General features: G+C 51.3%; 24 protein-coding genes across 24 annotated transcripts in view, besides 1 other annotated feature; 15 read left to right on the top strand and 9 right to left on the bottom strand.

Moving 5' to 3' along the window:
- ANIA_04173 (MFS transporter) overlaps positions 1–1,431 on the bottom strand; it is a gene marked incomplete at both ends in the record, with an annotated part of 1,651 nt that extends 220 nt beyond the window's left edge. Inside the window, 3 exons of the mRNA XM_656685.1 lie at positions 1–864; positions 913–1,154; positions 1,207–1,431. The exon at positions 1–864 is cut by the window's left edge and continues 220 nt beyond it. Coding sequence (XP_661777.1) covers positions 1–864; positions 913–1,154; positions 1,207–1,431 — 1,331 coding nt within the window. The remainder of the gene's footprint in view (positions 865–912; positions 1,155–1,206) is intronic.
- Positions 1–64,674: part of a sequence feature (contig 1.68 76..250663(-1)) that runs on past both edges of the window.
- On the top strand, positions 2,778–4,176 carry ANIA_04174 (lactoylglutathione lyase GLO1). The gene is made up of 5 exons (XM_656686.2): positions 2,778–2,845; positions 2,912–2,965; positions 3,032–3,067; positions 3,128–3,838; positions 3,888–4,176. The coding sequence occupies exons 2-5, from the start codon at positions 2,932–2,934 to the stop codon at positions 4,061–4,063; spliced, it is 957 nt and encodes a 318-aa protein (XP_661778.2). The 5' UTR covers positions 2,778–2,845; positions 2,912–2,931; the 3' UTR covers positions 4,064–4,176.
- ANIA_04175 (transcription factor domain-containing protein) lies at positions 5,673–8,994 on the top strand (the record flags this gene model as incomplete). Its single annotated transcript, XM_656687.1, has 7 exons — positions 5,673–5,756; positions 5,817–5,899; positions 6,041–7,027; positions 7,087–7,428; positions 7,484–7,708; positions 7,765–7,920; positions 7,950–8,994. 7 exons carry the CDS (start codon positions 5,673–5,675, stop codon positions 8,992–8,994), a joined length of 2,922 nt encoding a protein of 973 aa, XP_661779.1.
- ANIA_04176 (uncharacterized protein) lies at positions 9,318–11,088 on the bottom strand (the record flags this gene model as incomplete). The annotated part of the gene is made up of 2 exons (XM_656688.1): positions 9,318–9,348; positions 9,413–11,088. The coding sequence occupies 2 exons, from the start codon at positions 11,086–11,088 to the stop codon at positions 9,318–9,320; spliced, it is 1,707 nt and encodes a 568-aa protein (XP_661780.1).
- ANIA_04177 (SDR family oxidoreductase) lies at positions 11,595–12,913 on the top strand (the record flags this gene model as incomplete). Its single annotated transcript, XM_656689.1, has 2 exons — positions 11,595–11,625; positions 11,670–12,913. The coding sequence occupies 2 exons, from the start codon at positions 11,595–11,597 to the stop codon at positions 12,911–12,913; spliced, it is 1,275 nt and encodes a 424-aa protein (XP_661781.1).
- ANIA_04178 (protein myg1) lies at positions 13,497–14,638 on the top strand (the record flags this gene model as incomplete). The annotated part of the gene is made up of 2 exons (XM_656690.1): positions 13,497–13,558; positions 13,621–14,638. 2 exons carry the CDS (start codon positions 13,497–13,499, stop codon positions 14,636–14,638), a joined length of 1,080 nt encoding a protein of 359 aa, XP_661782.1.
- ANIA_10520 (putative alpha/beta hydrolase) lies at positions 14,741–16,378 on the bottom strand (the record flags this gene model as incomplete). Its single annotated transcript, XM_050611308.1, has 1 exon — positions 14,741–16,378. One exon carries the CDS (start codon positions 16,376–16,378, stop codon positions 14,741–14,743), a length of 1,638 nt encoding a protein of 545 aa, XP_050467347.1.
- ANIA_10512 (thiolase family protein) lies at positions 16,614–18,140 on the bottom strand. The gene is made up of 3 exons (XM_050611307.1): positions 17,939–18,140; positions 16,931–17,875; positions 16,614–16,881 (listed from the first exon to the last, which is right to left on the bottom strand). Exons 1-3 carry the CDS (start codon positions 18,098–18,100, stop codon positions 16,681–16,683), a joined length of 1,308 nt encoding a protein of 435 aa, XP_050467346.1. The 5' UTR covers positions 18,101–18,140; the 3' UTR covers positions 16,614–16,680.
- ANIA_04180 (putative MFS transporter) lies at positions 19,058–20,855 on the top strand (the record flags this gene model as incomplete). The annotated part of the gene is made up of 3 exons (XM_656692.1): positions 19,058–19,892; positions 19,948–20,203; positions 20,261–20,855. The coding sequence occupies 3 exons, from the start codon at positions 19,058–19,060 to the stop codon at positions 20,853–20,855; spliced, it is 1,686 nt and encodes a 561-aa protein (XP_661784.1).
- Positions 21,201–22,900, bottom strand: ANIA_04181 (uncharacterized protein; the record flags this gene model as incomplete). The annotated part of the gene is made up of 3 exons (XM_656693.1): positions 21,201–21,899; positions 22,021–22,155; positions 22,208–22,900. 3 exons carry the CDS (start codon positions 22,898–22,900, stop codon positions 21,201–21,203), a joined length of 1,527 nt encoding a protein of 508 aa, XP_661785.1.
- nimX (cyclin-dependent serine/threonine-protein kinase nimX) lies at positions 25,779–27,612 on the top strand. The gene is made up of 4 exons (XM_656694.2): positions 25,779–26,183; positions 26,292–26,800; positions 26,857–27,020; positions 27,078–27,612. The coding sequence occupies exons 1-4, from the start codon at positions 26,147–26,149 to the stop codon at positions 27,337–27,339; spliced, it is 972 nt and encodes a 323-aa protein (XP_661786.1). The 5' UTR covers positions 25,779–26,146; the 3' UTR covers positions 27,340–27,612.
- Positions 28,964–31,767, top strand: ANIA_10513 (calpain-like protein; the record flags this gene model as incomplete). Its single annotated transcript, XM_656695.2, has 7 exons — positions 28,964–29,413; positions 29,475–29,661; positions 29,707–29,971; positions 30,024–30,284; positions 30,331–30,436; positions 30,485–30,676; positions 30,724–31,767. 7 exons carry the CDS (start codon positions 28,964–28,966, stop codon positions 31,765–31,767), a joined length of 2,505 nt encoding a protein of 834 aa, XP_661787.2.
- On the top strand, positions 32,552–33,742 carry ANIA_10531 (uncharacterized protein; the record flags this gene model as incomplete). The annotated part of the gene is made up of 1 exon (XM_050611305.1): positions 32,552–33,742. The coding sequence occupies one exon, from the start codon at positions 32,552–32,554 to the stop codon at positions 33,740–33,742; it is 1,191 nt and encodes a 396-aa protein (XP_050467345.1).
- On the top strand, positions 34,419–35,522 carry ANIA_10514 (uncharacterized protein; the record flags this gene model as incomplete). The annotated part of the gene is made up of 2 exons (XM_050611304.1): positions 34,419–34,623; positions 34,678–35,522. 2 exons carry the CDS (start codon positions 34,419–34,421, stop codon positions 35,520–35,522), a joined length of 1,050 nt encoding a protein of 349 aa, XP_050467344.1.
- Positions 35,721–37,032, top strand: ANIA_10530 (DUF3500 domain-containing protein; the record flags this gene model as incomplete). The annotated part of the gene is made up of 2 exons (XM_656696.2): positions 35,721–35,901; positions 35,957–37,032. 2 exons carry the CDS (start codon positions 35,721–35,723, stop codon positions 37,030–37,032), a joined length of 1,257 nt encoding a protein of 418 aa, XP_661788.2.
- On the bottom strand, positions 38,096–40,194 carry ANIA_04185 (Zn(II)2Cys6 transcription factor; the record flags this gene model as incomplete). The annotated part of the gene is made up of 5 exons (XM_050611303.1): positions 38,096–38,891; positions 38,937–39,073; positions 39,118–39,327; positions 39,374–40,087; positions 40,132–40,194. The coding sequence occupies 5 exons, from the start codon at positions 40,192–40,194 to the stop codon at positions 38,096–38,098; spliced, it is 1,920 nt and encodes a 639-aa protein (XP_050467343.1).
- Positions 41,121–42,143, top strand: ANIA_04186 (SDR family NAD(P)-dependent oxidoreductase; the record flags this gene model as incomplete). Its single annotated transcript, XM_656698.1, has 4 exons — positions 41,121–41,189; positions 41,280–41,557; positions 41,625–42,042; positions 42,105–42,143. The coding sequence occupies 4 exons, from the start codon at positions 41,121–41,123 to the stop codon at positions 42,141–42,143; spliced, it is 804 nt and encodes a 267-aa protein (XP_661790.1).
- ANIA_04187 (DNA-binding ATPase) lies at positions 42,130–48,223 on the bottom strand (the record flags this gene model as incomplete). Its single annotated transcript, XM_656699.2, has 4 exons — positions 42,130–42,629; positions 42,680–48,070; positions 48,143–48,160; positions 48,213–48,223. The coding sequence occupies 4 exons, from the start codon at positions 48,221–48,223 to the stop codon at positions 42,335–42,337; spliced, it is 5,715 nt and encodes a 1,904-aa protein (XP_661791.1). The 3' UTR covers positions 42,130–42,334.
- On the bottom strand, positions 49,340–50,131 carry ANIA_10525 (uncharacterized protein). Its single transcript, XM_050611302.1, has 3 exons — positions 50,072–50,131; positions 49,811–49,947; positions 49,340–49,703 (listed from the first exon to the last, which is right to left on the bottom strand). The coding sequence occupies exons 1-3, from the start codon at positions 50,097–50,099 to the stop codon at positions 49,590–49,592; spliced, it is 279 nt and encodes a 92-aa protein (XP_050467342.1). The 5' UTR covers positions 50,100–50,131; the 3' UTR covers positions 49,340–49,589.
- On the top strand, positions 50,286–53,228 carry ANIA_04188 (secretory pathway Sec39 family protein; the record flags this gene model as incomplete). The annotated part of the gene is made up of 3 exons (XM_656700.1): positions 50,286–51,801; positions 51,854–52,007; positions 52,061–53,228. 3 exons carry the CDS (start codon positions 50,286–50,288, stop codon positions 53,226–53,228), a joined length of 2,838 nt encoding a protein of 945 aa, XP_661792.1.
- On the bottom strand, positions 54,081–55,810 carry ANIA_04189 (putative mitogen-activated protein kinase kinase mkkA; the record flags this gene model as incomplete). The annotated part of the gene is made up of 5 exons (XM_656701.1): positions 54,081–54,104; positions 54,185–54,299; positions 54,342–54,711; positions 54,759–55,050; positions 55,103–55,810. 5 exons carry the CDS (start codon positions 55,808–55,810, stop codon positions 54,081–54,083), a joined length of 1,509 nt encoding a protein of 502 aa, XP_661793.1.
- On the top strand, positions 59,628–60,655 carry ANIA_04190 (GPI anchored serine-rich protein). The gene is made up of 2 exons (XM_656702.2): positions 59,628–60,208; positions 60,260–60,655. The coding sequence occupies exons 1-2, from the start codon at positions 59,775–59,777 to the stop codon at positions 60,360–60,362; spliced, it is 537 nt and encodes a 178-aa protein (XP_661794.1). The 5' UTR covers positions 59,628–59,774; the 3' UTR covers positions 60,363–60,655.
- Positions 62,103–62,810, top strand: ANIA_04191 (uncharacterized protein; the record flags this gene model as incomplete). Its single annotated transcript, XM_656703.1, has 3 exons — positions 62,103–62,213; positions 62,315–62,465; positions 62,524–62,810. 3 exons carry the CDS (start codon positions 62,103–62,105, stop codon positions 62,808–62,810), a joined length of 549 nt encoding a protein of 182 aa, XP_661795.1.
- The window catches only part of ANIA_04192 (DnaJ and TPR domain protein), a gene marked incomplete at both ends in the record, with an annotated part of 2,011 nt that continues 1,279 nt past the window's right edge, over positions 63,943–64,674 (top strand). The window contains 2 exons of the mRNA XM_656704.1: positions 63,943–64,429; positions 64,484–64,674. The exon at positions 64,484–64,674 is cut by the window's right edge and continues 971 nt beyond it. Coding sequence (XP_661796.1) covers positions 63,943–64,429; positions 64,484–64,674 — 678 coding nt within the window. The remainder of the gene's footprint in view (positions 64,430–64,483) is intronic.

The raw sequence follows: 64,674 nt of genomic DNA, 5'->3' as shown, positions 1-64,674 counted from the left end.
TATATTGTCCCGTAGTAGATGTTAGATGCCGCCGTGATGGCCGCTGAGACCCCCACGTTCTGCGCTGGCGTCTTGATCTGGGTATAGCCAAACTGCAGCGCTGTGGTGACGGCGGCGCCGATAGCTAGGGTTCGTCGGCGCCCAATTAGCCGGAGCTCAACGAGGACGGCCGCAATCACGGGCCCAATCAAGCCTGCTACCTGGTTGATGGCGTAGTTCCGCCAAGTAGTGTAGTTGGAGTTGTCGCCGGTGTCTGCGCCGCGGGATTGGAGGTAGTATGGCAGAAAGACACTGTACAGCGGCGACACAGTTCCAATGAGCAGCCAGTTGATGATGATCATTACGGTCGAATATGTCAACTTCTTTGTACTAAACAGACCCGTGAAATGGCTTGCCAGGCGCAGAGCTGAAAAGACGGATTTCTCTGTGCCCTGCACACGGCCTTGGGATGACAGCTCCTCTAGGGTAAGACTAAATGGACGGTTATATTTCTTGGATAGGTTGGAAAGAATCTCAATCAGCTCATCGTCACGATTCTGGCTCACTAGCCACTTGGGTGTCTCTGCCATGCGGATCAGAACAAGGCGCAAGATACTCGCAACAAGTACGAGACCGCCGCAGGTAATATGGAGGTATCTCCAGCCCATGTTAGCGGCGCGGGTGCATTCGGCAACAGTAGCATCAGGATGGCAGCTATAATTGCTCATGAAGGCCCACGCCAGTAAGCCGGTAATTGTGTATCCAACGGCCCACCAAACGGCCAAAAAGGTCACGAGCCAGGAGTGAGATACCGGAAGAAACTCCAGAAAGTTGGTTGCATCCAAGACATAATTCCCGCCTGCTCCAGCTGAGTATATTGCAACCCTGACCGATTAGCCCATTAACAAGAAGAAAGGGATGTGAATAACACACATGGCGCAGAAGGAGACGTAGTTTGGCATTCCGCCAGCAATGAGCACAAATGTGGCGCAAATGAAGAGGCTTGAGTTGAACGCCAGCTTACGCCCGATGACATCGGCAGAGAAGCCCCAAACAGCAGCGCCGACTAGAAGACCGATCTGCGATGCAAGAGCCACTCCAGCGATATGCTTGCTTGGATTGCCGAACTCCTGCGTCACAGCTGGCTGAGCGATGGACTGGCAGACGACGAGCAGCTAAGGATGTCAACATTCAAGAGTATCAATCAGTCGTTAGTGAGAGGTATACCGAGTCGACCGCGTATCCGAAACCATTGAGAAAGAACAGTTTCCACTGGAAAGGAGTCATTCCTATCTCATCAATTGCACTGTTGACCGACGCCATCTTCTTGGCCAAAACCTCATCTACGGTTGCCAGCTCTTTCTGTAAGCTGGTATCCTCACCCCCTGTTGGCGGATGATTCCCCCCCACCCTTGACTCTGTAGTAAAAGGATTTTTGATAAGAAACGACATGGCAAATGAGGCGATCGGGATAGAGAAAATGAGATCTGTAACAGATAAGTCTCAGGAACCATCAGTATTACCCTGGTATGACGAATCTGATCCTAGCAATGAGTGATCGAACGTGCTTTCATGTGGCGATGAGGTGATGTTACTTCCTGATAAACAGAACTAAACAGCTAAGTATAAAATATTCGAAGCTTCTAATCCCGGTCCAGCATAAGCGTAATCTGAAAAGGAGATTGAAGCCGAGAAAGCCTCGACTATTTTTAACAGAGGGAGGAGCGATGAGTGCAACCCGCCAGTCCTTAGCGGTGAGGTATACCATAATGTCAAGTACAAGACACTGCGGAAGAACTGCCCGAAACCAGGTGACAGAACCTAAAAGCATACCCATCTTATATGCTCACATGCCTTCAAAAGGTTCCAGGAAACGCATTTAGACCTATCGTGCTCGTCGAACAGAGGAGAACTTTGGAAGGGAACTAGAAGGCTGGACGATCTTCATCCCACCTAAATCGTGATGGCCAGGCCGTCGAAACAGTATGCGGGAACACTAAATCTATATCTTTAGTAAATCGAGTTACCTCGACCTGCAGCATGACCAGTGCTCAAACTGGCTTCGCAGAGAAGGTCGTCAGCGCATCAATCTTCCGGTACAAGAAACTCAGTCCGGAGCATCGTGCTGGTAGCCGCTGGGTAGGGCCACTCCATCTTTGAGGGTCGGGCTGACACCAATTTAAGGAGGTCTTCTGTTATCGAAAAAAGTGAAAAAAAAAAGGGCTGGAAGGTCAGCTCATATTTTCGAGAGAAGGATTGTAGCACTTCGCCCTTGATTGGTCTCAAGAGCTAACATCCTCAGCATAACATTCGAACAAAGTAGATTGATTCATCGCCATGTATCATCCTAGGACGTATAGGTTAAGGCCTTCCACGCGGGACATATTTGAGATCGATGTTCGTGGTATGCGCTCTTCGCACATCCACTGATGTCTTTGCAGAGCTCCATTCCAATATTTTCATTTGAAGTGAGCCTCCTACACAATGCTCAGGTTGGTGAGAGCACTGGGAAATGTTTCATTCAGAGCGGCTCATGGTCGAGAAGCTTCCGATATGGTGGTGACACGATTTCGCCAGTCAGAGTACCCCTTTCAGCTTGGGATGCATAGTTTAGTGACTCTATACAGCAGTTGATGTAGTTTCGATCTGATTAGTATTATTAATGGTTGCTGTCGGAGTAGATTGCTGTGGGCGGAATAGCGTCATAGCTCGTGCACCCCACCTTCTCTTCTCTTCCACTCGTGGGCTTTTCTCCAACTGGCCTGCAACCTCAAAACCCCTCACTATCCCTTCATGCTGGGAAAACGCTCTCTCTTCTCTCCCGTCTTCCTCAGGGTCCTCAACCCCAGATTTTCCGTCCTGCCAAGTTCGTCATTCATGTCTAACTCATTAGGGTTCCCCGCTTGAGCAGTTGCAGCTGACCGTGTCATAGCTAGTAGATCTCTCGCGACAATGGCGACCGATACATCCACCTACAAGCTCAACCGTGAGTTTTACTTTCCATGTTGCTCTCACAGACTCCCCAACTGACAATGGCATTTTTACCTCCTAGATACCATGCTTCGGGTCAAAGACCCCAAGAGATCGGGTAAGTTCAATCCGGAATTGCATTGCTTGGCGTAGCTAACAAGCCGGACCTATCATCTAGTTGAGTTCTACAAGTTCCTTGGCCTGAACCAAGTCCAACAGCTCGACTTCCCGGACAACAAGTTCTCCCTCTACTTTCTCGCCTACAACGGGCCCCAGTCCCTCCAGGGCGACCGTCACTGGACAGACCGCAACGCCGTTCTCGAACTCACCCACAACTACGGCACCGAGAACGACCCCAACTACAGCATCACCAACGGAAACACCGAGCCGCACCGGGGCTACGGCCACATCGCCATCTCCGTTGACAACATCGAGGCAGCCTGCCAGCGGCTCGAGGATGCCGGGTACGCGTTTCAGAAGAAGCTTACCGAGGGTCGCATGAGGCACATTGCTTTTGTTAAAGATCCCGATGGCTACTGGGTTGAGATCATCAAGCGCAGAGACGAGGCTATGAGTACGTCTACGGATCCGGCGACCTACAGGCTGAACCATACCATGCTCCGCGTAAAGGACGCCGAGGCCAGTCTCAAGTATTACCAGGAAGTCTTGGGTATGACGCTTGTAAGGACGATCGAGAATAAGGAGGCTGCGTTCAACCTCTACTTCTTGGGATACCCGGCGTCGAACCCGCAGGCGACTGAGGGCGCCAATAATCCGGTTGCCGAGTGGGAGGGGCTGCTTGAGTTGACGTGGAACTATGGCACTGAGAAGCAGGAGGGCAAGGTCTACCACAACGGGAACGACGAGCCGCAGGGATTCGGCCATATATGTATGTTGACTACTCATCTTGCACTCAATATCGGCTCTAACATATATAGGTGTCTCCGTGGACGATTTGAACGCGGCCTGCGAGCGGTTCGAGTCTTTGAAAGTGAACTGGAAGAAGCGTCTGACGGATGGCCGAATGAAGAACGTCGCGTTCCTTCTCGACCCAGACGGATACTGGATCGAGGTTATTCAGAACGAGGCTCTTAAGCGCACCAGCAACTGGTAATTCAGGCTATTTGCGCATATATGATTATATAACTACATAACCTGTAAAGCTTGTGTATCATCTGGTAGCGGCTCATGGCAACCGCGCTGTAATCCCTTCCTAGGTGACTCGGCATGTACCTGTTTACTTCGGCAATGATAGAAGGAATTTTCACACCCATATAGGTACTATTTGCTTTACCTGGGCTTACGTCCTGTAAACCGGCTAGCTTCAAATCCCATATAGCTCCACCTAGGTTTTATTGACAGGATGCAAGATCAGCCTACTGCAATTGACGAAAGGCTATCTTGTGCATGCACAATGACGTACTAGTCATTCCCAGTACTTAACCAAGCTAGATCGCCGTAACTTGAGTCCAGCGAGAAAACAACTGTTCTTTGTAAACGTGAGACCAAGCCTCTTGTCTACATTCAACTCCCTTCAAGCCCGCATTTTCTACAGTCCATATCTACATACCAACACAGGCGTATTGTTCAAGCACGATGCCGACCTATATGGTACGTCTTCAGCCCTCAACTGTGTAATTGGAAACTTATGGACTGTTGAATAGATCAAACTCAAGCCTAGCGCAACAGCAGAGGATATCCAAGCGTATGGATTCCAGACTCTCGCAGAGCCTAGAATATTTAATGTTTACACCGTATAGGGTGAAGGACAGCGCTGTCTCCAACGGAGGCACCATAACTCACGAGTACAAGCTGATCAAGGGATTTGCGTGAGTGCTACCCATCGACCTGTCTTGCCTCCCTACCCAATGCTTGGAGTATACTAGCCGAGGCGCTGTTTAGGGTCGCCATGCCAGAACAAGTCACGTCCATGTCCTTTGTCGAGGAACATCCTCATGTCGAGCATGTTGAGCCGGATCAAACCATTAAGATGTGAACCTGTTTCTTTTTCTTTATCTTTTCTTTTTCTTTTCTTTTCTTTCCTTTTTTTTTTTTTTTTTTTTTTTTTTTTTTTTTGATTGGTTTCAGTATAGTCGTGGTCTCGAATTTGGTGGCGGGATTTGAAGAGTAACTGTACCCGCGTATAGATGCACTTGAAGCGATTGGTGTTCAGCAGCTGTCCGCTTACTTCCAATGCAGTCTGCTGACGAGAATGCCTTGGGCTCTAAACTATGGGCTTAAACAATGGACTCAAAGCAATGGTTGGATTACTCGAAACAAAAGACACCCCTTTGTAGTATATGTAAGAGCGTTGGCACGGGACCAGTCAGGTGACTCAGGCGCGGGGTTTTTTACCCTCTTCAGGAGGTTCGCAGGCGCAACCTGTTGCTAATTGGGGGTTATAGTGGAGTTTATCTCTTGAGGGCTTGAACTTGGCAAGATTCCCCTGGTCGGACCGATCTTTTTTTTACTCCGTACAGAGTGCTTCGGACTGGGTCTGTTTCTTTATATAATTTCTTCCCCAGACCTGCCCCCCGCCTCCAGTTCGGCCCAGGTCCGCCAAACAACATCCTTCATATCGTCAGCCCCATCTTGAACCTCATGAAAACGGACTTGGATATGCTTGCTTTTCATCAGTGCTCTGTTGACTTTGGCTGATTGAATCTCATTCTACTATTGTTTGGCATCGCGATTTCATTCCTTTGGCTTCACAACTGCCCACAATGTCCGAGTCGGGAAAGCCGAAACGGCCCCCGAGGAAACACGTCACCACGGCATGCGTGCCTTGTCGGGAGAGTAAGATCAGAGTACGCACTTTTCTTTGTGTCTTGATGGGAGAAAAACACTAATCGAGTTGTTAATTCCAGTGTGACGGCGCTTCCCCGCACTGCAACAATTGCGAGAGGAAAGGAAAGCACTGCAAATACCAGCATGGAGACGACAAGCGGAAGTACGTCCAATCTGGCCCATATCGTTTATTGCGAGGCCCACTGCGAAGCACGACGTCTGTTTTGAAAGAGACCGACCGGATGTTCCTTCTCAAGATACTGGGATGAGTTGTGGAACGTGCTACAAGGCTGACCTCCTCCAGAGTCTCGTTACGCGCGGCAACAGAGCTGTTCTCCGCGAGAATTGATCAGCTCGTTCAATTCATCTACGACCATGGCCTCGACCCTCCATCCATGAAGCCCGAGGATGAGGCGGGTATCAACAGGGTTCTGGACACATTACAGATCCCCCGTGGAGTGTCTAGGAGGAAGGACTCGCCGTCCTCTGATGGGGTGGTCGCTCCTAAACAACCATCGCCGGTGCAGCAGCCCGCTCACAGTCCCCTTCCAGTTCCTCTGTTCAACGGACAATCTCCCGAAAATGGGATTGGGAGGTCTGAATCCTCAGCTCTGCCATTGCAGAACGTTCTCAGTACCTCACATGCTGAACAACCTGGCGCAAATAACCAGGAATCTCTGAACTCATTCGCCTTCCAGCTTCCTCAGACAAGCTGGGAATTTGCCCTCCCGACCGCAGAGAGCTTAGACTCGCTCTACGCAAACATGAACGGAGGAGGCGGATACCAGGCGTCGCTCGAAAACGGCTATAGTCCAGAGAGCTTTCACTTATCCCAAGATATTGCGCAACAGCCGGGCGCCCTTCTTGAACAGGCACAAAACGACCGGGACCGTGATGAAGACAGCGACAGCGGTGAAGAAGACGAAGCCGAGAAGGACGTCATTGAGCAGATCTCTCATCGCATTGGAACGCTGAAAATCGCTGGTGACGGTCACCTGCGCTTCTTCGGCGCCACGTCGAACCTTAATCTTGTCGATGTATCTGCAACGCAACAACGCCAGCGTCCTGACGCCCGGACTGTGCGTCACGATGGCCAGGATATCCTCAATCACTTGCGCGTTGGACAGTCTGTAGACCAGGCTCTCGAAGACCATCTCTTGGAGCTGTACTTTACATGGCAAAACTGCAGTACTTATGTCGTTGATAAAGATATGTATTACACGGCTAGACAGAAGTGGAGGGAGGAATTTGATGATACTCCCTTCTACTCGGAGGTTCTCACCAACGCAATGTAAGTCGCCGCTCCTTAACCCTTTCTCACTGTCCAGAGCACACTGACCAGGACTGCAGGTGCGCAATTGGAAGCGCTTTCGAAGCGCGCTATCACCCCACATTCATTACCTTTCCCAAATCCCTCGCCGAATTCTTTGCGGATAGAGCAAAAGCCCTGCTGGAAATCGAGCTGGATTCGCCATGCGTCGCGACAGTGCAAGCGCTCGTAATCCTGAGCAGCCATGAGGGAGCGTCTAACCGCGATGCCCGTGGCTGGCTCTATAGTGGGATGTCGATGAGGCTTGCGTTTGATCTGGGTTTGCATTTGGACATGACGCCATATGTCGAGAAGGGAGATATGAGTGCCTATGAGGCCGATGTACGGCGGGTTGCGTTTTGGGGGAGTTATGCCGCGGATCAGTGAGTCGATTGTCTTGGATATTGAAAATGAACTAGTTACCTCTGACTATGCTAGCTTCTGGGGTTTTTACCTGGGTCGCCCATTCCGGATGAACGCGGGCGATATCACCGTTCCAAAGCCCGCATCGAGCTTAACAGTTGGCAAAGAGGGGACGTGGCGTCCCTATGGCCTTCCAGCAAACCAAGAGGCACTCAGCGGCGAGTTAAAGAATCCCAACGAGCTCATAAGCAGGCAATTCGCCGTGCTCTGGGAGATTATCTCTCCACTCGGTCATGTCCTGTATGACACCACCTGAATTCTAGCAGCACTGCAAGAGACTAATATGTCTATTATAGTTATGGCTGCTCTGATATCCCCCGCCACGAACTTCAGCGTTTCTGCCACAGAGTAACAGATGACCTCTTTGCTTGGAAAGCGAACCTTCCCTCCATCCTCGATATTGACCTCGCTGATGATACAACGCCTCGACTCCCTCACCTCTTAATGCTACAGTAAGTCATAAACCGGAATGAGTAATCAGGTACACGCTGACGCGAGGCAGCCTCCAATACCACCAAATAGTAATCTTCACACACCGTCCCTGGGTCTCAAAGTCCTACATCCAACCGCGCGCACCGCGACAAGGCCCAGGCTACCACCACGCGCGCAAAATGTGCATTGAATCCTCTATTGCCATTGCGCGTCTCCTCCACATCTACGAACAACACTATACCTTTCGCCGCATGAACAATCAGGTAGTGTCGATGATTTTCAGCGCGGCACTCATCCTCCTCTACGTCACGATCTCGACTACGCCACTAGCAAGCAGGACGGGTCTTGAGCAACTTGAGGGAAGTAGCAGCGAGATGACGGCTTATCTGAATCTCTGCTTCAGGGCACTGGATGAGCTGGGTCAGAGTTTTGAAAATGCCAAACGCACAAGGGACTTTCTGGTCTCTTTGCAGAGAAGATGGCAGGCAAGGATGAGAAGGTCCGGGGCGCTGAAAAGGGCAGGGAGTAGCCAGCGATTATCAAAATCCTCCGCGAAGGATATTGGCGGTGGTAAGGGCTCAAATCATAGGGATGCGTCGTCGACACGGAAGAAAAGTCGAACTAGCCCACCCACAAAGCCGCATCCGCGTCCGCACCACCACGCGCATAACACCTCGCTCTTTTCGCTGTCCTCTTCGCCACCACATGCACATCATCTCACAACGGGGTTAGAGACAAGATCAACAAGTACATTCCTCCCGTCTCTCGACCTCAAGCCGGTCAACTTACACGGCCAGACCCAGAGCCTCGCCCAGCGGAACGACATCGACTCCTGGATCCGCGATTCCAATTTAAGTCTTCTGTCAGATAATATTACAGACACGACAACGGCCGCGGCATCAGCGTTTCAAATGGGTGGTGCGAGCACGAACCCCAATCCTGGTGAGGTAGATGATGTTGACGTTGCGTTACCGAGCTTGGAAGATATAGACCCTTGGTGGGAACCAGGGATAGACGGGTCGGGTCATGCAGATGACACTGGGGATAGAAACGGGAATGTTGTTGGTGCGGGTGCCTTTGATGATAAGATGTAGATAGATTTGACTCGGCGTGGATAGATAAGTTGCGGAATGAATAACACATCATGGCCATGGCTTGCTGAAAGAGGGCCACTAACCTCAGCCTCTTAATACGACATCATTACTTTGCCCTTTCTTTGAGGGCATCTCCAGCTCATTGAATGTCCTTGTCGGAGTTCGGCGTAAGGGAAAGCTATGCCATTCATTCTTCCATTTTTTTAGGTCTCCACTCTTCGAAGGCCACAATCTTTGAAAGGTCGATTCATAATTCCCTAATCCAACGTGGGCATTGAGCTCGACCCTTCGCTTTCGGCTTTTTTCTCCCAGTTCCTCAACAATTACATTGTCGTCTTCATGGCCAGTAAGTACCTTGGAGCATCTCCAGTGCCGTCTCATGATTTCTGAGATATCCACTAAATCTTTCCACACGTACTCAGTCCCTGACATCAACTCCAAGGTTTCTATGCGAGAGTTGCTGGCGATTAGGTTGAAGATTTCAAGGGCTAGCTCCGCATCCAATGCTATATTGATGAATATGTGCTCAGCATAACATGGCTGCCTGAGTGCTGCTTTGTCCATGGCTCCTAAGTCCACTGCATTCCACACCTCCAGTTGAAGAGACAGATGTCGAAGTCCCGGCAGTTCCCCCAGAGCTCTATAAATATCTTGTTCTTTATGATCACCCAATGTCCGCTCAATCTGGAGTCTCAGATCATAGACATTTGGGCACTGCTGCCGTATCTGTCTGATTTCAGTGGACGTGATGAGGAACTGATCTATTGGTGGGATACGTGAAGTTTCGGTTGGGTACAGAGAGAGCTTCCTTAGTGAACTGCCGTGGTTACTTAGTACGGCACTGAATGATTCTTGGAAGAAGGGACCAGTCAGATGAATAGACTCCAGCGGGCGAAGGCTTGCAATGAAAGCGCCCGCGGCTTGATCCGAGAGGTGGGCTTGAGAGGGGTTTCGACGACGTGGGAACAGTCCGAGGACTAGGGTGCTTAACGATCGGAAGTCGCAGGCTGTTGCCATCTCAAGCGTATCTAAGTGCACTCTCCAAAGCTGTAAGCTGCGTAGATGCGAGAAGTCAACTGTCTCCTTCCACAAATCGAAGCGGGTCAAATTACCGGGATCTAAGCTCAAGCCCTCAAGCTCGCCAAGTCCCAGGTTCTTTTCACGGATGTCTTGAGACACTTCCTTGCGGGAGAGTAGACCCTGTTTGAACATGTCTCGGTTGATTGGTCTATATTTGAACCCAGGACCGCTGTCAACTACGTGCACTTGCTTCAAGTTCGGAGCGAGTCCTCTGGCCATCAGCCGCGCAGCTTCCTCGTTCGAGCACCGGTAGATGTCATCGTGGGCAACAGGTACGATAACAGTTGACAAAGCTGGAGAAGTCACGAGGGCATACTCATATTTACTCACGACGTCGTCTTCATCTTCGTCCTCGTCGCCGTCGTCCTCGTCCTCCACCCACTCCTCATCTTCCCCTTCCGTCTCCTCTTTAGCCAAGCAAGGCGGGTCGAAGGCCCTGATATGAAGCTTGCACTGTGGATTTTGAAGCTGCAATACTTCAAAAAGGCGTTCAGGAAAACGCCGCTCGCATGCATACACCAAGTCTCTGAGACCAGTAAGCTTTGCCAACAGTTTAGCCATTGGCGCCCAAGCATCCTCATCCTGGTCCTCCTGCACACCAATGTGGTAGAATGGTCCGCGTAGGATATGGTCATAAAACGTCCCCGGGCGCGTGAATTCATCCTCATGGCGATATTCCGTTAACAGATTGTCCAGCAACTTTGCCGGCAGCGAGCTTGCGGTTTCGCCATCTTCCCAAAACAGAGCGAGTCGCCCTTCAATAGTAAGATGCTGCACGCATCCGAATGCAGAGTTTCGTAACAGAATTATGTACCATTCTCTGATGTCGTGGTCGAGGCCACGACGTGTTTTGACGCGTATTCGAACTCGGCGGAACCGCGCGCTGCGAGATGCGGCGTGGCAGGATTTGGTTGATTCAGAGAATGCATATATGCTGGGCTTGTGTGAGATTGCGATGTACTCGCAAATTAGGGAGAGGGCTTCGAGTGGGAGAGAAGTGAGTGTGGTGGTCATGCTGAGTCTGATCTTTGTAGTGAGGTTGAGGTAGTTTGACCGTTGCAATTCCCCGCATCAGCTCTTCTTCACAACTTTCAGGACACTCAAGAGCAACGAATCTTTCCGGATACAATGGCCCTTTTATGCCGAAGATACCTACGGGATATATACATGAGGCAAGGTTAAACAGGCTAGTCCAAAAGAGCTTGACCAGAGTCGGTTGGATCCGGCAGGCAGATCTATAGGCCAGCGCTCGCGTGGTACGAAGCACTGCATACACCCTTCCAGAAAGTGGTATTCTTTGCCCACATCTAACCCTGACATCCTGAGAATCTTGCTCGTTTTATCCATGATTTCGCGGGCCGTTCCACTTCCCGAAGGTCCCGGTAGTGAGCCTGAGACGCCATGACGCCATACAGACGTCTTCCTTCGTGGAGACTACGATAGATCTACAATAAGCCCGACCCATTGCCATTCAATCTTTTCAAAAAGACGTTGTGACGGGCTTGGTGGAAGTATCAGACATGGCTTCTGCGATAGTCACCGGTGCCACAGGTACTTTTAGCTCTCTTCTTTCCTAAGCTTCGCTAACTGTCTAGGCATCACCGGTAGTGCCATTGTGCACCATCTCCAGAAAGACGCTTCGTATAAGAAAATCTACGCCCTCTCTAGGAGTGACCCAGGCTACAAAGACCCCAAGCTCCAACATGCCGCAATCGATCTCCAAGGCTCCGCAGACGATATGGCAAAGACCCTCTCGGGAATATCTGCCGAATACGTTTATTTCTGCGCATACATGGCGCACGACGACCCAGCAGAATTATGCCGTATCAATGGGACTATGATCTCAAACTTTATTCAAGCACTGGAGAAGACAGGCGCCATCAGCAAGCTCAAGCGGTTTATTCTGACTTGCGGCTTTAAGCAGTATAGCGTGCATCTCGGCAACGCCAAACAGCCATTTCACGAAGAAGACCCTGTCCTAGAGGGCGAGGTTGGCGGCGAAACGTGGCCGCCAAACTTTTACTTCACCCAGCAGCGCATCCTCGCCGAAGCCGCAGCCCGCAGTGAAGGTCAATGGGACTGGGTCGTCACTCTTCCGCAAGACGTCCTGGGTTTCGCCCGCGGAAACTTCATGAACGAAGCAACCGCAGTGGGGCTGTATTGTACAGTCTCCAAGGTCTTACCTGGCTCTGAGCTTCCTTTTCCAGGATGCAAGGCAGGATACTTTGCATTCAATACGTGGACATCCGCAAACCTGCATGCGAAATTCTGCCTCTGGGCTGCAACAGCCAAAGGCGCGGGAAACAACATATTCAACGTCATAAACGGCGACACGGAGTCGTGGCAGGACCTCTGGCCGCGCCTCGCTAGGCGCTTCGGCTGCAAGATCCCCAATCCCATGTTCCCTCACGGAGGGACAGCAGATACGAAAGGATACAAGAATTACGAATCATCCACAGTTCGTATGCCAAATAAGCATCCTCTAAGCACCCGCGTCTCGGACCTGGGCGTCTCCTCAGACCCCTCGAAGGAGGAACCCCCGACTCTCTTCTGCCAGATCAACCCTGAGAAATGGGCTGCGCGGGAGGATGTCAACAAAGCCTGGGCTCAAGTGCGAGATAAATACGGCCTTGATCAGAAGGCCTGGGAGAAGGCGACCTGGGACTTCTTAACTTTTGCTCTTGGGAGAGATTGGAGTTGCGTGGGGACAATGAGTAAGGCCAGAAAGCTGGGATGGAGCGGGTATGCAGATACCTGGGATGAGCTCGTTGATGTTTTCGAGACGCTTGAGAAAGAGGGCATTCTGCCACCTCTTGAGCGATTGAAAAGTGATTTCTAACGGTAACTACTTATGAGAACCTACATTTCTGTCACACATACTATAGCGATACCAACGCATTTGTTCTACTGGCGACGCTCAGAGAGACATTTGCCACTAATCCTAGGAAATCAAGTGAGAAAACTTCCTCGCCGCAAGAAGTCGTTTGGCACCAATTCTTCTTGTGACAGTCTATGTGTTACTGGCCAACACTGTCGCACATGTCTGATGTTTACACTTTACAGAACCAAGTGCTCACCCAGGAACTGCTCTGGTGAGCATGGGCGTCGACCTTCTTTGCCAATAATATGTAGCCTTTCTCACGGCTAGTCCGCCATACATAGCAATCACTAGCCTATAATGAGATATTTCAAACCAGTATCCTCTGTTTGCAGCTTCAAGTCTTGAGCTTCAGGTATAGTTATCGACCGACCAGTCACAACCCGCCGCTTGCCAATCGATCTGGGTGTCTCCTGCAAACAGGCCAAACACCCCCACAACGCCAAAAATCTCCACGATAAGTTCACAATTCAGGCACTCCCAAGCTGGTCTCTACAGCATCATAGATTTCACAATTTTTTGCATGTTCCGCCGAATCTTCAAAATGGCCACCGAATCCGTTTCCAAGAAGCCGCGTATTGATTCTCCCACCATTGGGACGCACAAGTACTCTATCCCTCTCCTCCCCGCTCCCACTTCAGCCCAGCGCAATAGCTAATTTAATAAAGCGGTCACTTTCACGCCGACGAAGCCTTGGCCGTGTATCTCCTCCGGCTCCTCCCAGCCTACTCACAATCGCCCCTCATCCGCACGCGCGACCCCGCCCTACTCCAAACCTGCCACACCGTCGTCGACGTTGGCGGTGAATACGATGCCGCCACAAATCGCTACGACCACCACCAGCGCACCTTCAACTCCACATTTCCCGGATACAAGACGAAACTGTCCTCGGCGGGACTTGTGTATCTGCACTTCGGGCAGAGCATCATCGCGAACCACGCTTCCCTCCCCGCAGACCACAGCAACGTCAGCCTGATCTTCAACAAGCTCTATGCGGACTTCATTGAGGCGATTGACGCAAATGATAATGGCATTGGCGTTTACGATCCCGAGAAGCTCTCTGAGGCTGGTATCGAGAAGAGGTTTAAGGATGGGGGTGTTACAATTGCGAGTATCGTCAATGACATGAATACGCCTTCCCCCGAGGACGAGGCGGCCGGTATCGATGAAGATGGGCTCTTCAACCAGGCCAGCCAGTTCGTCGGGTCTGTCTTCAGCCGTAAGTTGCGGCATGCCGTGAACTCCTGGCTCCCTGCGCGTGAAACCGTGCAAGCCGCCTACACCGACCGGAAGAACGTGCACGCCAGCGGGAAGATCATGGTTCTGCCTCAAGGCGGCGTGCCCTGGAAGGAGCACCTGTACAACTTTGAGAAGGAGGCAAAGGCGGCTAATATTAACGGCAATGCGGAGGACGCCGAGGTTGTGTATGTGCTGTACCCAGAGAGCGCGGCCGAAGGGTCCAAGTGGCGTGTGCAGGCTGTTTCCGTGAATGAGGGGAGCTTCGTCTCGCGCAAGCCTTTGCCCGAGAAGTGGCGGGGTGTCAGGGATGCAGATCTCGATGGAGTTCTTGCTGGTGAAGGGGCGGGTATCCCAGAGGGGGCGGTGTTTGTGCATGCGAGTGGATTCATCGGCGGCCATAAGACCAGGGAGGGGGCATTTGCTATGGCTGCTAAGGCTCTGGAATAGGCGTTCATAAAAGGTCTAGTGGAGTGTTACGGGTTTATTTAGATAGATTTTCATGAATCATACCCATGCTATGTCTTCTATATACATTTCTAATTGAGTGCCCTACGCATGTAGGAAATCGTTGACGACCGCCTTGAACGCCTCCGGCTGCTCAACCATGGGCAGGTGCCCAGCTCCAGGGACAATCTTCAGCTCCGCACCCCCCTCAACCTTCAAATCCTCCGCCATCTGCTTCATCGTCTTCGGCAGGACACCATCACTATCACCCGCCACAAACAACCCCTTGACGGACGCCTTCTGCATTCTCTCGCGCACATCATATGCACAGAGCGCCTGCATCGCCTTCTTAAACCCGACAAGGCTGTTCGCACGAACAACATCTTTCACCTTCGCTGGAACTTCAGGCTGTGTCTCGTAAGATTTCTCGGTGAACCATCGGCGCACCGTAACCTCGGACAACTCCTCACCGATAATGGGCTCCTTCGTCTCTGGGTGAGTGGCGCCCTCAGACTCGGCGATTGCGGCACGGTCGTTCCACGCTTTCCGGTTTGTTTCAGGAGCAGAGCTGTTTGTATCGCAGGAGATAAACGTCTTTACGCGCGATGGATAGAGCAGGGATGTATTGAGAACCGTCACGCCGCCGAGACTCACGCCGATCAGGATAGCCTGAGGGATGCGCAGGGCATCAAGGAGAGCGATGATATCGCCTGCCAAGACGTCGACATTAATGGGTGTTTCGCCGGCAGCAGCGGACCGGCCGCGCGTGTTGTAGCGGAGGATGCGGAATTTGCGGTTGCGCTCCTCGGCGAGGAAGCTCTTCACGAACGAGTCCCAAATGGTGTAATCAACTAGGATAGAGTTACTGAGAACGATGACAGATGAGTGAGGATCTGTAGAGCCTTCGAGGCGATAGGGGATCTCAACGCCGTCGGGGGTGGTGATGTAAGACTCCACGGCGGGGTTGGTTTGATCGGGGAGAGTCCGGGTGCGGCCGTCGTTCGACGACCAGGGGCCGATTGTATCTGGCGACGCAAGAGAGCCGAGCTCGCGGGGCGCAGGCCCAAATGTATAGGCCCAGTTGTAGACACGGCGGGTCTTGGAGGTCAAGGCATCGGCGATGCGGGCGCGCCAGGGGGTCTCCATGGACGCCTTGTGCTCAGGTCCGCCGAGGCCGTTCTGCGGTGTGAACTCGTGCAGGGCAACGAACTCGCGCTGAGCTTTGGGGTCGATGGACGCCGTGACGAAGAGCCGACTGCGGCGCCAGCCCGGCACGCGCGCAAGCATGGGGATGTGTTCTTCCTTGTACCAGGCCTTCAGATCGTCTTCCTTGTCGGCGGGGAGAGTCGAGGTGTTCGAGATGAGGACGTGGCCGGAAGCAGCGGTATCCGGCTGATCCTCAAGCGGTTTAAAGTCGGAAGCCTTTTCGTCCTGCAGAAGGTCGTAGAGTTTGCGGCCCACATCGATCTGGGCCATGGTCGCCTTCTCGCGCGGGGTCTTGATGGTGTCCCCGCGCAAAGAGAGGTACGTCTCGCGCGTGAGCTCGTCCATGTCGGTGATGTCGTAGAGGGCCACCCATTCGGGCTCGACGCCGTCGACGGCACGGTAGCGGAAGCCATTCGTGATGAAGGGCAGACGAAGACGCAGAGGACCGTGTTCAGAGTTGTACCAGTCGTGAAACTGGGCAGCCGGTAGAGAGGGACGAGGCTGCATCGTCACGTACAGGAGGCCGGGGGTCGCCATTTTGCTGAATAGCGTGTATTTTCAGTTGTAGACGAGTACGAAATGAAGTCTTTGAAGGAGATGCCCTTCCATGATCGTAGATCTTATTGAAGTCATCGGAAGACGGGAATGGTTGTGGCAACGACTGCCGACTTCGCAGCCGACGCGGATTCCGGATAAACGCTTAGCATGGGTGCGGGGACCCCGCCAAGGCAGTATAGGCGTACGCTACTAAATAGACTATACGATATCAAGGTATATTATTGTCAATGCCTCATAGGATATATACAATGCCAATGCACGCTGCTAAAAACATTCATCAATTAATCCACTCGGTCCAATTTTTGCACAACAACCGCAGTTGCAGCGCCGCCACCATTGCAGATGGCAGCAACACCATACTCGCCAGCCTGCAGCTGGTGCAGAAGCGTCGTCAGAATACGGGAGCCTGAGCTACCAAGGGCATGGCCGAGAGAAATGGCACCTCCGAGCTCGTTGACACGGGCACCTTCCAGACCGAGAATCTGTTCCTGTTAGCAAGCGTTCGGTAAGCCTGACCCGAAAAGAACTAACCTTTTTGTTGGCCTCGATGACGGCAGCGAAGGCCTCGTTGAATTCCCATACAGCGACCTGGTCCTTGGTGATACCCGCCCTCTCGAGAGCGATGGGGACGGCCTTCGCGGGCGCGACGGGGAAGTCCACTGGGTCAATAGCCGCATCGGCGGAGGAGACAATGCGGGCGAGGGCGCGCTTTCCGGCACCGAACTCGCGGGCGAGCTCCTTGTTCGCCAGAACGAGGGCGGATGCACCGTCGTTCATAGTTGAAGCGTTCCCAGCAGTCACGGTACCCGTGCCGTCCCTCAGGAACGCAGGCTTGAGAGTCCTCAGCTTATCAGCCCGCAGGTTTTCATAACCCTCGTCACGCTCAACGACAGTGTCGCCCTTCTTGCTCTTAACGGTCACTGGCGCAATCTCCTCGGCGAACTTGTTCTCAGCCCAGGCCTTCTGTGCCCGCTCGTATGACGCAATGGCATACTCATCCTGCATCTCCCTCGAAATCTCATACTTCTTTGCCGTGTTCTCCGCACAGATGCCCATGTGGAACTGGTTGTAGACGTCCCACAGTCCATCCTTGATCAGACCATCTTCCAACTTGATCTCTCCAAATGGAGGCAGCTGGCTAGAACGCGGGAGATAGTACGGCACACGAGACATGCTCTCCATTCCACCTGCAATCTGGGCCTCAGCAAGCCCAAGCTGGATATTCTGCGCCGCAAACACCACTGCCTTGAGACCCGACGCGCAGACCTTGTTCACCGTCACGGACTCGACATTTGGCGAGAGACCGGCAAAGATCGAGGCCTGGCGAGCCGGGGCCTGCCCGACTGAGCCTTGGAGGACATTGCCCATGTACACATCGGTGATTTTCTCCACTGGAACGCTTGACTTTTCAATGGCGGACTTGATGGCGACGGCGCCGAGTTGGGGGGCGGATACGGAGACGAACGAGCCGTTGAACTATAAAAGTCAATATAAATGACCTTCACGTTGTGAAAAATTGTGAGAACAATTGTGGAATACCTTTGCAGTTGGCGTCCGAGCCGCACTCAGAATGTACGCATCCTGAATCTCCTTGAAAGCTGGCCGGGCAGCGCTGAATTGCCTCCGCCACTGGTTAGAGGTCGGGAAGGAAGTACGCTTGATGAAGCGGGCGGTGAGTCTGGTCGGGGTCTGAATGGCCATTTTGACTGCGATAAAAGAAGCTGGGATGGAGAAGGTGATCAAGGTCAGGTATCTCGAAGGTAAGAAGATGGACGAAGGCGTGAAAGGCACTCCATTTCCCCGGAAAAGGCGCCGCCGTTAACCGCCCCGCTCCGCATAATGCCGAGGCTGTTGTCACATGATGGTGGCGGCAGCCCTAAAGTCCTATACCAGAGCACAGTAATGCGTTTTTTTTTTCTCCCCTCAGGAAGTTCTTCCTGATGGATTCTACATGGTTAGACAAAAGGCAATACTTCAGTTGGTCAGCGGCCCGTCCCGGCAGTCAAATAACTGTCCTCGACGAGTGTCATGTCCTTTATCTACAGCATATAGTTGATAGTCGCTTACCGAATCGTAGTGATAACCGGCAGCTGTTGCGTGCTTGATAAAGGGAATGCTACCAGGTGCTACCAGGCGGATGGCCGGGGGTCTACGTATAGGAACAAAATAGACCATGGCCTTTATCAGAAAAATCATCGGAGTGTCGGATCTCCATCAATCTCCATCGGACCTCCGACATACTGCTCCACCCAGTCTTGGATCGCCATTATGACTGCAGATTTCGTACGTTCAGCCAGAGATCCATTCCGTCCGCGTCACCCAGTCATGATCGACCAAGACATAGCTAAGCACTCGGCTGCCAATGACAGGGTCCATATTTATACCACGGAGGACGATTTGCGTCGGCACTTTATCCGAAGTACTCGCTTCAGCCGTCAGGATGTAGAATAAATCAGGAAAAAATTCCGCACCATGTCATGAAAAATGTTGCCATTGATGCAGTCGCAAGTCGCTTACGAATACGCTTGAAGGGACTCAGTGTTCAAACAGTGCATGCCGTGTTTATATTGATCTTCAAGTGCCCAGAGTTTTTGATGGGGCTCGGATTCGAGGAATACTCTATCGAAAGCGTATCGTCAATTTTAAGTTATAGTAGGCATGGCTGGTTCTCGGCAGCAAGCAGCTGAAAAGGCTCTGCACGATCAAACGAACATTCTCCCTCGGGGTAGGCTTCTCGTTGTCTTTGCTGGGCTTGCAATCTCGCTGTTCATCTCGTTTGTCGACCAAAATGGCATCACCGTGACGCTGCCCACTGTCGCAGAGGATCTGAACGGCAAGAACACCATCTCATGGGCGGGAACATCCTCGCTGATTGCCAATACAATGTTCAGTGTCCTCTACGGGCGGCTGTCTGACATTTTCGGACGAAAGATCGTGTATCTGTGCGCCTTGGCTCTGCTCTGCGTTGCAGACTTGCTCTGCGGCTTGTCCCAGAATGCAGCCATGTTCTATGTCTTTCGAGGTCTGGCCGGTGTTGCAGGAGGCGGGATCAGCTCGTTGGCCATGATCATCGTGTCCGACGTTGTGACTCTCGAGCAAAGGGGGAAGTACCAGGGGATTCTGGGCGCGTCGCTAGGTCTCGCCAACGTTGTTGGTCCATTCATTGCGGCGGCATTCATCCTCAGAGCCACATGGCGCGGGTTCTTCTGGATGCTGGCCCCGTTGGCTGCGTGCTCGATCATTGTCGGATATTTCCTCATTCCTGATACTGCGGTCAAGGACAGTTTCCGGACGAACGTAAAAAGAATCGACTATTTTGGTATTATCGCATCCTCTATCGGTATCATCTTCTTGTTGATCCCGATCTCGGGGGGTGGCTCGTACTTTGAGTGGAATTCGCCAATGGTAATCAGTATGCTCGTCATCGGAGGACTGTCGCTGGTCACCTTCTTCTTCATCGAATGGAAGATCGCCGTGTTGCCCATGTTGCCGAGTACGTCTTCCTTAGGGTCAAAGGCCGTTCAGCTGTGATACTAACGGCCAGCCAGTGGAGTTCTTCAAGAACAGAGTCATAGTTGCCCTCTTCCTGCAAAGCTTCCTCCTGGGCGCAGTGTACCAGGCATATCTCTACTACCTCCCACTCTTCTACCAGAACGCGCGCGGCTGGTCCCCTATCGTCTCGGCAGCCCTAACGTCTCCGCTGGTCGCCTGCCAGTCTATGTCCTCCGTACTCTCAGGCCAGTATATCTCACGGTGCAAACGGTACGGCGAGGTCATCTGGTTTGGCTTCGGCATGTGGACACTGTAAGCGTTCCACGTCAGGACGCACCCTATGCATACACTGACACGTCTTCCAAACAGCGGCGCCGGCCTCACCCTCCTCTTCAAGACAACGACCCATCCAGCTGCCATCGCCGTAATAGTCGCCATAACCGGCGTCGGAGTCGGATGCACCTTTCAGCCAACCCTTGTTGCCTTCCAGGCCCACTGCACAAAGCGCCAACGTGCCGTCGTCATCTCAGACAGGAACTTCTTCCGCTGCATGGGCGGGGCCTGCGGCCTTGCGATCTCCGGCGCCGTATTGCAAGCGACGCTCCGCTCGCATTTGCCAGTCGGGTATGAATATCTGTCCGACTCGACGTACTCTCTACCCGCGCAGTCGTCAGTCCCGGAGGCTGTATGGGGCGGCATTGTGGATGCGTATACGGCTGCGAGCAGGGCAGTGTTTATTTTGCAGGTCCCGCTAATTGGGGTTTGCTTTTTGGCTTGTTTGTGTATCAAGGATCAAGGATTAGAGAGACCGAAGGATCCTGCGGAGCTGGAGGAGGAGAGGAGGGCTCTCGACGCGAAAGAACAAAGTGCAAATTTGTCAGTGACCACAAGCCAGGTCATAACACCCGAGAGACACTCTGTTGAGCAGGTCTTTGAGGATGAGAAGACAAGACAGAACGTTTGATCTGAGCGTCCTTGTTGCATTGTTGGTTTGATGGCATAGCAGTCGGCATTCGAGTTCATATGTATACAAACAATGCGACCAATAGACTTCTTGAATACCTTATTACTTATGCCGATGTTTCTCCTATATCGATAGTCTAAGTATCTTTACCATAGTCGCTAGCATCTGGCACCTACGCCCAACAGCAAACCCTTACTGGGGACTCTGACTATAAGAGTCGAAGACTCCAGTCTAATATTCCACACTTCTCGGTCCTGCTCTTCTGTTGGGCCAAGAGCATTCAGGGTATATAGTCTTATGGCCAGTCTTACCGGATTATAAGATATCAAGTCAATCCCTAACACGTTAACCGGACTTATCTTCCAACGACTCCGAAAGATGTGAGACCCTCCAAGAATAATGCCACTTCAACCACCGCTGCGCCAGCACACCACGCAGCTCTTCCCACGGCAGTTCGCTATGCGAAATCCACTCCTCCCTCGTACGTATCACAGAATGTGCAAAGGGGTTCTTCTGTGCAAAGTACCACGACATAGCCGGGTCCAGCCCGACAGTCGCCTGTTGAATTAACAGCGCCTGCGTAGCCAAGGTCTGCGCCTCGACTTCCGCAGATGCGCGCTCCATCTCGTCCGGCGACAGTGTCGTAATGGCCCGGCAGATCTGCATAAACGGGTGGAAATAGAAGCCACGGAGTCTGATGCGGTCGGATGATTCGGGTACGGAGGGAAGATCGAAGAGAGAAGGCGGGTATGGTTCTGTTGTTTGGTAGCGGACGTGGCCGTCGTGAAGCATTTGGCGTACCCATCTTGCTCTCTCTAGGATCTTCGAAGTCCTCGATATGTACTCGGACTCGGACATTGGCGACGTGAATGCGTCGCGCGTACTGGCTACGACACCTGTAACATGGCAGGTCAGCCTGAAAAACTCCCACCAGAGACTTGAATCGCAGTCTGATTCAGTAGCCGATGCGTGCTTAAAGAGATTTTGCCATTCTGACGCTTCGAATATGCCCGAGTTTCGTAATCTGTACATTTCGTCCAAGAGCTAGAGAGCATCAGTTTGTACCAGTCCATATCCGCAGAGAGAAATATCGCCTATGGTGGAGTAGTCTATATCTCCACGCCTAGCATATGTTTGATGAGGAAAACCAAACGAAAGAACTCACAATTGACGGCGCCACACTTTTGAGAAGTAACCAGTCAAACCTCGTCTTGTGGTTCTCAGGGCCCCGTAACTCCAGCAGTTTAATCCCGCCCCGGTTATGGAGAACCCAATGATTCTCTTCAGGTGGGCTGATGAACTAAAGGCCTGTTATAACCGACGCCTAAAGGGACAGACTGAGTTGAAACTACCTCGTAAAGTGTCAACAGCCGCGTCGCGCAGTACACATCGACCTCCATACACGATTTCGGGTCGCTGAGCGCATGCTGGAGATTTTTCAGAGCTTTACCATAGAGTCTCGGTATTGCCGCAGCCCCGTCTGTATAACCGAACATCTGGCCAGCTCTTGCAGCAACGCAGTGTATAGCATCATCGAGACAGCGGCTCGAGCCATAGCGACTAGGGAGGTAGCTGAGAAAGGACGTGGATCGTTGCTGGAGCAAGTTCGAAAGGAGACCTGGTTGACTCTGTAGACGGAGAGCAGCTGTTTTCCCCAGGTCTACATCCGTGAAACTCGCGAGATAGGTGATGTCAAAGTTGTACGTTGCCCTCAGCGCCTCGTAGCCCGTGAACGAGGGCTGCGGGGCAATAGAGTGATCGATGAGCCTGTCATCGTTGTCTAATTCTGCAAGAATATTGTCCGTAAGTTCAACATCATGTATCGCCATTGCCTGCGAATCTTCTAGCGTACTATCATGTCTTTGACTTGCGCTCTGCGCTCGTAGCTGTTTGCGACCTGACCGTGCGGCTTGCCTTCTGATAAGAACTCTCGTATCCTCGTCGTGTGGCCCACCGGCAACACCATCAGTGGCATCAACAAAAACAAACGCCGGTCCGGCTTTAGCACGAGACCTTGGTTTTCGAAAAGGTAACTTTGGTCGCATCTGGTCTTCGGTGCGGCGTCGGAAGCCTGGTTGAGAGGGTGGAGTTAGGCATCATGGAGGGTCTGGATTGGTTTTCCTCTTCGCCCCCAAGATGGCTTAGGGATTATGGCGCTGACTAAACCGGCTCTCCGACTTAAAAAGGGCCATTGACGCGTTGACTTCTGGAGTCTCAGTCAGTAGGACCAGAAAAGAAGACATCCATGGTGGATAAAACCAGGCCTCCCATTTGTTATGTCAGGATTGGGTTGGGATATCGAGTTGTGTCTGGACAGTATCTAGCGTCAAGCCTGGCCATAAATGGTGAACAGAGAAGCAGGATTATTATATTCTTGTAGGTCACAGCAACCGGGAGCACATATTCTTTAGAATCATGGCCTCGCGTCGTTGTCCTGGTATGAAGTACGTTAAAGAGGGAGCAATCGTCGTCATGTTTAACTGAGAGACCGGCTGATAGCAGTGAAGAAACAGAGCTTTATAGCCAGCAAACCGGTCGAGCGCCGATAATTGTAGAAATCAGGATGCACAGAAATGGTTTAATACCTGATTTTCCAGCAATCAATGAATACGTTGTAATATGTCCCACCAGTATGTGATTGAGTGCGTAGAACCCATGCGAGGCTGGGGACCAGGGCAAGGCTGAGAAGCATCCAAACTGGGTATAAGCTGTGCCAGGAAACAACTAGTCCCTGTAGTTAGTGAGCAAACTCATCAGACGCGGCGTTTAGTACTAAAATCGAGTAGAACTATGGTTCGTATAGTGTGGCGTGGGAAATATTACATGCATTACCTAAAGGCAAGTATACTTCAGGCTAAGAACTCATTTATATATAACTACAGGGAAGAGCTCAAGAGGTGAGGGCTTCTAACATACTACCCTTCCCAAAATGGGCCGTCATCCACCTCCCTGGTCGTAAACAGTTCCCAGAGCTTGCTCAGCCCCTTCAGGGGTGAATCGAGCTGAATAAACGGAGAGCAGAAAACCTAAGCTCGATAGAACTTACCCGCAAAATGAAGCTGACGTAAATTAGACGTTAGGGGCCGCGGTTCGTCCTAGTCGAAGATAGAAGTTCTGTGGCTAAGGTCATTGCGTGGGATACAGGAGGGGAGTAATGGGAGAGAGAAACAAGAATTTTAGACAAAAGACTGACTGACAACTTTTCAAGTCTTCTTGACCATATTGACAAGGACACTTGGGGAGCTTTCGTATGTTTTCGAGCTTACTTCGTTGGGCTTAGATTTGCTGTTAGCACTGGTTTCGTTGGAATTATTGGAATTTAGGCTGATGCATTCCTGAGGAGATATTGAGTCCCTCTGAATACAGACCCTTGATTGAGAATGTATTCAATCATGATTATTGGTCAAAAACGATGCATGAAGAAGTTTGATTGACGCAGCTGGGCCGCTTCAGCTGGCGAAACTATGACCCCTACGAGGAAGTGTATGCTGATGAGGATGGTGACATGCTTCTCACATGCCTGAAGCAAATTCCCAGCAACCCCAACATGAACTTGAGAGTAGTTTGTATCTCAGCGAGTTGATCGGCATTCGTGTTCTAGGGGGAGACGCCATCCTTGGCTGCTCACGAGATCTTCTCTTGCCATATTGCGCTTGGCTATACATCACTTGAATGGCATACGAACCAGTGAGTACTATCACAGTGCGGTTGAATGAGATAGGACATCAACGTTCCGCCAATGCCCAGACACTGCACAATTTCTAGCAGGGCCAGCAAGCGAGGGTCGACCTTCCAACCCTGGACGTTTCGAATGCGTTGTGCTTTGCACGGGAGCAAGACACAGGACGAGGGTACATTAAGAAAAGCACATCCTATTGCGGATTCATAAAGCTCTACGACAACCATGAAGAGCCTCTCTCTAGAGCGCACGTTGATACATCTAGCAACCGATCCCTCGGACGTCAAGCGTTGAGTTCTTTCAAAACTTCTCCAGACTTCAATTGAACTCGTAAAGACCAATTACCACCGAACGCTCCTCTTAGGTATGATCCTCAGAGGCAGGACTTAAAGGTACATCGGTGTTAACACCCCATGGGTTTTCCAACTTGCCCAATTGATACTGTCCCTTCGGAACTATCCATCGGTTTATTGACCCTTCCTCGCACAATTCACTTCCAGGAGAGGGACAAGATGTGAAACTGGTGCAAAACAGAGCCTGAAATGTGTCGTCTACGGGTTGCGGGCACTATACATGCGCCTTGCAACCTGTTTGAGAAGTTCTTAATAGTGACCAGAAACCGTGGCACAACTGTTAGCCTTTGCAGAATAAGGTTCTTGTTCAATTGATCTTCCAAACCCAAAGGTCATTGCTTATGAAGACCTCTCACTCGATCAATGCCGCCTGAACTCAGATGTTGTTTGCCGTAATTCTTCAAGGAAGTGCAAAAATTCCGTTTTCGGTCATACTCCATAAAGCGATAAGCAGGGGCCGTTCTGGATATTATGGGTGACGCCCGTCAAATGTTCAGCGGTCGTCCGACGCAACAGCAGGTATTTTGGGCGACAGCCGGTGTGTCATGGCCAATGGTTCATTTCTCAGGAGGAAACCTAGATTGAAAGCGGCTCAGAGTTCCGCTGCTGGGAACCAGAGATTAGCGAAAATTGCGACGATGATTCACCTGATAAAATAGTGAACAACCGCTGACGAAGCAGGTTGCAAGTTTAGGCTCTCGTCCGGTTCTATCTTTTAGCAAATCCTTTGTAGCAAATAGTGTGATATGGAGGGTTGAAAGGGGCTCTGACACTGATACGATCCTGCGTAGTTGCAGTCAAGTGGGACGCGCCCACCGCCTTCTCTAGACGCGATGGATTTGTTTGTGTACAACCGCATTTGTTGACCGCCTTCGTTTGATTCCCCCACCAGACGAAAACCACTCTCTGTCAATCAAGAAAGAATCGCCGACTTCGACAGACAACAGGTAAGTTTAATTCAGCTATCGTCGGATCTGGTTAGCCCTTGATTGGGAATTGGGTTTCTGTCTCGCCCCTTGCTCGCCCGTTCGATATTCGAGTCCCTCGCAGAACGACCGAACCCTGTCCGGCAGTTGTTTTTCTGCACCTTTGTCCCCGGGCAACATCACGGCTGTGTCATTGTTGTTGTGCAGTCGACTTGTCCTGCACCCCACGGCCTTGGTGGACGCTGCCTCGCATCTGTTCTGTCCCAGACACCTGAGCCGGACATATTCTATCGCTCTATCATATCGATAAGTAGTGGCTGCCCCGTGGTCAGTATGGAAAACTACCAGAAGATTGAGAAAATTGGCGAGGGTAGGTGACCACTCCATGTCAATTTGCGGTTAAATTCATCAACATTGTGCTTGCAATGATCCTTTCCGAAGATGACTTTTGATCTGACATTGTCTACCCTACCCTCAGGAACGTACGGTGTCGTTTACAAGGCTCGCGAACTCACTCACCCAAACCGGATCGTTGCGTTGAAGAAAATCCGACTGGAGGCTGAAGATGAAGGCGTACCCAGCACTGCGATCCGCGAGATCTCTTTGCTAAAGGAAATGAACGACCCGAACATCGTACGTCTCTTGAACATCGTACACGCAGACGGGCACAAGCTCTACCTCGTTTTCGAATTCCTCGACCTCGATCTCAAGAAGTACATGGAGGCACTGCCGGTCAGTGAGGGTGGACGCGGTAGGGCTTTGCCGGATGGCTCTACTCTGAGCAGGAATCTAGGCCTGGGAGATGCGATGGTCAAAAAGTTTATGGCACAATTAATCGAGGGTATCCGTTTCTGTCACAGCCACAGAGTGCTTCACCGTGACTTGAAACCCCAGAATCTCCTAATTGACCGTGATGGCAATCTCAAGCTGGCCGATTTTGGATTGGCAAGGGCATTCGGTGTTCCCCTCCGAACCTACACGCACGAGGTATCCTCCGCCTCCCTATCGTCCATGGCATGGGCTTGTCGCTAAATTTGCTCTAGGTGGTAACTCTATGGTACCGCTCTCCTGAAATCCTTCTCGGCGGTCGTCAGTACTCCACTGGTGTTGACATGTGGTCTTGTGGTGCTATTTTCGCGGAAATGTGCACTCGCAAGCCTCTATTTCCTGGTGACTCGGAAATTGACGAGATCTTTAAGATCTTCCGGTATGCCATTTCACTGCTGAATCGCTAGACGCAAGCTTCTAACGTCTGATGTACCAGGATCCTCGGAACTCCAGATGAGACTATCTGGCCTGGCGTCACCTCGTTCCCTGATTTCAAACCGACCTTCCCCAAGTGGAAGCGCGAAGATATCCAGAACGTCGTCCCTGGCCTCGAAGAGGATGGCCTTGATCTATTAGAAGCCCTGCTCGAGTACGATCCCGCTCGACGTATTTCAGCCAAGCAGGCTTGCATGCATCCATACTTCCAGCACGGCAGCTCGTACTATTCTGGTCGCGCTCGCCGCAATGGCTTTCACTAATTCGATGACTCATGAGTTTCCCGCTTACATGTAATCTACGTACGTATACCAACGGCTGGGCAGGGGTTGGACTGAGGTTGGACGGGAATCTTGCAGGTGATACGGGCTGTCATTTGTTCTTCCAGCACGCGTCTTATACCTCATTCCCGGTGTCTTGATACACTTTCCTTGCCCTGTCTCTACTTCTTGTATTTCTTTTGTCATCGGCGTTTGTTATGGAGTAATTTGGCAGGAAAGAAACTAGGATATGATATTTCAAGGACTGCATTCTACTTCCCACGTTGCCTGCTCGATTGACGTTGTAAGCACATTGAGATGGGATCGGTGATCATGGAAAACGATGAAGGCGTTCAGTGATACCGAGATGCCCCAGTTAAGATGATCGTCTGCACTTGCAGTGCCCAGCACGGCCGACACGGGACCTTCTCCTGCCGTCTGTTCTGGCTGTGCGTCAATGGCCCCCATTTTTTAGCGCTGGGCACGTGGTTGTTCCCGCTCCATCCCTCTGCCATACCGCTCCAACTTCCGCAGGTTTTCACATCCCCCCTCATCGCTACGATACTATCGCTATCAGCACTATATAAATATTGACCGCTCATTGAGTTGTCGAAGCCGTTGAAGCGCGTCAGGCGACTTAACAATTCTTTTCCAGCCGCTTCTGAGAAGCGGCTCGGGCAACACACAGGGTGTAGGCCATCATTGGTGGATGTCCGTTCAGCCCTGCCAAACCATCAGCTCAAGTCTCGACGGTCGACACAGCCTCAGGCAACTAACAGTATCAGGTAAGGCCTTCACAGAAACCACGCTAGTTGAGCGATTAAACACGTTGGGAAACTCTGCTCCGACCGTGAACCGGTCAGCTGCTGCAGCTAATCTTCGAACGGCTTCATGGTCCGCTGCGTCCGAGCACCTGCATTTCGCCCTGAGCCCTTATGATTATTCGGGGACCATTGTCGACTATTCTTGTCGAATCCATTCCTCATGTTATCCTACGCCGGCACGCTGCGAGCCTGTGTTATTCTCAGCGCGGTATGAACTTGGCCTTGCATTTGGTCCTTCTCTAGGACAAGGGGTTTGCTTTTTGGCCCCTTAGCTTAGTCTCCGAGACACAGCAGCCCGTCAGCAAGAATTCTGGCAGCCCATTGGAAATCAAGGGCTGATGTCAAGGAAGTTTCTGTGCTCGTGTTTAATAATGGTAACCGAGCCGGTGCTATTTTTTCCATCCGTGCTCAGCCCCGGCTGATCAACGTGGACTCCCTGGCGGGCCATGCACCCTTCAGGCCAAGCATTGTCTGCATCTGAAACACTGAGCGACCTATTTACCGGTTGTCGTGTGCTTGATTGCGGACCCAGAATCATGTCCTCAATGCCGATTGGTTGAATTATAGAATGCAAGTATTAACGTTATTGGTTTATTGAGCAGATCGCTTTTCTCCAAGAACCATTTTGCTCAGCCGCCATAGCGGGCAAGCGGGGCTCTAACGAACAATACCAGCTTATATATTGAGGGAGCCGTGCTGCAATCCTTCGTCTTTGTCAACAAGCTTCGTTTTCTTTTCATAGATTAGTCGTCTTTAGAAGCTAGAATTTGCGGTTCCTTCTCACGCGCAAAGAATATACGGCGATGGCGACTTTGGATCGCGAGGACGACTTCACGGACATGGTTTACACTCCTCCCCTCTCGACTCGCTCCCGCTCCAACAGTAGACTGCGCGGGAGGCCTCAGCAGCCGCCACAAGAAAACTTGAAACAATTCTGGGAGCAATTCAACTCTAGGTTCCCGGGCAAGGTGTACACCGTCTTGCCAGACAATCCGTACGCTAGAACCAAGGCGGCTCGTGCCCCAAAGGGCATCATAAAGGGACAAGATGCCGGCAAATCCTACGAACAAGCTCGCAAGGAGTGTGAGCGGGCTGTCAATCGTATTGCAAAAGAATGCAGGCGCCTCAATCAGAAATACTCGGACCCGCATTTCGATATTGAAATGGACTTGAAAGGTGGAACCCGGAATTGCCTGGATGGCCTTGACAAGCAGAATGATGAGATGCGCCCGATGGGGGTGAAAAGAGTTACTGTAAGCCATCACATTCGAAATAGATCCCATTCCATAAACTGACTTTATCGTCCGACTGCAGGAGATATTTGAGAAGCCTCAGTTTTATGTTAACGGACCGACAGCCTCAGATGTGCGCCAGGGCCGTGATGGGGATTGCTGGTTCATGGCTGCGCTTTGCACAATGGGAAACAAGGCGGGACTGATAGAGAAGATTTGTGTCCACCGGGACGAAGAAGTGGGGGTTTACGGATTTGTCTTTTACAGAGGTTGGTTATCCCAAAGTGTTGTTGAAGCTATCTAATGCATTACAGATGGCGAGTGGCAACAATGTATTGTGGATGACAAGCTCTACCTGCGTGCTGCTGACTACGACGAGTCGATTGATGAACGCCCAGTTTGGGATAATATCAACCGCAAAGATACCGAGGAAGAGTACCGCAGAGCCTTCCAAGTGGGGTCGAGAGCTTTGTACTTTGCACAGTGTGTGGACGAAAACGAGACATGGCTCCCACTGCTGGAAAAAGCCTATGCCAAGGCACATGGTGATTACTCTGCCATCGAAGGAGGTTTTGTTGGGTAGGTATCTCTGTACTTCAAGAGACAGACGGGCTTAGCTAACTATCCAAAGCGAGGCAGTTGAAGACTTGACAGGCGGCGTGACGTCGGATCTCCTCACCAGCAACATTTTAAACAAAGACAAGTTCTGGAATGACGAGCTCATGCAGGTCAACAAAGAATTCTTATTTGGCTGTGGCACTGGTCTGTACTCGAACTGGCTCACACCAAACCATCGCGGACCACCACGAGACAGAAAGGGTATTTCCGAGAACCATTCCTATTCCATCATGGATGTTAAAGAGATTGATGGAGTACGCTTGGTAAAGTTAAGGTATGCATAGTCGTTAGCGGTGGCGCAACTTAGCTAACAGAATCAGGAATCCTTGGGGGAAGAAAGAATGGAACGGTGCCTGGAGTGATGGGTCTGAGCAATGGACACCTCAGTGGATGGAGAAGCTGAACCATAAATTTGGCAATGATGGCGTACGTTTCCATACTCCAGCAGACCAGCAGGTACTAACATGCCTGCAGTTCTTCTGGATCTCGTACGAGGATCTACTGAAAAAGTACCAACATTTCGACCGCACCAGATTGTTCGGACCGGAATGGACGATTACCCAACAGTGGACGAGCTTGAACGTCCCTTGGTCTGCGGACTACCATACTACCAAGTTCAGGCTGAACGTTACCAAGGCTGGGCCAGTTGTCCTTGTTTTATCTCAGGTCAGTCCTCCAACGGTACACAACGAACACTCATTGACATAGAACAGTTGGATACCCGCTACTTCAAAGGTCTTATTGGCGAATATGACTTTGTTCTAAAATTCCGTCTTGAGAAAGAGGGCGAGGAAGATTACATCGTGCGGAGCGTCAACAACTCCCTTATCTCCCGTTCTACTAACGCGGAGGTTGACCTTGAACCTGGATCCTACCACATCCTCATGAAGATCACAGCCTACCGGTGTGGCTCTGAGTCCACCGAGGAGACGGTCAGACGTCTTGCGTCGACCCGACGCGAAAAGCTTGTTCAGATTGGCCTCTCATACGATCTCGCACATGCCAAGGGCATTGTCCACGAAACTGAAGCTGAAAAGCAAGAACGAGAGGAGCGCGAATACCGTCGCAAGGCTGCAGAGCGGAAGAAGCTGCGAGAAGAAACGAAGAAGAGGCTCCAACGCGAGTGGATCCGCAACCAGAAGCTTGTGGCGCGCAGGGCAAGGGCTGAAGAAAGACTCGCAACGAAAGCCGCCAAACTTCAAATCAGCGACCGAAATGCTGGGTCTGAGCGAGTTCTGTCCGACAGCCCCGTTGAATCGCCGTCTGACATGAACGGCCATGTAGATGGCACTGACGTGCCGGTCGAGAACGGTTCAGTGCCGAGCATCAGATTCGACGAAACTCATATGGTACTTACGCCCCAGTCTTCACATGATACATACTCGATGCGGTCCTGCCGCCACCGCTCAACAAACTCCATTAGCCGCCATCGCCGCCGTACACACAACCGCGACCAAGACTTACTGGAAGGATTTGAGTTCGACTCGGATATTGATATGCCTCCAGAGGAGCCTCTCACAATTAGAGCACCCAGCATGCAGACGTCACTCAGCGACGGGCACGATAGCACGACCGATCCATGGAATGCAGTGTGTGTGGTCGGGCTGCGAGTGTACTCCAAGGACGAGATGCTTTCTCTTGAGGTCGTTCGTCCTGTTCCTGAGCATGAGACCGAGGCTGCGCTCGACATCGATGACCCGGCTCTCAGCGCGACATCCGAAAAGGGTTCGCGATTGTTCGCTATGCAGTTTGAATGATCGTTGCGGCTTTCTTAATGGTCTACTAATACCTCAGCTTAGGCTGTTTGATGTATCAATTCCGGATAGAGATCTCCCTTCGTCTTGCGTTCTGGCGTGCAAAAGTAACTTTAGTGTGAAATATATTCCTGTTAATTATACTCATCTTCCACACACTCCAAGTAATCTAGTAGGAGTAGAGGGCCGTGCTGCCTAAGAAATATGGCTACTCAGTACCGAAAAAGGTTTAGTGCGGTGGTCGTATCTTCCGCTTCGAAGTTCGCGCCCCTGCGGCCTGAAGTTATGCTCATCACGATGATCTTAAGGTGACATGCGGTGCTTCGGTTATTCGGTACCCGTCTCGCTGCCTCGATTGCACATTTGTGGAGTCTCAGGGTCGAGAAGCCGGAATATTTTACATAGCCTGAGTCTTCACCATCGCCCTCTTTTCAGGTCCGCAAGATCCGCGTCCACAAGCATTTATTGGGTCTACGATGTTCCTGTTGGAGGTAATGGATTCGTTCACCTAAGGTACCTACTCTGGAAATAGGGTCTGTATTACAGATGATGTGTCTAACTGAGTGTTAGTGTGGTTCAACCAAAAATTGCAGATCGGGCCACTGCAAATGTGATTATCAACCTTCCCAGAGGGCCACTCTTCCACGCTGTACATGTTACAGATAAGCCTCAGAGTAACGGATCCGAGACTAACCCTAGTCGTCGTCCAGACGACGCGGTCTCTGACCAGGCGCTAGCGGATAAAACCTCTTCGACTGTGGTTACAATCAACTACCGTTTGGGTGAGATGCCATTCGATGAGAACCAAATTCCGCTGCACTCAAGGTTGCAAATACAGCGTGGTGAAGCCGAACCCCAACCCCTTTACTACCGCTACCCAACTCCAGTCCACGACACCCTGGCCGGACTCGACTGGGTCTTGGGAAACCTCCAGCCCACGCGGCTAGGCGTCGTCGGCACACACATTGGCGGCTCTCTAGCCCTCATGCTAGCTCTCACCGAACCACGTTCTATACATGCAGTCGCTGCAATAGAGCCTGTCTGTGACTGGACCGCCCTGGATGAGTACTGCACTTCAACTAATTCTCCCGCCACTAGCCGTAGGAGAAGACATGCCCCAGTGGATTTAGTTCCGCTTCTAGAAGCTCGCGAAAGATTCTTTGCGAGCCATGAGCGGTACTTTGATTCATTTGCTTCGCCAATCCTGTTCCTGAGGTCTCCGGGGAGGGATACACCCAAGGTGTTTCCGCGGTATCGAACCGGTCCCGAATACCCGATTCCTGTGCGTGTGGTTGGAGAAGATGACCCTGAAGAGGAGCCTGATCTATGGGACCCTTACGAGCTATACGATGAGATAGACCTTTCGAACAGTAAGAGCTCGGCTGTCGATTATTCGGGCCAAGAAGCTCAACCGCCCGCCCGCCGTCGCAAGGCCCTCTCCCGATGGCCTCCATATGGCTTGGACTATGGTAATTCCGGCCCACCCGAAAGGTACAGCCGCCAGCCTGTTAAGCGACTCAATGTCACCCTTCCCTGGGTTCGTATCTTTACCTTCGCCGATCACCAGTCTAAGGAGAGCACAAGCCCGAGCGCAATTAAGTCTCCGAAAGCATCAACTCCAACATCGCAAGTAAGCGAGGTAGACGAAACACAAGGACAGAAAGCGCCGACTAGACGCAGACGGACGCGAAATGACACTGTACTCTCTCACCAAGCTACGGAAATGGTGGACGTAATGCGCCGTGCTTGTTTCTTTGGGAAGGAAAGTGGTTTCGGTGAGAAGAGGGTTACTCTCTCTTCTGTCGGTGTTTCTAGCTCTGATACCTCTACATCTGATGCCGCGACCAGCGCTCCTGAGCAGCGCGAATATCTGTCCGAGGCTATAACAATGCGCACTGGGAGTTGGCTTGCAGAGACACTTGATTTAGATATCAAAGAAAACCTCAAGGCGGATAATACCAGGACACGCGACCGATGAGAAACGAGAAGCTCGCCTTATTTTGGCGTGCAACTTTTGTTCAGCGGCAATGGTTTGAGCAGAAGTTGTGTCTTCCACCTTTCGCGAACCCGCAGGCTCGAGCGCCCACTGTAGTAAGCGCACTAGCTATCTTCGAGACGCACGAGCGGTCGAACTGCGATATGTTCTCTTTGAACCGCGATAGGGACCTCACGAAAGTTGCCAGCAATGGCGGTTCGCGACAGACGCCGGTAACAGAGCTTGTCGCGCTTCGGGACTAAGCTGGAGAGGTAGTGGAACAGCTTGCAGTTAACGAAAAGAGGCTTTCTCGTGGAGAAGGCAATCAAGGGATGGAATTCCTATGCGAGCGTTAGCTGAGACGGCATGATATCGGACGGCATTTGATGCAGCGGTGGTTATTGTATACGAGATCACGGTTTGCGGAAGACCGCAGTCATGTAGCTCCTGTATCACATAAACGATGGATCAAGCGCTCGGTCGGGATATGTGTAGCTTTTTTTGAGGTTTAATGGTCGGCAAGATTGACAGAACACAGAGAAATTAAGTGGTGAAAACGCGACTCCGATCTTGACTTTCCCCCACAATGGCCTCTTCCATCACCTAGGTTCTACCTGATCCAGGTTGAACAGGTCAAACTCCAATCTAGACTCAATTCTTACCACTTGGGATGTCGAGTATGTACCACGATCACCCCGTGAGATCCGTCCAGGACCTCATCGGGTTCAGCGGCCTCATCTCTCACGCAATCCGCCACCCCCTGGACTTCCACTACAGCGTCGGTCCCACGCTCAGCGAACTCAGCGGAGGCCTGCTGAGCTCCTCTTTTGAGCCAGAGCGGGACCTTCCTGGGCTCTCAGGAAAGGTCATTTTCGTTACCGGAGGTCAGTTGTGAACCTGAATCTTCTCTGCACTGGCGTCCTAATCGTTGGCAACAGGTAACACTGGTCTCGGCAAAGAAACCGTCCTCCAACTCGCTCGACATCGTCCAGAGCGTATCTACCTCGCTGCGCGAACAGCAATAAAGGCAACAAACGCGATTGCCTCAATCCAGGAGGCCCTCCCGTGCCGGGCGGACATCCGACACATTCCCCTTGATCTCGCGTCGTTCGCGTCTATCCGTGCGGCAGCAAAACAATTCCAGGCAGAGTGCGAACGGTTGGACATCCTGATTCTCAATGCCGGCGTCATGGGCCACCCGCCGTCCCTCACAGAGGAAGGGTACGAGATCCATCTCGGAACGAACCACATCGGCCACTTTCTCCTCACCAAACTGCTCCTCCCCACTCTCCGCGAAACTGTTTCCCGCTCTGAATCCCCGGATGTGCGAGTCATCACGCTAAGCTCGCTAGCGGCCAACACCGCACCATCATACGATTCCATCACGTCCACCCCCGCGCTGCTAAGTCTCGGTTGGGCTTCGCGGTATGGGGCGTCCAAGGCTGCCAACGTGCTCTTCGCTGCGGAGCTGGCTCGGCGGCACCCCGAGATTTTGTCGGTGTCTGTCCACCCGGGCGCAGTGGTGACGGATCTATACCAGCAGACTAAAAAAGCAGGCCTTTTCTACGAGGCGGGCGTTGGTCTTATGATGAAGTTCTTTCGAAGCATTCGCACCGGGGCATTGACCCAGATTTGGGCCGCGGCCGCGCCGAGAGAGCAGCTGATCAATGGCGGATACTACGTTCCGATCGCGGTCAAGGGAGTCTCACGGTACGAGAACGATGTGAAGACGGCGAGAGCGCTCTGGGAGTGGACAGAGAGAGAGATCGCAAAACATTATTGATACACTGACATCTATTGTTCTGGAGGCCTTTGGTATAGTTTGGCCATACGATCGGGAAATCCCAGGCTATGGGTCGGATATTCCGTTTGCCGCTCTCCACGTGGGGATTGTGGGGAGCATCTATACCTGCTATAAGTTATCGGATTTCCCAGCTCTTCACCTCAGTAGCTGTAATTACAACTTCCTGTTGCGATCAAAATGAGTTACCACCAGTATCTCCCTGATCTAAGTCTTCCGCGCTTCCAGGTGATGCGCAATCAGGATGCGCACGAGTACGCGGAGGCCTTCAAGAAGGGCCGAAACCCGCCCTGGCTACACGCCCTCTACACGCACTGGAAAGATCTTGCCCAGGAGCCTTTCAAGGGGGTGACAACTGACGGTACTTGATCGATTAAATTGTCAGAAGGAGTGGTTTTGATGCTAATAACGTGCAGGAAACGTCCGCCCCAACCTCTTCACTCTCCAGGACGAACAAGTCCCCATCGACACCATCGTCTCAGCAACAAAGCACCTCTTCTCTCTTCTTTCACCAGACCAGCAACAGACACTCAGCTATCACATCGACTCCCCCGAATGGCGCACGTGGTCGAACCCCGAGTTCCTCCTCAGCCACAAAGGCCTGCGCCTCGACGAAGTCAACCCTGAAATCCGCGATGCCATATTGGCTGTCTTACAGGCAACCCTCTCCCCAGAAGGTTATGATAAGGCGATAAAGGCGATGCGGATAAATCACTTCCTCGGTGAGCTCGTGGAATCCCCGCGCGTCATGAACGAGTACTCCTACAATTTTGTCCTCTTCGGGAACCCCTCAACCACAAGACCCTGGGGCTGGTCTTTCTACGGCCACCATCTGTGCCTGAATATCTTCCTGTATAAGAGCCAGATAGTCGCGTCGCCGTGGTTTACCGGCGCCGAGCCGAATCTGATTGACTCAGGCCCGTACAGCGGAACCCGCATTCTGCACGTCGAGGAAACGCTCGGTCTTAAGCTCATGCAGTCCCTGCCCCCGCACATTCAAAGGAAGGCGCAGACCTACGCGCTCATGAAAGACCCCGCCATGCCGCCGGGCCGCTGGAACCGCGACGACCAGCGCCACGTCTGCGGCGCCTACCGCGACAACCGGATCGTGCCGAACGAGGGTGTTCCTGTCACACTATTCACCGAAGACCAAAAAGCCACTCTCTACGAGATCCTAAATCAGTACCTTCTATATCTCCCCACATACGCACGTGCCCTGCGAATCGCCCATATCAAGCAGTATGAGTCTGAGACGTATTTCTCATGGATCGGCGGGTATGGAGACCACGACCCGTTCTACTTTCGCATCCAGTCGCCTGTTATCCTGGTGGAGTTTGATCATCATTCGGGCGTGTTTTTGAATAATGAGGAGCCTAAGAAATTCCATATTCATACTTTGCTGAGGACACCGAATGGGGGCGATTATGGGTTTGCATTGAGGCCGTTGGTGCCGCCGATTGAAGATGCGAATGGGAAAGAGATCTCTTGGTAAATTTGGCCTGTACATAATGCTTACATGAATAAAACATGAGTGGTTTGCGCGTATCAACTTAGCGGGAGTATGAAAGCCGGTTTTGCAGAAGAATGGGCTGCTGGCTAGGACCGCCTGGGCCGTGCCAAGCTCGCTGTTCTCTGGGAAAAGGGCATAATAGAGCGTCAGAATTGAAGGCAATACTACAGTGGGAGCCTGAAGATCTGGAAACGATGTGAAACTTAGCAGGCAGGAAGCCCACAGACAGCGAAGCCCAATATTCCTTATGAATCATTTACGAGCCTGGAATATTCTACCTCACCGTACTGATATGTTCTGTTTCTGCTCGAATTAGATAGTAACCGAGTATGTTCTTGATTCCGAGTCGGAACCTTATGTTTGGCTTCTTCATTGTTCGTCGGTGCCTTTGAAGACTCAGACCGCCGGCTTCGCCCTGTCTACACCTTCACATAAATACTAATATTGCGAGTACGCACTTGACAGCTTACTAGCGAGACTGCTCACATTGTTTGCCCAATACCAAGATGCCTAGGAGTATATCTGTGATTTCAGCGCGGCTGTCATCTTCTGCGCCGGCCTGCATGGTTAGGGCTGATCTGTCACGTGAAATACATGGTCAAACGGACGAAGTAGTTGATACTAAATGACCATTTGATAACATGTTTTATACTCATTTCGATCCAGTAATCAAGAGGATTGATTCGTTGTGCCGTACCGTGCCGTATCGTGCCGTAGCAAAGCCGAAAACGACCCCAGGCCAGTTTCAACCCAATAGCATCTTTCAGACCATGAGGGTTTGCGATTGCTTCCCACGCAGCTCGACGCAATTGGTTATATCTGTACTGTAAATCCCAGCACCCGATATTGTTGATATATTTATTCAGACTTTGGCTTTAACAATTCTTTCTAGTGGGAGTTGAGCGACTGAAAGCGAGTACGTGCCAGACCCAGCCAGGCCGACTGTAAATGCCCCTATAAGTACTCTGCGCTAAAGGCTCCCTCTGCAATATCGCTTGGGGCGTGTGCTGCAGTCTTGCAATGGCCTCAGCCACGCAGCTGGTCACTACCACATCTGATCCCACGTAGCATCGTTCAATATGTCGAAGAATCCATAATCAACAGGCAACGAGTCCACGGGCATAGACAGTTCCAAATGGCTGGGCAATGAGTTCATCGGACTCAGCTCTGGTACTCCGTGCTCAGACATTTCATAAGAGTCGTAAGACAGTTCGGCATTCAAGTCCAGCGGAATTGTAGCATCGAAATCACCTCTGTCAACAGGGTTGAGTTGTGTCGCTGTAGAGAACATTTCGTCGGATGTAGCCGAGAGGCAGAGTCTACGAAGATTGCGCGCAATATATTTTGCCGGACTCCACGAATTGGACAGTTCATCAAGCACCGTTAGGCAAAGATTCAGCTTATTCTTCAGCGAGGCGATAGCGGGTGAGACTAAGCTTGTTTTGGCTTCAGCTTCGACTTCAGCTAGCAGAACTAAAGCAGCTGATAATGTGCAATGGGTGGCCGTGATAGGGCTTTTCTGGAAGCCGCCAAAGACGTGACGATATTTTTGGGCAGTGAGGCAGATTGCCCTGGCTGATTCACGGCTTTCCGTCAAGGCAATGTTGACTGCTTCGCGATCCGTTTCGGGTTGCTTTCTTGTGATGTATGGCTTAGCGAGGAGGATTCTTGTAGTATGATAGACCATATGGAGGGTGTAGGCTTGGGGATAGGTGTTTGGGGTTGGGCGATTGATTCGGAGTTCGGTAGGTAGGTCATAGAACCATGATTTGAGGTCAAGCAGGCAAGAATGGAGGAAAGAAGACCGCTGATGCTCTTTCAATAGGGGCTTTGGGGCCCATCTGAAGGTGTTAGGTGCTCGTAAGCGTGTTCAGTGGCCTACTTACAGTGAGAGTATAATCCTTTCCTGTATTTGGCTAATGCCAATTATTGCTCGTCGTAGCTGCTTAAATTCTTTCTGAGCGGAGCTATCTGTATCCGGGACTTCTTCATCCTCTGGGGCTTTGACAGCTCCTTGCGAGTTCTATAGACGTTAGAGCTTATTCAAGAACAGACTAAAGAGCGTACCAGCATAGAGCAAATCCGCCCAGTGTAATTAGAAGACAGTTTATCATGGAAGTATAAAGACCAATAAATCTGCCTTCGCAGCTGAATTTCTCGGTGTGATAAGATATTCATCTCTTGAAATCCGGCTGGGTCCAGGTTCAAGCCCATGTCCAGGCACAAGCGGTTCGCCATTCCATGGTGGAGCCAGCCCGCGGCGTCAGCGCCAGTCGCCTGTTCATGTAAGTACGCTAATCATCATACGACAGGGTCCGCTCACTATATAAAACATGCCTAATATAGCCAGGGCCTGGATTGTAGTTAGACTGGGGGTTTCCATCTCCTTGTGAAGATAGTTCTTTGCGTGCTCAAGGAAGAGTTTGCCTGCTGTGTTAGGATCACTAGGATCTGATCGGACATCCACGCGGTCTGTAAACCGCGATCCCAACGCAAGAATACTGAAATGTAGCAGCGGACTCCAGTATCGCCCGCCAGAGCTCATACCATCGCGGAAAAGACGTTCGTCAACAACAGAAAACCACGGGTGTTCCCAAGTAAAGTACAACCCGATCAAATGATCTTGTATGTATTCAGAGATCCCGTTCTTAGCAGTGACCGCGTCGGCACGGTCACAGTCTGCAATTGAAGGAACGGTCTCTTCGGCATGCAGAGCGGACGAGCTCTGGAACTGGAGCCGGCCACTCGTCGGCCCGAAATAGCGCAGCTCGCCATCCTTTTCGAAATTCAGCGACTCTTCAAATGCAAGTCTACCCTCGAAACTCTCGGTGAGTTCATCTATCGCCTGCCCACATTCGTTGTCTTTCCGTGGGTCAATCCCATGCCGCTCTAATAAGCGCTCCAGTGAGTCAATCTTCTGCCTCAGCGAAAGCACATACGCCTTGGAGGCTGGTCTTCGGCCATCTTCAGCAGTAGAGTATTGGCACGAGATTTGCCAGTGGACACATCTGGAGCAAGCGGGTTTCTTGCCGTCACACTGTTGAGTGTTAGCATAACTCGGTGAGTGAGAGCTAGAAGAACCTTTGCGCGGCGGCGTCGACACTCTTCACAGGCTCTAGGAGTATATTTTCCTCGGTGAGACATTTGTCCAAGCAGATTGAAGGGAGAGAGCGACCTTGAGGTAACTCGTGTAGAGGCAGCTTACTATAGCTGCTGAATAATCGAATCGACAATCAGCCAATCATCTTCGAGTCCCCTTCTCAGTCTTGTTCCACCTCAAGCCACAGTCAGTTTGTCCAGTATCTATGGACAGTGGCTAATTCTCGCTTGAAGGGTACTGCGTGTCCAGCGGTTGATGGTGGACAACATGATGTCACGGGGATTGTGTCGGTATTGAGGTAAATACAATGTTCCTGGTAGTCGCATTACGCACAATGACTGACGGCTCTTATCCAAGAGCTACTTCCGATCTGGCAAGGGAGATTCGCTGGACGGCCAAAATTAGTGCATATCTTTTGTCTGTATTGGAACTTCTCACTCCAGAGTTGCTTGATCAATACTGGGGAAGACCAGTCCAGGCTTCTTGGGCTTTGATCGCGCTATGAAAGAAGCCGTATCTTCCTCACTTGACTCTTCGCATGCGCAAAGCAACCACCATTGCCGCACCATGTCACAATCTTCGAGACGCTTAGCGTTTACGCTCGATCCAGAAATACACTGTCTTAAGGCTGGTTATAGGCCATGTCTGGCATGTTCAAGTACTTCCGACACCGGTTATAGCTGAAATGTGAAAACTCAAGACCAGGTTCATCAAGATACCACTCGTCATACTCTATATCCTATAAATAGGTCTGGTCGATACATACTAATTCATTTGTGGACAAATTAGTACTTCATAACTATATATTGTGCTACTGCCCATCCCCCGCGTAGTACTGTAAGCCGACTCATCTCGGGCTAACATCACCGCGAGACCCCGAACATCCCCACCTCCACTCATATCCTCTCAACACCTCAAGCTGTCCATCTTCTCTTCGCATCCTTCAACTTCAGCAGCAGTCAGGAACAAAATGTCTCTCCCCCAGCTCTTGAATGGCAAAGTCGCCGCCATTACCGGCGGGCTGACCGGAATTGGTCGCGTACGTATCCCACTCAACCCCATCGACTCCTCAACCCCGCAGACCATCGATCAGGAATCTCTATAGCAGAAGACTGCTAACATAGTTTAGGCGATCGCCCTCGAATACCTCCGACACGGCGCCTACGTCGCCGTCAACCACCTCGGTGGCTCCAACGACGAGCCCCTTCTGACCGCCATGAAAAAGGACGTCTCAGAGCTCCTACAACAAACCTCCCAAACAGACAAAGAGCGCTTCATCACCGTATCAGGGGACATCTCCAAGCCCGAGACAGGGACGGAATTCATCGAGAAAACTGTGCAAGCGTTCGGAAGACTCGATGTGTTCGTAAGTAATGCGGGTGTTTGCCGCTTTGAGGAGTTCCTCGAGTAAGTGTTCTTTTCCCTTTAGATTACTGTAAGCGGAAGGGTTAAGAAATTACTGATCATTGGACAGTGTAACCCCCCAGCTCCTCAACCACACCATAACCACCAACCTGACCGGCGCTTTCTACGCCGTGCAAGCCGCCGCCAGGCAAATGGCCTTCTCGCAATCTCCGCCCGGGGGCTCAATAATCGGTATATCGAGTATCTCTGCACTCGTGGGCGGCGGGCAGCAAACGCACTACACACCTACAAAAGCAGGTGTATTATCGCTGATGCAGTCAACGGCCGTGGCGTTAGGGAAGTATGGGATTCGATGCAATGCGCTTCTGCCGGGGACAATCCGCACACAGCTGAATGATGAGGATATGAGTGATCCAGTTAAAAGAAAGTATATGGAGGGGAGGATTCCGTTGGGGAGATTGGGCCAGCCACCGGATCTGGCAGGACCAGCGGTGTTTTTGGCGTGTGAGGGGCTGAGTGGTTACGTTGTAAGTTTCCTTCCCGCACTTAATTCTGATAAAGGTGCTGATGACTATAGACTGGGGCACAGATATTGGTGGATGGAGGGCTATTTGTGAATCTTCAGTGATGGCGCATGAGACGTTTGCATGCGCTGAATGGTTTTGAAGCTCGAATTAAGTGTACATAAAATACAGGAGGTTCGGTAGCCAAGCGTCTATCTTGGTCAATCGCAAATATCAAACAGAGAGTTTATCCACCAACTCCGGACTGAGAACTAACCGCGCCAACGCCTTGCTACACGGTGAAATCGAAGACTAACTACCCTTTCATAGTAGACAAGAACGAGTCCAGGTTGTACTCTTCCTGGTACTGTCGGTCGTCCCACAGCTCGCCGAGATCATCAAGCCACCCCTTCTTGCCCTTCTCCTTCAATTCGCCGTCAATGTCAACCATGTCGACTTCTTTGCCGCCTATCTCTGTTGGTTTCTCTGCGTTTTCCGCTGTCTCGCCAAGATTGAACAAATCTAGCAGCTGATCTGTGTCCATCGTGTTCAGGCCCGCGTTCTGCTGGTTGACTACCGTTGATGCTACGTCGATCTTGAATCGTTGCAGACTAAGAAAGTTAGTATGCAGCTTACAAGACAGAAGATTAGGATTACTTACTTTAAGATCTTCTCTTCCAGTGTTCCTCGTGTAATCAATCGGTAGACATTCACCACCTTCTTCTGTCCGATACGGTGTGCTCGGTCCATGGCCTGAATATCCTTCTGCGGGTTCCAATCGTGCTCCACGAAGATCACAGTATCTGCACCTGTCAGGTTCAGACCAAGACCACCAACGCTGGTAGTCAGAAGCAAAACATCGTAGCTAGGGTCTGAATTGAATCGGTTCACGATGTCCTGGCGCCGGGTGGCTTCTACGGCACCATCGAGACGGAGGAATTGCACAGAAGGTAGGAGTTTCTGAAGCACCTCGCTTTGCACAATGTCCAGCATCTCTTTCATTTGACAGAACACCAAGGCTCGATGCGGGCTGACATAGCTAGCGCCTGCCCCCAAGTTGCCTTCAGTCGGCTCGACACCAATTCCACAGTCCAGAAGCAGATCCTTCAGAGCGCTAAGCTTAGGCGCGTGCGAGACGTCCCGGAGATAAGATTTCTTCTCTTGCAGGTATTGCTGGACCTCATTGTACTGCTTGTGTCCCTCTTTGACAACAAGAGCAGGCGAGTTGCAAAGGCGGCGCATATACTGCAGGGCCTGGAAAATGTGCTCCTTATCGGCCTTTTCTGAACTTCCCATCTTTTCTTGCAGGGCCTTCTGCTCCTTCTTCGTGAAATCTTCGAACAGCTTCTTCTGCAGTTCACTGGGATCGCAGTAGTAGTTCTGAATAATCTTTGGAGGAAGATCATTCAATACCTCTTCCTTGAGACGGCGAAGGAGGAACGGAAGCACCTGTTTATGGAGCGCCTCAATCGCCAGAGCGCCCGCCTCCTGTTCCTTCGATGATTTGCTGAAACGACTTGTGGCGATCGGCTTCGCGAACCTGTCTAAAAATACCTTCTCTGTGCCGAGGAAGCCCGGCATGAGGAAGTCAAACAGAGACCACAACTCCAACACGTTATTTTGGATCGGGGTTCCTGACAAAATCAAACGATGATTACTATTGATGCGTTTGACCGCCATTGTGACCTTGGCTTTGGGGTTTTTGATGAGATGTCCCTCGTCCAAGACACAGTAGTTCCAGCTAATCGGTCGGAGAACATCGTTGTCATTGCGGCAGATATCATAAGAAGTCACGACTATGTCCGCATCAGCGAGAGAGCCCTGCAGCTTTGAACGCTCCGCGGGAGGCCCAACATATGCAACGCAGTTGAGGAACGGTGCATATTGTTTGACCTCCTGTTGCCAATGACCGGAAAGTGATGGAGGGCAGATAATGAGAGACGGAACCTTGCGCGACTCTGGTCTTTGTGTCTTAGCAAAGTCTTCGGCCCGCATATGATGGTCACTTGCGACAATGCAAATCGTCTGTAGCGTCTTCCCAAGGCCCATATCGTCGCAGAGAATTCCGTGAAGATTGTATCTGTTGAGGAAAGCAAGCCAGTTAACGCCTTCTTGCTGGTAAGGTCGTAGCTCTGCCTTGATCGCAACCGGTAATTTGAACTCTTCAACCTTGCGAGAGTCCAGCATCTGAGACATGAACTTTCTTTCCCGATCACGTCCTTCGAGCAGTTTCTCCGATAGTCCGGGAGGGTCTGGAATACCCGCCTCCAAGGGCACCAGTTTGACCAAAGTTGCAAAAGATGTCGTGGCAAGCAGTCTAACATCGTTGTCCGAGTCACTCATTCTTCCGAGAACCGGCACGACAAGGAAGATAACGTAAGGTAAGATGTTGTCTTCCATGACATGAATTAGATGATAGATGCATTCAACCGCTCCTTGACGATGGTGGACGTCCAGCGCATTGTTAATGGTTGGCAGCACTTTCTCCACAAGCATCGTCATACCCTCAACGGTTACAACACTACAAATTGTGGCGAAACACTTGGCTGCTGCATACCGAATAACAGACAATCGGCATTGAAGAGCTTTGACGACAAGAGGCATAAGACTGACGACCCACGGATACAGGCCGGGGTCGAACTTGGGGAGCAGAGCTCTCAATGTCGATAGTCCGTCAACAACCTCCTGGCCAAGGACGTTGTCAGAGTCGACGATGTTTGCCGGAAGGTCGCCGGACAGGGCTTCCTTGAGAGGTCGCTCGACTAAAGACGCGAGGTTCGGAACCTTTTCTGTAAGCTGCGCTCCGAATTTCACAGCTAGTTGTTCAAGCGCGTCTTTGGCACCGCGGCGCATGATTCTTGCTTCTCTGGCTTCCTTCTCAAAGGTGGCAGCATCCGCGTGTTCGCGCCGATCCTCCTCCTTCCGGAGAGATAGAATCAATCCCTCATGTTCCTTGTTACGCTCGAACTCTGGGGTCTCAGATGTGTCAACGCAACAGTACTTGACCAGGTTACCAATGACCTTATCGACCGGGCCTCTCTTGGCCGCACTAGTGTAGTGCTCCACCAGAACCGCGACGGCGGTCGCAGAACGCTGCTGAAGCTCGGCGCTCTCTTCCGTCTTGATGCTCTCCATCACTCCCTTAATGAGGTTACCGGGTTTCTTGGGGATTGCACCAAAATTTATCAGTGCGCCCGCGGCGGCTGCTTTGATTCGCATGTCTCTGGTGTCCCTTGCTTCTTTTGCAAAGTTGATCGCATTCTCTGCCGTAACTCTTGTCTCATTGAGGACTTTGGAGGCAGTAATACGCTGCGCAGGCGATAGGAGCCTCTTGAGCTTCTCAAAGTCTGGTCCAATGACCTCGTAGGCTTTCGCTAGTGAGAAAGCATTGGGGCCCGCATCTGGGTCCCCTTGCACAACAACAGCAAGGGAAGCCAGTTTCTCGGATCGAAGAAGCGGCGCGGTTTCCCGGAAAGTATTAAGCAACGAATGACACTGGGCGCGCGCGACACTCAGGTAGCACGAAATATCGCTATACCAAGGCGGGCGCTCTCCTTCGACGATGGTTTGGAGCTTTTCGCACAAAGCACCCGCATACTTGCTGTCTGGTCCAGCAACCTTAGCATATTCCTCAATTATCATGGCTGAAGCAAGTTGGGATGAAGATGCGGGATGGCCGAGACCGCCCACGATTGTTTCCCAAAGGCTGTCAAGTCCGTTTTTATCCCAGAGTGATAGGAGTTCGCCGAGAGCTCTGGCAGCGTAAATTTTTGAGCGCAGCATTGTGTCCGCGCCAACCATGTCAATATCACCCTTGAGCATGTGCGCGTCGACATCGTGCGTTGAACTGGAGCTGGAAGGAGGAGGTTCCTTCTTCTCCGACTTGCGACCTCGTTTCTTGGGTCCATCTGTTGAGCTCGTGGTGGAAGTAGGGGACGCCTTTGCCGGAGCCGGTTGGACCATGGAAAAGGGTAAGCCAGACGGCTTGATAAAGAGCGAGGCATTCATAGGGATAGGGTAAAGGGGAACGCCGAAGGGTGCCATACTCAAAGCGAGTAGTGGCTGAATATGGTTCGGCAATTCCGGATCAGATTTAATTACGCCGCGGCTGTCTAAGGATTTGAGCAACTCTGACCAGACCTGAAGAGAGAGTTTGAGAACATCTTCATTCCGCTCAACCAATAGGTTCTGGAAAACCAGCCGCATTCCTTTACCGTCAACCCAGTCGTTGGTGCCCTCGCCCTCTAGCCGTAAAAACGTAGTGAGGGCACGGAGGACCGCAGAGCGTACACTGGTGATCGTATGACGCAAAAATGGATAGAGCCGGGGAACAAGATTGGCGAAAGACGACTCCGAATCCGCGGCCGCGTTCTCTTTCATGGCGTCGAGAACTGGCTGGAAAGTACAAAGCTTTGCCAGAAGGTCCATAACGGAACCGGTACTAGCACTTAAGTCATCCTGAAGATTGGACAGGCAGTTCCACACTATGTTCATGAGGGATCCCAAGGTAGATTGCCTGGTGTTGACGAATTCTTCGGCTATAGGCACAAGTGTTGCAGCGCTAACAGCACGAACGTCGTCATCATAATTGCCCAGTCCATGCATGACTGCTTCCAGAACCCCATCCATCAAATTGGAGTCCTTGACCAGAAGATCTTTCCGAACTGCTACCAAATACCTCAGGCCAATCATACCGCCATGGCAGACCTCCCAAACAGGGCGGTCGAAGTCCAAATCTGTCTGCATAATGAGGCGGTAAAGACATCTGTATACACCCACGACAGACCGAGAAGGCAGATGCGACAAAAGGGCACCTAGCGTCTGTCCTACTGTTTCCCGAATGGGAGCAACAACGTTGTCGGAAATGTAGTCACCAAAGCGATCCAGCATCAGAACGCAAAGCAGTCTGCAAGCAAGATCGTCCAGCCATTGTCGATTCAGCACATTGTTTTCAGGCCTAGTTTTTCCATGCATCCGTCCTGCCCCAGAGCCTTGAATCCGAATGACCTCTCGGAGAGCCATCGCCGCACCGTGCCGTACCTCCCAGTTGGGATCGAAAATATCCACCTTGAGGAATTCGCACATGCGTTCATACGGCCATGCAATGGTTTCAGTGTCTTCTGCAAGATCTGGCTGAATAATGGACTTGTCTGGAAGTGTTGTTCCCTTGAATTCGGAGACTATTTTAGATTCATCATCGTGATCCGCCGGCCTCTCAAGAGAGAAATAATCCGGTTTTGCATCTCCATTCTGCCCGTCACCATACTCTGTTTTCACGGGATGGGGAGTGCTTATTGAAGGATTAGTGACGTTCTCTGACTGGCGCCGAGACGATAGGTCGACTACTCGAACTTTGTTCGCGCCCAATCTCGCGATGTGTTTGCTTTTTCGCTTCAGTTGATTCAGCTGCCTTCTGCTAAGCCCAGACTCCTCGCCATTGGCAGGCTCACTGGGTGAGGGTAATGGATGGGCGCTGGAATTGAGGTGACTCTTCTCCTTCGGAGAGAAGAGTCTTGGCTCGGCCTCCTTCAAACCTGGCGTCTTGGGTAACAGCTCACTATCGTCAAGCAAGTCGTCGTCGGAACATTCTCCCGCCAGACCCAGTCGCCGCGTTAGCAATTTTTTCTGGTGTTGTAATCGAGCTGCAGAGTCCATAGCTGCCAAGGAAAGTTCCTGGTCTTTGCTCCCGCTGCCCAGCAGCTTCCTGCCGCGTTTGAGGATGGAGACTAAATCCAGGGTTTCCAGTCGGAGTAGCTCATCAGCCACGGAGATTGGTTCTTCTTCCAGCTTGACATTCACATCGTCCACATCCTCTTCGTCTTTCTTGACGTCCTCACCATCGTCCTGATTAGGGTCAAAAGTATCTGCATTAGCGACAATGAGACCTATTGCCTTGGCGGCAGCGGTCCGTGTATCCCAAGATTTGGATTTGAGGTAGGGGAGAATGCGCCCGAGCAGGTTGAAGAGCTCATCTGGATGCTGTTTTTGAACATCAGCCAACTGTTGGGCGGCTGTGTTACGGATGAGAGGAGAACTGCCCGTCTCGAGTAACCTGTAGTTCGGGTCTAGTTAGCGCGATGATCGCAAGACTACCTACCGGCAGGTTGCTGATGAGTGAACTCACGTGACAAGACGGTCTAGTCTAGCGTGGCCGTTAGTGTCATGTTATATTAGGAGCCACACGGATCACTCACCTGGATGTCATGGCGGTCGTAAGATGAAGAGAGATTAAAGAGAATAAGTAGAGGTCAGGGTATTAAATAATGGTAGATGTGAAGAGAATCGAAGAAAAACCAATTTCCCGAGACGCGCCTCAGAGATAGAGAAGTACTGCTTTGTATTGATAAAATACTAGCAGTCGGATGCGCAAGGATGAGGCGACGGGAACGTAAAGTATACCAATCGGTCACTTGCACGTCGCAGCCATGGAGGTCAGTCAAGCAGAGGATAAGGTAAATAAATAGGTAAGAGGCAGCGCAAGATAATTCAAAGATGAGTGGAGATAAAGACGTTGAGAAGCTTTAAGGCTGAGCACCAGCCCATCGATCTGGAGTATACCAAGAATTACACTGAAAGGCTGCTGTAAGGTAAATTACCAGAAGGTATAGGCAAGATCGGAGAACGAAGCAGGAAGTGTCAAGAAAATAAGTGGAGAATGATGAAATAGAACAAGACCACCGTGATCAAATTTCACTGCTGGAGGTGACTCAGACGCGGATGAAAAGCGTGGTGTACTGTACTGCAATGGCACCGGGGCCGGGTTGAGGTTCAAGTAAACAGGGCAGCACGGCTTCAGAGCGGCGTCAGGATGGTTTTGGTCTGCGGACGGTCGAGGTCACGCAGCCTGTTTATATCATTGGGACATCTTTGGCTGGGCGCGCCTACCCATGCTTGGGCCAGGTGTGCTAGTCCCATTTAAGATTAGCTGGGTCCACCTTTGCGAAAGGTTTTCTTTGATCACGTGAGCTGCGAATACTCCGCCAAGAAACTGCCAGATGGCCTCAAGTAAGCTTAAAGGTAGATTAAGTAAGGCAGATCTCTTTGACGGCAGCATAAGCCATGCTAGCTATCGGTTGCTTCATATGCTGTGTTCCATCTCTGTATGACTCTGACCAGCTCATACCTTTCAAGGTTGCCAGGAACAGGCTTGAGTGACGTTCATGAGTTAACCTGTTGAATTTACGTAGAAGTCTAAGGCTAGTCCATGGAACTGGGCAACTTCAGACTAGGTATGAAAGGCTTTTTATACCTCCTTCGTGAGGCAGCTCGGCCAATCTAGATCCTACGTATTCCAACGTCCATCGTTGTTGTCTGGTATCCGCCGTATCCCTCAAAGTTGAAATTCCATTTCTATACAGTAACAGGGGATAAGAACAGCATGACCTTCAGATGGTAAAAAAAAAACTCAACGAGAAAACGCGCTCAGCACCGTCCTTCTTGGTCTGATATTGTCGAGCAGTAGTTGGTTTACCCGATTCTCATCCAACCACCTCGCTGAAGCTGGGCCATTACTTCCCCAAACCGCGCGGACGTTCAACAGGTACATCTTCCTTTATCTCTTCCAAAGGTCCTCACCGGGTTAACAGCCCCAAACTTCGAACCTGTTCTGCTTGTGCTCCGGCTTCGCGGGGGTGTGCGGCTTCAGCCTTTCGGTAGGCAGCCTGCATTCTCATCGTCCGCAGAGCCTATTAAACGACCAGTCAATGAATATGTCGCTACTTAAATATAGCCTTTAGAGTTTGTTGGGCTCTTTGTCCTCGTATATCTAGATGCAAAAACTTAGGGCGCGTACCTCTTTCCGGTGATGTAAGCACTCGTGGTAATCCTCTAAGGCGGGCAGGCACTTTCTCTTGCCAGATTCTCCCTCTCCGGCATTAACGACATAGCAGCCAAGAACTTCTTGCCAGAAGTTGTAGCAGCGGGAAGGACCTGAGTAAGAGTACAAGTGTTAGCCGAGAGCTCCGTTCTCCATAACTTGACCTCAGGGAAACTCAGCACCACAGCCCATTGAGGTTTTTTTCTATGCTTATATTTATATTCAGGGGATACATACCGCCATTGAGACCGAAACCAGACGCCATTGTGTGTTTTGAGGGGAAAGATGGCGGGGAACTGTAGGGAGAGGGTGGAGGAGCGGATGCGATGAGGTTCTGCGCATTTAGTCACTTCCCGGCCGCCCAGCTGGCACGTGCACTTCGTCACCGTCACCCACGTCGACTGCAGTCAACACCACACGCCTTCTTGTTTAGCTTGCCAACTGCGATGCAATGACTGACCCCACGTCGCTCTCCGGAGCGCACGCCATTCTTTTGGCGATTCATCTCTGTGCCACAGGCAACCCCGCTGTCCTCCCGCATTTACAAGCTCGATTCCCTGCCACCTTGACAACCGAGCGGCTGTTGCGCATTATCTTGACATTCTTACCTGAGAGCACAGAGCCCAGATACTACGTACCTGTGGTGCAGACTCTAGTGAATGGACTAGTATCTCGCTCGGACAATGATGATATCGATATATCGCCGGTCAAAGATCTCCCAGAAGCTGCCGCAAGGAAACGTGTACGGAAGATACGCCTGTTACCCTTGAGATATCCCGGGGACGAGGATACTCGAGAATCAGCAGACTTGTTGGTAATCTTCCTGGTTCACCGAGCACATCGCATCGACTCCGAGACCTCTCTTCAACCGCTCATCCTCGATCTCCTGCTGCCGTTTTACCAGCGCTCTCCAATTCTACGGACGTGGCTTGTCTCGTGTCTCCTGCCGCTTCTCCGATTGAATTACGAATACTATCCTAATCGAGACAAATCATGCTCCCTAGAAACGCTAAGCTCCCTGGACGATCAGACCGCCACAAATATCCTTCTTTCGATGGCTGGAACACGGAAGAACGACACGGACTTGATCAGGAACCTACGTGGACTAGCTGGACCTTGGATGTACGGCAGCAACCGGCCAATGAGACGACGTTTCAGTCAGACAGTGCGTCGCAATTCGATTCCTGCCTCCCAGTCACATATAAACGAAGATGTCAGAACGTCTGGGTGGGAGTACGTGAACGAATGGTTACTGTCTCGCAGCTCGGCGGACCCGGAAGCAGTAGTCAATGCCTTCATCAATTGGGATGGCCCTGGAGACGTTGATTTGGGTGGCTATGTTGAAGAAGAGACACTGTCAATGGATCAATCAAAGCAGCTACTGTACCGATATGGCCAGACGGGCCTAGCTGTTATCTATCAGAGTCCGGAGGTATCTCTTGACGGGTCGATTCGCGTCCTCGAACGGGTCAGCAACCTTCTCGGATTGGAGAAGTCGTTATTCGTAGCATCCGATAATTCAACTCTCCCTTCTGTTGAATTCGATGCTGGCCCAATTCAGTCAGTGTCAAGAGCAACGCTGTTCCAGAACGCTCTCCTCGTTCCTACGAATCCGCTAACTTATCCGTCACCGTCATCTATATCCTTCATTAGTGGCCTTCTTCTCTCACTACGTGTTCTCAAGGAGCTAGGGCATCACATTCCGTGCAGGACAGCAACTAATATCTGCCTTCATAGCAACCAAGATATGCAGCTGTATGAGCTGCGCAGTATGATGACGTCAATCGCGCAATCGAGATCCATTAGAGACTGGAGAACAGTCCGTCAGAAGTTGTTATGGTTACGGGATTGGAAAGCAGAGACTGAAAGGACAGCCGAGAGCGAGCGGTGCTGCCATGGTCTCTTTTTCAGGGTCCCACTAAGTACTATCGAAATTGAGATCCTGAAGATTCTGCTAGAAGTCAAAGGTATAACCCCTATAGCCCGACTTCTTAGAGTTGCAATGCTAACGATTCTCAGAATACGACCTAGCTGCCAATATCTATATAAGGTCTAATTCGGCATTGAACTCGATGCAGGTGGAGGATGCAGTTAAGGAATCCATATTTGCGGCGTACGACAATGCGAGCAACGGTAACAGGTCACGAGGTAGAATGCAAAGGGCATACGAAATGTGAGTGGCCATCCTAGCTCAATCAATTTTCTCAGAGAATAACGGGATTACAGCCTGCAAGCTTTTCAGCCACACTTCCCGGGGTCTACTTCGTTGAAGCAGCTACAGGCCCTAATCTCAGCAACGCACGCTCTATCTTTTTACTCTTTAACTCTTCAGCACGGCGTTCCTTTTCAACCTGTCAGTATCCGCGTCCATCCAGACCCCCTTTCTTTGATCGAAAAGGTGCTCGATCAAAATCCCAAAAGTTACACCAAACTCGACGACCTTCTCGATATCGGTAGAAACCTCGTCTTAGCCGGCTTTCCTCCACGCCCAGCTGACGATACCGATTTACACTCACATTACACGCGCCCTCCCGTCCTGAAACAGGACGACGCCCTCATCACCGCTGAGCGTCGCATTATGTCGCTCGCCATCTCATCCGCCTTGTCCTCTGACGATTTCGGCACCGCATACTCGTACATTCTTACCCGCCTCACCCCCCAAACCTCCTCCGCCACATTCTCCCTTAACTCACCCTCCGGTCCAAAAGACGACATTACCTGGCGCGCTGTCTACAACGCTGGCCGCTATCGCCCCACACACTCCCAGTCTTCATCCACCCCACCACCTCTACACATACAAATCACACACCTATCACAACGCATGGAACTTCTCTCCCTTGCCCTCATCTTAGCACCCACCCCCGACCCGCTTCCAGAGATCCTCGGCGCCTGGCGCCGCGCAGACGAAGAACTTTCCCTCCTCCGTGCCCGCGAATCGGATGAAGAAGACGCCTGGGACACCAAGGGCGATAGAAGCGCTGCCGCCACATTTCTCCCGGGTGGCTTCAATCAACCGAACACAGAGCAAGACGTATTGGAAACAAAACAGCAGCACGCCCGTCGCGCGGCCCGCGCCGCCCATCACAACCGTCTTGATTCGGGCGAAGCACCAATGGGTCTTTTTGAAGTTGCACGCGGTGCTGCGAGAGCACTGCATAAGAATGTTGCGTTCCCGTTATCTGCATCCGCGTCCGCTTCCGCTTCATCGTCAATGTCGCTCGTTGATCGCACTTCCGAGGATGACGGCGAGAATCCGAACGGTGGTACCGGCGACAGTGATGCGGGGAGAATAAGGAAGCGAGATGTCGTTAGTAATATGGTTACTGGGGGTCTAGCGAGTGGGATAGGCTGGGTTCTGGGTGCGCAGCCAGTTAATATGAATAATAGGCAGTAGTATATGCATACATAATTTGGAAGTGGTTTGTACTTCAGCGTTGTGTTTTGGTGATCTGGGCTTCAGCCTCTCGAGTTCTATCCGTTTCATTTTCTTGTTAATGCCGGAAACATGCGAGGTTGATTAATAGCGAGATGAAGTTATGATCACATGTTTATATACCCACGTACCTGAAAGAGTTACCTTATCGCTAGTCATATGATCTATGATCGAAAATATAAATAGCATACAAAATATGTCTTTCATTTCCAAAGCCAAATAGTACTTCGGCGACTGTACAAAATCGTACCCAGTATACTCTCTTGTCATGCACACTTTCAATCTTCGAGCAGTTCCACAAGCTTATATGCAAATGCCTGTATATAATCGGATCACGGGGCATAGATGATTGCTAGCAACCCGAGAAACTAGGCTTGTAGACATGGGAGCCATCCAAATCCAAGCCAAGAAAAAAAAACAAAAGACAAAGTCAGGCGGGGGTTATCGAACTAAGTAGCTAGGTAGACAGAAGAAGCAACACCAAAGAACTGCGCGTGCAGGTGTAGGTGAACCAGACCAAGCATAGATAGATATGTAGAACTGAAACAGTTGCTAAAGCGGGAACAGAGACTGAAATGGTTCGAACTGCAAGGAACCGAAATGGAAAGAGCCGGAAGTACCGAACGCTGATGCGAGTTAATAGTAAGGAAAGACACAAGATAGTCATGCGGGGATGATGAGTAAATTCCGACTTCATAGACCAGAGACGTGCAGATACGAAAGGAGCGTCGTAGTCACAAATAAGATCGTATGCTTTTTTGACATCCGGGTCAATCAAGGGCCAGCCACTTGTAAGCGTCAAAGACCAAAGAGTCAGAGGACTGTCGAGTCGAAGGACTGTTAAGTAATAATAGGGATCGATATTATAGATATTCGAAGCCACAGCGTTAGGGGATTTAATCGCCCCAGCCCCACACCTGCTTCACGAAGTTTGCCATGTTCACTTTTTTATTCTTCATATCCAGCACCCACGGATGTTCCAGCATCCGCCATGGTGTTGCTCTTCGCGGGGGTTCTTTTTCAAGGCTATTGCTAATCAGCATTGTTCAAGGCCAGCGTGCAGACCAAACGTACCAGCATTCAATAAAGTACTTGAAATTGCTCGACCATTTGATTCCGTTTTCAGGCTCGTCCTTTAACTTGGGAATAGGTTGCCGCACGATATATGTCAACAGATCGATCAACCCAGCACGGGGCTGCATCTCAGTCCCATCGGCCGGGAATGGGAAGCGATGCTGCGCAACTTCCAGTAACGTGACACCTAGGGACCAAACATCGGACGTGATGGTGTATGATTGTCCCGTAATCCTCTCAGGAGCCATGTAATAAGAAGTACCGATAAACGTGTTCGCGTCACCCTTGGTGCCAAACTCACCGCTGACACCGAAGTCGCAGAGTTTTACCTGACCGTTTCGGCAGAGAAGGATATTTGACGGTTTGATATCTGCACAGTGTTAGCAGCATTTCATCATTCTAACCAGGTAGACATACCTCGGTGTATGATCTTTCTGCCATGGAGATAAGTGAGTCCATTCAGGACTCCTTCCGCTACTTTTCCAAGCACCTTCTCTCCTGTTCGTCCACCAAGCTTCTTGACCTCCTTATATATGCTGTCCAAGCTGCCGCCTTCACAGAATTCCATTGCGATAGATATCGTACCAGTCGACTTGTCCATAAACGCACCATAGTAACGGCAAATGTGCTCCGAGGCGCAATCCTTATTAAAGTTGAGTTCTCGAATGATTTGCTTCTTCACGTCTGGATTTGGGTCGGTGGTTATGATCTTTACAGCGTATATTAGCTCGGCGACCATTAAAAGCCGTCATAAGACTCACCTTTAATGCAAAGACAGTTTTCCCCTCCTTCAATTTGCATCGCGTAACCGCTCCTCCGGCTCCTTCTCCGAGACTACCCAACTCGACAATCTTCTTCTGCTCGCTAGCAGCTAGCCAACCCTGATCATCAAGATCCTCAACGTCTAAAGCTCTACCCTTTTCCAAACTTAGCTTATCCAAGTCTGGAATCAAACCGTTGACGCTGTTGTCTCGTTCCATTTGCACACCACCTTCGCGATCAGAATATACAGAGCTGATTGCCGACGACGGATCGGGCGTCCCCCCGTGTGGTTGCCGAAGTCCACCCATAGCGAATGACAGATTTGAGTAATTCGATGACGAAGCGGACGCAGGACCACTGCCTTTCCCATCCAGATGAGTAGAGCTTCCCGACCGTGAGTGGCCATTCGCATCGTTCAATCCCGTAGTCGCTAATGGCGGTGGCATCGGCCGAACATTTCTCTGAGGTGGAACATCTTGAGTGCTGCCCATCGGAGTTGCGAGGCGTAGCTGGGGAGGAGCAGGACGGCCGGAGGGCCGTTGAGGCTGGGGTGCATCCGACATAATAGGAACGCCATTGCCGGCAACAGGACGACTCGTAGCAGAGGGCGGAATTCCCAATGTGAGCTTGGGAGGCCGGGGGCTGTTCGAGCTCCCGCGATTGCCCGGGACCGGAGCCTTGAGGAGGGGGACGGGAGAGGACGACATGGCGAGACTGTTTTGCCTCTCACCGGGCAAGAACAACTCGTTTGGATCCGTGATGGTAGCCAGATCGGCGGTTGCTTCGCTGCGACTGATGTTTGGACTGAGAAGAAAAGCAAAATAGGAGAGGGGAGTCGGGACAAAGAGTCGTGGGGCAGACAGTGGTTGCCGGCAGTGAGTGAGGGGTCAGTTAAGGACACAGGATGAGGTAGACTAGACCACTACTATGCAGAGGATGCACAAGAGGGTAATGCGGACAGCCCAGATAAGGATGAGGGGCGGTGGGAGGGGAATGGTATGAAACGAGAGGGGGATCAAAGAAGGGTAACGAGTTCCGAGTAAGCGAATGACCGAAGAGAGACAAGTAGGATAGGGAGATGTAGATGGCGGCAGCGACGACGGCGAGAGACCGTCGAAGCGATCGATGGAATAAACGATCGGACGAGAGCGCAGAGGGGACGAGAGAGGAGGAAGAGTCGGGGAGGGCGAGAGGTGAGGCGAGAACGAGGGTCGGGGGCCGTTCAGTCAGGCGGTTAATATGGCGTCCACGTTGGCTGCAGGCCTCTGTATCTTATGCAAGACGACCAACTGGCTCAGCTGGGCGCTTAATTGAGATCTGTCAAATGTATTGGAAGAGTCTCACTCGTGGTTCAAGGAAAGACTTGAAGAGTGTTGCAGGGTACTCTGAAGGGGTTGTCCTGAGGCCGCTCAAGTCGGTATCCAGTCAGGCTAGGCATCCATCAAAATTCTGACGATGATTTCATTCTAAGTCTTAGTCTTTCACTGATCCCACTTGACATTTTATGACAGCAGCAGCTGAGACACCAAGCCTGAGCTCAGAGGAACTTGTTTCACTGCTGGAGTCGCAATTGTGGCTTTACTCCCCTTCCCCCACTGACTGCGCCTCATTCTCCAGCACGGTGATGATCAAACATGTCAGATTTAGAGCAGAGTATACAGACTACGCAATAGAAAGAAGAGATAATAATAGATGCATCTGGAGATGTCGGAGGTTCAGTTTAGGAAACTTTAAGTTCTATTTTTTGCGTAGGGTAGAAAGTAATACTGACTTTCAGAATGGGAGGCTCGACTGAGTTGGAGGACACTTCAGCCTTGTGAGGCCAAGCATTCCCTCGCTCCGGCCGATCTCTCTATCTTCGCTGGAAACCTCACGACCAACTTTACTACGTCTGTTCCCAGGTGACCTCACGATGGAGTCTGACCAGACTTCGGCTTCAGAGGTAGAACTCTCGCCCCCGACCGACATCTGACGTCCAGATCCTGACAGTGGAAACTCCATCAACCGGGAGAGCCTCGTCATTGATCGCAGAAAGCCTCCCAGTCTCGTCTCTCAATTGGTACCAGATCCAATGCTAATTCATCGGCCAGGTCTCTCTTCCTTATCGAACCGGTGCCTGAAGATCGCCCATCCCTCACGATACCAATTACTACCAAATACTTTTACGTACCTGAGGCTCTCATCTATCGGGCTTCGGCCCCATAGCTCACTCGCTACGGACAAGTGACTGATGGCAGTCGGGAATCCTCCGAGTACTCTGTACTTCGTAGGACACAATGCTCAGGACTGAGCAGACGCGCGGCGAAGGACGATCCTCCTACGCAGATCTCCACATGATCCGATCAGTCGTGGACTTTTACGGAGTAGTCCTTAGCCTCTTACGTGACAACCCTGCCTTGATAGTTGAGCGAGCCAGACACCTCGGCAGCCAAGAAAAGAAAGGTGGATTCGAGTTGTGTTGGCACTCAGCAACCACACTCTTGACGGTATGAGGCCCGAAAAAAGAAAGACCAGACGCTGCAGAAATCAGCTTCATACCTCAAAAATTCTAGACTCAAGGAATCGAACAAAGTTACCTGGCCTTGTTTCCAAGCCATTATGTCAATTCAGCAGCCCCTGATTCATAGATTAAACGCAGACTCGAGTTGTGGTTCTTTCGATATCTAGGGTCTGGGCTCCACGACGGCTTCTGAGTTGACGATATATTGACTTCTAAGAATAACAACTTTCAAGCCACTCATTGTCACTCTATGGCTTCATCCCTGACGCTCGCCCAGTCAAGCGTCAACGGCACGTCACGCAGTTCACAAATTATTTTTCAGCCACAGCTGATTCCTAGACCAGGATATTCTGAACCGTTCCCCTGATGATCGGTGGAGCCTGGACGCTTTTCCTCCGTCCTGGCGCCTATCTTGCGAACGCATGTGGTTGAGGTTTGCGTGAACCGCAGCAGTAGCGGTTATTCGCGAACGGACGCGATTGCAGCCGGTCAACTTGGTCCAGATCCTTCCATGCTTGAATCGCTTCAGGGGATGTCCGCCAAGATCGAGCGTCAACAGTTGATCGCAGCAGCTGGACAAACTTACATGGTGCCTCTATAAGAACTTCGGGCCTCATTTTCATGATCATCGCAATCTAGAAGACGATAGCCGCACCTGCTTGTCGCTCAGCATGCGACGGGAATACGAATATTACGGAATATCTATTGATAGTCGGCATACTCCGTGGCAACAAGCGCCGGCTCTCCACTAAGCTTTAATTAAGCAAAAGGGAAGCGCTCTAAGCTGTTTGACCAATCGCCAAGTTCAGTGGCAGCCTAAAATATGAAACCTCAATATAGCTCAATTATTACCAGTTCGAGTCTACTGTTACTCCACGTCCGTGTCGCTTCTGTGTCGCAGACTCGAGTCTGGAAAAATTCTCGGGACCGAAGGCCGCAAATTTGCCGCATAACCTTTTTCTGCTTAGATTCCGGTCTCCAACACCCGCGTCACGCTCATGCCCAGATTTAAGACTTCACTGCGCAAGGAAGAAAGCGGGGGTCAATCTGGAACAGTGGCTAGGCTCCATGTTTCTCCTGCCCGCAGCCCGCGTTGGCAACCCTTTTTCCGCGTGGGTTCCTCTAGCGGACATACCGATATTTCGGCGGTTTTCCGGACCATCGAAATTTCCTGATTAGTCGATATTTTTCCTGGTGTTATGGCTCTTGAGCTGAACTAATCTATACAGGCAGGAAGTAATTATTTGGTGTCTCCATTCAATTGTGATATAAATGGCAGTGACAGAGACAGGAGAAAGCGGAGGCGGTTGGCTGTCCTTGCGTGATTGGCCTGAAAGAGATGGCAAAATAAAGAGTGGGCTGTTGTGGATGCTAGATTAATAGCTGGCGTCAGGAACGGAGTTTGAGGTCCCACACTAAGCAGGACAATTGGCTCAAGGGTGGAGCTGAAACACGCGCCAAGGCCGCGTTGCACAACGCTTCAGACGCTTCTCTCCTTGGACGAGACAGTCGGTATCAGAACATGGAATAAGGCTGAGCGAATCAGCCACAGTGCTGTAACGGCAAGACGACGATGTCATCAACGAGCTGTATCAACCCATGAAGACGGTCGCAGGGAGGCCAAGGCCGAAGGACACTCCAAGACAGTTAAGGAGAAGCGAAATAAGCGACTATCCATCACCTGTTCCAGGCGGCATTCATCACCCAGGATGGAACTGATAGACACGATCATCATTGATTGTCTGGTTCGCGAGAATAGGAGAAAGACAACAGTCAACAGAGCTCGACTAACAGCCGACTAGTCGCCTAGCAGGCTGGTAGTCCAGTAGCAACGACCAACCACGGCCCGTGACCCCAGCAGCAGTCGTTTATTCAGGGGCACACCGCTGTGACCTCCCCCCACCCGGCCTCCCCTGTGCCGATTGCGTCCCTGAAGGGATCTCCCAGGCTTAATCTCCCACACGATACAAAGGCCCCATTATCCCCCGTCCTCTCGTTCGTTTTTATTCCTTCTTTCTTCCCCAAGTCCAGACTTCGTCACTGCTTGAAGCACTTACAACCGCTTGACTTCGGTCGTCCAGTCTTTTACAACCAACTACCCACATTCTTTACAACCCCGCCTCAACAACTACCTTGACGGTTCTTTCGTTGAACGACCCAAATCAATCACAATGCGTTTCTCCGCTGCTGCTGTTGCTCTCTTCGCCGGTCTGACCGTTGCTCTCCCTGGTGGTGACATCGAGACCATCTACCAGACCGAGGAGGTTACCATCACCTCCTGCGCTCCCACCGTCACCGACTGCCCTGGCAGTACCACCAGCACCCCCGCTGCGGTCGAGACCCCCGTTGTTGTTCCCACCGGCACTTCCCCCGTCGAGGTCTCCAGCTCCGTTGTTCCCCCCGCTGTCCCGACCTCCAGCGTCCCTCAGCCGCCCGCTCCCGTGCAGCCTTCCACCTCCGTCATCGCTGTGACCACCTGCATTCCCACCGTCACTTACTCGACCGTCACTATCACCCCCACGGTTGCTCCCACCACCTCCAAGCCCGTCATCCCCGGTGTCCCCACCAACGTCGCTCCCACTGACGTCCCCAGCGGCACTGCTACGTAAGTATCCACGTCCATTTCTTGTTCAGGGCCAGTTCTAACGTGCCACAGTCCTTCTCCTTCTCCCCCCAGCTTCACCGGTGCTGCTAGCGCTGTCACCAACTCTTTCGGCTTCGCTGGTGTTGCCGCCGTCGCTGCTTTCTTCTTGGCCTAGATTTTTTCACTTCATGTCAATAGTCTAGCCCTGGGTGACTCGTGAGTCGGTCGGTCATGGTTCTGCCGTGGTCGTGGAGATGCACGGGGTGCAGAGTCCGGGGTGCCGTTCAATTTTAGTTGTGGCTTGGGGAGAGTAATCTGATTCTTCAGTCTTATATTACTATCTCTTGATTTCTCTTGAATTTCTCTTTGGCTTGCCGGATTGCTTCGGAGTTCTGTGAAGCTCAGTCTTGGTGGCTGGATACGAGTTAATGTAAACCATGAACGTCCTTCACATCGGGTCAATTTCTTCGAAGTAATACTATTGGTAATCTTAATCGTGACTCTGATATAACATAACTGCCATGTCCATTTCCAAATCTGTACCCAAAATTCAATGTAGAAAACTCTGTTGGTCGATTGTCAAGTAGAAGACCCTCATTCCTTTATACTCAGATTTCTATATCTATGCACATATTTTCACGCACAGGAAAGAGTAAAGAGCAACAGTATGCCCGGGCTATCTACTCCTGGACCCAGTCTATACCTTGAGTCTATCCTTTTAGCGTCAAGACTCGCTCTCCTTTACCTCACCTGGTTAAGAGCGAAGGCTTGTTTTTCGTGTTCGTCACTTGCCCAGCGATGGCTTGCAGACACGTCCGTAGAAGAACTTTATTCTTGCTTGGGCCCGTCATACGTATGTTCCATATATATCACGGGCATTTCTCTCGCTATTGGTTACTACGACCAAGGCCCTGAGATTTATGCTTTTTATGCATCCGTGCGAGAGAGGATGAAATGGACGGCTCTCTTATGTGAACCAAGAAAAATAAGTAAATAATTAAACTGGAAACAGCTGCATGGCGCGGTTGAGCTGACAAAGAAGTGAAGGCAGAGGGTGCGGTGGCAGTGTTGCTGCGGTTTTTTTCTGCTTCTCCTCTTTGTCTCCAACACCAACTCGCACGCAATTGGACTCGGCGCTTGATGCTTCGATCTATCTGCATGTTACTTTGATTTCACTAGCCTTGCAAACCAACTTCTCGTGTCTCCTGGGTGTTAGGCTTCTGCCCTCTATGCCTTGCACAGGAGGGCAACAAAACAGACGATAAAAATGTGATTGCAGTCCATTTTTCAGTTTCGACTCAGATCAAAGGATTCGGGGGCCAAGTGTATCCAGCGGGGCAAGTCACCATTTTGCTTCGCCTACGCTCCCATTTTGGCCCTCACCTTGATATTGTGGTACTTGTCCGCTGCTCACAGGCGACATCCCTCCCTTAGAGACCCAGTTGGGCTGTTGGCGGATTCAACATCAATCTCCGATCATTCCTTAGCCCAGGGTCGTCTTCAGGGCGTTCCGCCCCGGGTAGGGCGGCGCAGCGTGTCGCAGCTGTCGTATGAGCTGCGAGAGGTCCTCCTTTGTTGTTGGCCTCGTCAAAGACTATAGCACCGCCTCGAAAGTCAGGCACCCTCCGATAAATATGAACCCTTGTCACGCCTTACGGGGGGTGCTAGAATTCCCCCATCTTTATTTTCTTACTGTACGGGCGATCGCCGATATACCTCGTGTGACGATCCACTCGTGATCGTATTCCGCCTATATTCTTGGTTCGTCCTCGTACTCGCATGAGTGCTGGGTCCATTCGACGAAGCACCCGCGCTTGATTTGCATTTAGGTACTTATAATAGAAGAAGCCGGGCTCTTCCTGGCCACCGTTCCTTTTGCTCTCCTCTCAGGCGCGTGTTATTGCTTGCCGTTAGAATGGATCTCTCCTCGCTGGAGGGGCCTCCCATTGCGGACACTAGGTTCTCCAACGTCGCTCAGGGTGCTGTCAGTATCCCTCAGATTCAGTTCGATACTACATTGAGTCCTGTGAGCCCTCTGGGGCCAGATGGCTGGGACCTTCCACCGCGGCCCGCTTCCACGAGCGCCATTCCTCCCCACAATAAGTACTCGCATACGACTTCCAACAGCTTCTGGCAAAGCATGCATCCCAACATCACCGAACGAAACTTCCGCACGCCTCCAAACCAGTCCATGAACGCAAGACCGTCCCGAAGCAGTTCACACCTCACCACTACCCCGGCGTCCTCATCTCGATCTTCCCGTCCTCACTCAAACAGCGTATCAACGCCGCACCAGCTTGTTTGGTTGGAGAGTGAGCAGATATGGATTGTAACAGCTCGGACGAATACCACACTTGCACCGCCCGAACGGTCGCATTCTTCGATGTCTAGTCTTGGTCCGTCCAGAGGGATGGCTTCGATATCTCATTTCCAACCAATGAACAACTACAATTCAACGGATCTTCTGGCGGATACTCATTCCGATGATGTTCCTCCCCCTTATGAACAGCATGTCTTCGACCAACCTTTAGGACCTATTCTACCCGCCGTCACCAGGGTAAATCACGAAGAGTCGCCACAGCGGGGGTCTCGATGGACAGCCATCGGACGGCGAGTTACTTGATGGACTGAATTGTGACCAAGCATACGGTTCATTCAGACCATTGTCGCGCATAAGATATTGGATCCGCTCCGACCGCATCGGTTTAGGTCAAGCCGTGAACCGGAAACCTTGGTTCTCCAGGCACATCCAGATTCCTGCCGCCACTGAAACAGCGTCCGCGTTCGACCGAATCGCCACGTACATTCAATGGAATGAGGAAATGCCAGTGCGATTAACTTGACTTCCGGAGGTCAGAAATTGACACGATGACTTCACGTTCTAGTGCCTGAGGCACCGACACAATGTTCAGTGGCTTTTTTCTTTTGCGTTAGCGAGCGTTGAGATTATACCGGGTACTGGCGTTGACTCCATATTATTATATACCATAATTGAATAAGTAATGGGTTGTCCTTGGTCTAGCCTGTGCTTTCAAATTTCGTATTGGTGTTTTGTGCGGGTACTGAGGTACGATATATATATAGAGGATATTAGACTCGTCAGATTCGGAGTATAAGCTATGATAAAGTATCATTTTCAACCCAACACGACCTAGGGGTCACAACCAACGTCAGAATGTCCAGAAACTACATGAATTATGTTGCTTTTACAAGACAAAATAAATAGACTTTAAAGCAGAGACCCTTCAAAGCAACGTGTCTTGCCATTCTCCACCAACGCACGAAACGAACCGCTGGAGTCTGCAACTGGCCTTGAGCGTCTAGTCGACTGCTGATCAACCTTGCCCAATGCCCATAATCCAGACGCACAATGGACTAATCTCATTCGGCAGAGGAGAGAAACACTTCTGCAGGTGTCGACAATGATAGGCACAAGCGGGAGTGCGTATGGTCCTACTCGTGCAGTTGGTGAGAGCACACGCTAAAGTCGCCAGCCTCCAGAATTCTTGTCCTCTCAACGACGCCGGCCGGACGACTATCGGAGTTCGATGAGATTCTCTGACAGCTCAGCGAAGCGGGCCTGGATTTAGATATCTGCTTGCTTGCTCTTTATTCCTATCTCTCTTTTCTTCTCTTCCCTTTGTCAATCATTATTATTGTGTAGATACTTGCAGTGCCATAATCTTCAATTCCACCGCCTTCGTTCATCTTCGATCCGCGCCAGCCAATCAGCGGCGTTTCTCCCCCCGTTGAAAATGGTTCATTCTAAGAGTTTCTTCGGCTTCTCTCGTTCTCACTCTACCAACCAACATCAGAAGCAGAAGTCTTCCTCGTCTTCCTCTAAGACTTCCTCGAAATCTTCTTCTCCTTCCAAATCCCATTCTCGATCCTCCTCCTCTCCATCCCTCCCTGCCTTTGCTGCGCGCCCGCGTAATTCCCATCGGCGCTCCCACGATCCCGACTCCCACCCGCTCAATCTTCCGCCCGACGAGCTTCGTCGCCTGTCAGCCATGGCCGCTGCCGCTGCTGATCCCCGCAGCTCGATGGATATCGACAGCAATGATCCCCGTCTGACAACGCCCTCCGAACCACAGCCAAACGGCGAACAGTTTCACCAGAGTCCGACCCCGCCACCGCATCGCTCCACCGGTAACACAGACGAGGCTGATTCTTTCAAACTGGCTGGGAACAAATTCTTCAAAGACGGGAACTACAACAGAGCGATCGAAGAGTTCACTAAGGGTTTGTACTAAGTCGTATTTGACTTTTGCGAGCTCGGATGTTAACTGCAAGCAGCCATTGAACTGAACCCTAATAACTCCATCTACCGATCGAACCGCGCTGCGGCGAACTTAGCCGCTCATAATTACTTGGATGCACTTGAGGATGCCGAACGAGCGGACGAGCTGGATCCCGGCAACAACAAAATTCTGCACAGGCTAAGCCGTACCTTGACTGCTCTAGGTCGCCCGGCCGAGGCTCTAGAG

Source organism: Aspergillus nidulans, chromosome II (genome assembly GCF_000011425.1).
Source record: "Aspergillus nidulans FGSC A4 chromosome II".
NCBI classification, from domain to species: Eukaryota; Fungi; Ascomycota; class Eurotiomycetes; order Eurotiales; family Aspergillaceae; genus Aspergillus; species Aspergillus nidulans.
This window is presented reverse-complemented; position numbering and strand designations above follow the sequence as displayed.

What these genes read in the sequence shown, in the direction of transcription:
- ANIA_10525 (XM_050611302.1), bottom strand. Translation starts at nt 50,099, where the DNA reads ATGGCGTCTGGTTTCGGTCTCAATGGCG. An exon ending in TGGTTTCGGTCTCAATGGCG is followed by an intron (nt 49,948 to 50,071) that starts GTATGTATCCCC and finishes ACTCTTACTCAG; the next exon opens with GTCCTTCCCGCTGCTACAAC. An exon ending in GCTTACATCACCGGAAAGAG is followed by an intron (nt 49,704 to 49,810) that starts GTACGCGCCCTA and finishes GTCGTTTAATAG; the next exon opens with GCTCTGCGGACGATGAGAAT.
- nimX (XM_656694.2), top strand. Translation starts at nt 26,147, where the DNA reads ATGGAAAACTACCAGAAGATTGAGAAAATTGGCGAGG. An exon ending in TCCGAACCTACACGCACGAG is followed by an intron (nt 26,801 to 26,856) that starts GTATCCTCCGCC and finishes AATTTGCTCTAG; the next exon opens with GTGGTAACTCTATGGTACCG. An exon ending in GAGATCTTTAAGATCTTCCG is followed by an intron (nt 27,021 to 27,077) that starts GTATGCCATTTC and finishes CTGATGTACCAG; the next exon opens with GATCCTCGGAACTCCAGATG.
- ANIA_04174 (XM_656686.2), top strand. Translation starts at nt 2,932, where the DNA reads ATGGCGACCGATACATCCACCTACAAGCTCAACC. An exon ending in CAAAGACCCCAAGAGATCGG is followed by an intron (nt 3,068 to 3,127) that starts GTAAGTTCAATC and finishes CCTATCATCTAG; the next exon opens with TTGAGTTCTACAAGTTCCTT. An exon ending in GCAGGGATTCGGCCATATAT is followed by an intron (nt 3,839 to 3,887) that starts GTATGTTGACTA and finishes TAACATATATAG; the next exon opens with GTGTCTCCGTGGACGATTTG.
- ANIA_04190 (XM_656702.2), top strand. Translation starts at nt 59,775, where the DNA reads ATGCGTTTCTCCGCTGCTGCTGTTGCTCTCTTCGCCGGTCTGACCGTT. An exon ending in GTCCCCAGCGGCACTGCTAC is followed by an intron (nt 60,209 to 60,259) that starts GTAAGTATCCAC and finishes AACGTGCCACAG; the next exon opens with TCCTTCTCCTTCTCCCCCCA.
- ANIA_10512 (XM_050611307.1), bottom strand. Translation starts at nt 18,100, where the DNA reads ATGGCCATTCAGACCCCGACCAGACTCACCGCCCGCTTCATCAAGCGT. An exon ending in CTCGGACGCCAACTGCAAAG is followed by an intron (nt 17,876 to 17,938) that starts GTATTCCACAAT and finishes TGACTTTTATAG; the next exon opens with TTCAACGGCTCGTTCGTCTC. An exon ending in TCATCGAGGCCAACAAAAAG is followed by an intron (nt 16,882 to 16,930) that starts GTTAGTTCTTTT and finishes TAACAGGAACAG; the next exon opens with ATTCTCGGTCTGGAAGGTGC.